We start from the raw sequence: 72,089 nt of genomic DNA, 5'->3' as shown, positions 1-72,089 counted from the left end.
GTTGGTCGCTATACTAAGGTGGTTGTTCGAATCTTTAAAGGCATCTGTAAAAAAGGCCAGGAACGAATTAGTTTCGACGACCAAAAGCATGACGAATACAGGTCGGTTACAAACTCTTACGATAACCCCTTTGCCGCAGATACTTATTCTTATGAAAAGGATGTAACCAACCACTCAAACAAGTCCAAAGTGGTAAGCTGTATAGGGCGCAAAGAGGAGCAGAGAACGAATGGAGGATACTGTCGTAGAGCTTACAACACGGAAAAAATAGAAGTTTCGCAGAGCCAGTAGCAGATGAAGTTCAACGTTTCGATTCCAAATCAGGTTTACAAATGAAATCCCAGAAGCTGGGAGCAAACGTTTGCCCTACTGTGAAGCCAAGTAAACAGGTAAAACGAATTAAGCCCCGTCTGGATGCAATTATTGTCGAGGGCAAAGGTGACTTCTGTAAGGGTGAGATTCTGCGGAAGGTCAAGGAAGATCCGATGCTAAGCGGTCTGGAACGCAAGGTCATAAGAATCAGAAGACCTGCTGGACGCTCAACAAGCAGAACTTTGGTGGTAAATCCTTAGGTTACGGTGAGGCATTTGACCTCCGAGGTGACCTTGACGAGATTACGACAAAGAAGGACATATGGAGGGAACTGTTCCGGCAATTTCAAATTTCAGACGAGAGTACAAGCAGTGTCGCCGCAATAAAGAACTAGCCGAAAGTATACGGTGACATGTAAGCAGCCTGAATTGCCAGCTGTTTGAGCAAACCAGTTACGAGAAGTTGATAAGAGGAGGGATAGGCTGTCTGTAGAATTCGAAAGAAAATATCTCTCGCTATTAATTTTATTTTCCTGGAGTACAGTCATGTAGCCAGACCTTGCCCAAACGCGGAATTGCGAGAAAGATACTGAATTCATAGTATGCTACGGGCCATGGCCGCTGTATAGGAGGCAATCAAAAGCAGATCAGATAAACCTCTACCACAGTGAGTTGGCGCACGATATTGTGAATCAATCAGTCCATGAGTTCAATGTGGACGTGGCGAACCATACAGAGGAAAAGTTTCCATGGTATGGATCACCGACAAAAGTGGAAACCCAGCAATTTGGACGATAGGACGATTTCCATTCGATGAATCGCAACTGCATCCGAAAGATATAAAGACATGCCGAACGAAGCAGTAAAGTTCAAACATGTTTGACGCGGAAATGTTTGCTGAGACATTTAAGAATAATTTGACACCAACAGGTTCAGCGAGAGAAAAATCTGATCAAGCAATCTGTGATGCCTCTATGGCAAGGTGCAGTAAGAACGCTCACAGATTATCGAAACCGTGGTGGAATGACCAAATGAGATGATTAACCGCAGAATGCATCCAAGCAAGGAGCAATTACGAACGTGCGAATGATGAGCATGAAACTGCACCGAGAATAGCGAAGGACATGGACGGAATTCACTCCCTAAAGGAATTACAACGAAGAGACCGACATCAATCAGTGAGCCCACTAAATTTCTTCCACTATTGTCCTGGTATCCAAATCTTCATGGAGACCATTCCGGAAATACCAGGGAGCGTCGGATATACATCTCAGATGGAATGAAGCAGATTAATGTTAGTTGTTTTGGCAGAGCCCCATAGTTGAATCCCATGCATGCCATGCAGCCTTAAGAACTGATTCGTAGATCAACTGCTTGCAGTCAAAGAGGTGTATTCTCAGTTATTTTCGAATGGGATATAGCAATATTCTTGGTCTTCATTTGAGGAACATTTCCTTTTCGCAAAGTGAAGGTTACTTGTATGCACTTCGATTCGCCAATTTTCATTCTCCGCATCTGAAGCCCGTTTTCTATTTCCCTTTAGATGCCATTCCAGTTGCATCGAAGTTAGTTTTGGGTCTTCGTATGAACTTAAGATTGCGGTATCCTCAGCAAAAGTAGCTAGGATTCTAAATAGCTTCCGAAGTAGTAGTTTTTCGAATGCTTTAGATATTGTGGAAGAAAACTTATTGTCTGTATGGTTCGATTTGAGAGACATCCTTCTGAGGTTTCGGAATTATTGTAACACTTGAATTCTTCCAACAATTTGGGAAATGTATATCACAGCAATTTGAGGGCTTTTACTGGCAGTTGTTTCAACATGAAAGAAGTGATTAAACCATACCCTGGAGCCTTTCTGGGGTTGACTTTTTTCTTAATGATATTTTGACCTTCTGAAACTGTGTAATTACCAATTTCTCCGTGCTCGTCTATTGTCACGCAAAAGCTTTAATATTGTCGACGAGTAGACTTCCTTGAAACGGGCTCTTTTTGAAGATTTTGGAGTTGCTGTAGAGACGGTTTTGAGTACAATTTCGTTGAAACCCTCAAGCACTTCGTCAAAATCAGAGTTGCTCTTTCTAACTAAACACGGTTGTCGATTTCCAGTCTGTATGTTCGCCAATTAGTAGGTTTGTTCGTCAATCCAGTTTGTGGAGAACTGTACTTTGGCTTATTATGTACCGTGTTGATGACGGGAGAATCATCTGACGATTCTAAAATCGATTAGATCTGGTGTTTGGTTGATGTCAGTCAGCCAGTAAGTAGGCTGAACTGCTGATATGTCAAAATGATGTTTGCTTCCCTACTAATTATAGTGACCAAAGGTAAATTAACGGCCTTAAAGGCATGTCCACACAACAGTAAGGCAGCACACAGTGGTCAATCTGGCAAAGGAAACAACCGCAAGTATAAACTGGCAAGCCCGTATCCAAAAACACTGTGCTATCATCACATTCGATGCGAAGAATATAATAATATGATTCCTAAGCACACGTATATTTAGTTAATCATCAGGAGCTATTTCGTGGATAGAAAATTCCTCTATGACACCGACGTAGGGCCAGTTGAATATTTGGTAAACTGGGGAGTGCCTCAAGGATTGGTGCTGGGCTCATTACTATATAACGTGACTATGTGCCGCGCATTAAACTCCTGCGACAAGCCACCCTTTTTGGAAATACGCACGACATTGCAATTGTCGTAGCAGACAAACCTCTGGAGGATGTTCCCTTGGCATGTGAAACATCAGTCAGGCCTATCAAGGACTGGTTGGTTTCATATGGTGGGACACAAAACAGAGGCTAGTTAGTAATCACAAGCTGAAAGAAATCCTACGATTCCGTGTGCGACAGCATGCGATAGGGTTGGTGTTACCCTGGATCATCGTTTGACCTTGAAGGAACATTTGAGCTTCGTGCCCTTAACCCTCAACTCCTAGTTACAGTTACTGTTACAGTTGGAATATTCTTTGGGGATGCTTTCTTTTGATCGCAATGGCGTTGTAGAAACAGAGTAGTCTCTATCATTTGCAGTTAAGCTGGATATTTGATTTGCGAGGCCTTAATTTCATTACCATTCTATAGGCTGCTCTTCATGGGTTGATGGCCTCTTCGCTGAACCGTTTGGTCTCACTAATTACTTTCCGCAGCTCTCTGCGGCAAGCGCTGTCCACGGCCGTTTCCTGTACAATTTCATACTCATCGTTCGCACATTGGTCTCCATGCTTGGGAGGTACGTTATTTGGTAATCTGTGAACGTCACTTTTGCACCTTGGCATAGAGAAATGTTAGGCTGCAATTTGCCCAGATTTTTCTTCCGCTGTACCTATAAGGTTTAAAGGTAAATTTGTTATTTTGATGGAGAATCTGAACGTCCAGGTGTAATCTGACAAGATCTTAATGGAACATGTGATGGAAAAACACGGTCTTGGCGACCGCAATGGTAATATTGGGAGGTTCGTGAATCTCTGAAACTTGCCGCTTCTTTAGTAGCACTTTGTTCGACACAGAGCCTGCAATAAGATCAGCTAGGTTTCAACTGGTGGACTCCGTACGAGCAATCAGACCGACCACTTTGCGATCAGCAGTAGATTCGGAAGTTGCCTCCTCGATGCAGGTAGCAAGAAAGGTGCTAACATCGGCCTCGAATCATCTGATGGTCACTTACGTTCGCTTATGTGTTGCGTCCGCCACATCTCGCAGGATTGGGGAGCTGCGACTTCCTGAGTTCAACACGACCGTTGGAATTAGCCAGTGCGAGAGCTATTTTGCTGATTGGACGGCAGATATACTAAGTAACCCGTCTGAGAATATCAATGAGAATTGGCCACCAATCGCCAATCAAAATTGCTATTTGCTCGGATGCTCCAACCAAAACTGCTATTTTCACCGATGCTGCATACGTCGTCGGCCACGTCACGAAGGGGCATCATAAGATTTGGCAAAGTCGTGGAAGCGGATCGATGAAAGGAAAAGGTTGAAACTTGTACTTAGTGTTGCGAACGATCGCGGACGTGAGGTGCGCGAATTTCGATTCCTTGCGAAATTTCAAGAAGTTTAACGTAGTGTAAGCTGTGGCAAGAGGAGTTGTTATTAAGCTGGCCAGAGAAGCAGAAGATGCCGGAGTTTCCATTGATTTCGGAACTGTATATTGCATCACGAAAGTTTACGTATGGTGGCAAATCTTTCGATGGTCCCGTAAACGTCAACGGTCTGATCCGCGATAATGAACAACTAAAGAGGTGGAAATAAACACTTCACCATGGTTCTTAACCGTATTATATCCGGTCAGGTTCCCTCTATTGTGGACGGAATGGCTAGTTATATGGACCATTCCTCCAAGCAGAATAGAAAGTATTTCGGTCATCAATGCACTCAAACGGAGTAAAGCTGCTGGGCTTGATCATCTCCATGCAGAGTTATTTATTACTGCACCTGCAGTTACTGCAGATCTGCTACTTCCACTCGTATGCAAATCTGGAAATCCGAGACCTTTCCCAGATAATGGAAGAAGGGGATGTTCGTTAAGATTCTGAAAAGGGCACAAGATTTTAGTGTGACAATTGGAGAGGTTTTTGCGTGTTTTCTGCGTCGCATAGACAATAGCTAAAATAATCCAGGAATGCATCAAATAACATCTCGAAAGCTTAATTGGCAGAGAGCAGGACTACATTAACAGATTTCAGAACATTGCGCGGAATATAGATCTTCGCTGCACCTGCACTTCATTGTTTTCGAGAAAACTTTCGAAAGCGTGAACAGGGAGTATACCTGGAGTGCTCTACGCAAGATGGACATTCTGGAGAAACTAATAGCTATTATCAGGTCAACATATGATGCCGCAAAGTGCCACGTGTAGCACCGAGGTCGAATTTCGGAGGATTTTGAGGTCCAAAGCGGAGTTCTTTAGGGTTGCTTTCTGTTACCGATAGTATCTCTTTTTGTTATCGGTGACTCTCCTCATGCTGCGTCCGAACGACGTGAGGAATTCAATGGACTATGACATCTTTCCGCAAACACCGGGACTACGGTGATGGCATTTGTTCGTTCTCACCGGGTCAGGGACATTGGCCAAATGGTTCTACCAGTATAGTTGGACTGAGATAAACACCAATAAAACCAATGCACTTATTCTGAGGGGTCACCACACTTTCTCTATCTGCATTAATGGACAGAGCATCGAAGGCGTCGATCAATTTGATGGTGCTACCAAATTCGTTGTTGTCTGACGCATTAACAGTGCTATATCCGCTTTCACTGCCCTGTCTAAAATCTGAAAATACAGTACCTCAAAGCAAGATCGAGTTGAGACTGTTCGTTCTGTGTTGTTATTGGAAGTAGCACTTGGAAAGTGACCTGTACTGTTACTCAAACGCTCCAAGGTTTTGTCAATACCTGCCCGCGTCATATCATCATAGTGCGCTGGTCTGACACTATTTCAAACGAAGAACTTGGTTACCGTACAGCCTTGGCACCCGTACGCACTGTGATTGGAAGATGGAAGTAGTAGTGGATAGGTCTCACATTAATAAAGGGCAATAATTGCATTGCGGGCTATGCCATAAAGCGGAATCCACTGTCCCAAGAATGCCGATGAGTGTGTAGCCCCAAAGGCATATGCCGCAGAACAATAGAGGAAGAATGGAAGCGTCTCGGATAGTCGTCGGGGGCGCTGAAGAGCATTTCAGATAACCGGGAACGATGACGCGTAGGTGTGGTTGACACGGTATTGCCCACCAATTGGTCAATGACAACCATATACCCAACCTTCCTAAATGATACCCATCCAAAAAATCTGAAATAATTAAAAAAAAACCATCCTATCCGATCCATAACATCCATAACATTTTAGTATAGTATACCTATATAGTAAATGTACAGTATATCTGTATAGTTAATTTAATAAAGTAATAATGAACACGTTTCATTTGATTAAACTCTAGGCAATATTTTTTCGCGAGCGCAATGCTGACCACATTGCCTCCTAGTGTACCGTTACGGTCTTGAATGAAGTGCTCTAACACACTTCAAGGCCCTGATCCAACATGGATTGTTGCGCCAACGATTATTATTATTATTAATATTTTTTCCCATACCTATGTGCTGTTGGACTGCGCTGGTGAGGAAAATCTGTCCTCTCGAAAAGTATAAAAACATGTTAATAAGAAGTTCACTGTTTTTAATCACTAAAAGATAGCACTAAGCAGAATATTGTTACGATCGTTGCCCTCACTAAAATGTACTACCTAGTATAGGGTCTAAAGTGCGAAAGATTTAGGAATGAGCTCAAAATTCGATACTTTACCATTTCAAGCCCACGGAGCTCCCATTATAAATTGTTTCGTTCCTGTAATTAAGGCTACTGGGTTACTTCCTTTCTCATGGCGGAAAAACTAAGCTTTTTGTTTGCGATAAATGATGCAAATTTTTTTAAATCTAATTTTGAATAATTTATATTTTACCAATTCTTCTCTATTATCTATTTTTACAGAATGCACTACGAATTCTAGGGATTCGAATAAATTTAACCTGAAATTTTAACGCTCAAGTATCATTGCCATATTACCATAAGTGATTGAACATCTATCATTTGTGTTCGTGCTTCTCTTTCCAGGGATCATTAGTACAATATGGAATTCAACCGTTGATAGTCTCCCGGAAGGCGTTTGAAGTCGATAGTCCAACTTTTAACACATATACGCCAACAAAATCAATTTACCGTCGTACACCTCAAATCCGATGCTTACGAGTCAAGGATTGCATAAATCATTTTAAAACGGCCGGTAATTATCGTCTATTAGGATCCCACCACGCCGCAGCGATGCTACGCTGCCTGGCTGACCTTAGGGGGTGCCATACTAACTCATGAACTAGACGTATCCATTCTGCGCGCCTAATTTGAATATTGGACCTCGGGGTCCCGTGTTTGTCTCAGGAGTTTCCAGTCTGCTGCGGGAGTATCCTTGGCGGCACGGTTCTAATTGAAGAGCTTGAGAAATGTTTGAGGATGGGCGTTATCAATTAAAACTTTGAAATATGGACAAGTTGAATGGGGCAGACCGGTTTAATGGTATCTAAGTAGGCTCTTTGGCTTCGGTTAATGTAACTTGAACCCTTTGAGCAATTGATGCTGGTCTTTATGTAGTGTTATCGAATGTGCCACTGTAATAACTTATGAGGTACTTGGACATCAGGTAGGGGATATGGTAACAATAAGGGCGAGAATGAGTCTCGAATACAAGAAAATTGCTTGAATATTTCTATGTTTCGAGTGCTCAACACACTGCCGGCAAAATTTTCGAAATTCCCTCTTTCCCAAAAAATATTGTTGTTTTAATACAGAGCAAAATCTATAAAGTCTAAAACCACTTTATTTTATAAATCCTCGGATCCGGATAAAGCGCTTTACCTTACCTAACTTTACCCTACCGACCTATTGCAATGATAGTATGGAAGGTGTGAAAATTATCGTTATCCAAGCGATGTATCTGCTGACAGCGATAACGATCGGAAAGTGATCCTGTACAAGACGCGGATGATGATACGGAATATCAGCACGCTAACAAGTGGGAATCGAGAGTTGATTCGGGGCCCTGAGCATCTTTTGATTTACATATCCAGTAAAACTGTATAATTATGTATGTTAATCTGTTGCGCAATTTCAGAGAGTCCTGCTGAATAATTGTAGTTATTTACGGTTTGAATTTATTAAATAGATTGAAAAGGAATATTAGCCACCTCTAGAGTGTTAAAGGGTCAATTAATTTTTTATGGAGTGAAATTAGTGATCTGCATTAGCGCATATTTAAGACAATCTCAATCAATCATGTAACGACTCATAAACATCTTGCCGAAAAGTAATCAGCAATTTGCCATTTAAGTGATATTTATGATGGTACCACTTGGGTAATGGTAATTCATATGTTTTGATATGTTCTATACAATCTACTCAACGCAAATATGCATCTTTTAGTCTATACTATAACATTTATGTGTCTTTTATATGTGATTCATTTTTTTCCAAATTCAAATGATTTAAATGATACCAGCATAAATATGTGTATTGTTGGTCCAATGGTTAAAGTATTTTTGTTGCAATTACAATTTGGTCGTGGCAAATAATTGCAACTTTTATTGTTTAACCAAGGAAATCGGCACTGTATCCCAAGAACAATTGTACCAAAAATATATTAATTACACATATAGGATTACAAAATCGGTATTTCTTCTAGAATTTAGTCTTCTGACCGGGAAACGATTTTAAAAAATCCATCACGTCTAGCTTATAAGGTCAAAAGTCCAAGTTTTCAGGAAAAAAAAAAGAAAATAAAAAAATGTATATTAAGCGAGGTTTCTTGTCACTTTGTAATAAATCAGCACCATTTTTAAGGTTTTGTGTAAAACAAAACCTTATTAAAATCGATTCGATGTCTGTCTGTCTGTCCGTCTGTCTGTCACACGCATTTTTCTGCAAAACGGCTAAACCGATCCGAACGAAATTTGGTGGACAGATGGGAGCTATGAAATCCCACGCATACAGCGAGTGGCATAAATTTAGATGGAATGTTAAGGGGGAAAACACGCCAAGGGTGCGAATTATATCCAGTAGAAACCACTTATCCTAAACAATTAATTTAGCTTTAGCCAGCTCAGGCTCAAACTATCGGTTTCTACTGGATATAATTCGCACCCTTGGCGTGTTTTCCTAAACATATAAATGGAGCGTTTTCCATCCGATGCCTCTCACGGTCACGCTGCTCCCAGGGCAGAGGTGAGGCAGCGTCTGAAGAGTTGCCTCTGCCCTGGACGAAACCGTTTGTCCTATAATAGTATATTATTACTTTTTAGAAATTTACTAAAAAACCCCCCTTAAATTCATCCTAGCACTTTCGAATCCTGCACCAGCATAGAGGACAGTATTTCGTATATACGTGCTAAATTTCATGGAAATCTGGTTATGAACGCCAAAGTTATAGCAGTTCAAACTTAGCAATTTCGCGCGAATTTACTGCTTCCAAAGCCATGCAAATCACATGCTGACGTCATAATTACCCGAAATAATTGACATTCACGTGAAATATTAAAGCCGCATTTATGAAGAATCTATTTATCTGCAGCTCTTTTTAAGGTTTTGTGTAAAACACTTATTTGAAATTTAATCTTCGAGAGATGTCCCATTCCGGTATCTGTTCAAATAAATTTACTAATAGTATATTATCAACTTTTAGAAATTGACTAAAACACTCCCCTTAATTTCATCCTAGGTATATTAAATTTTGCACCAGCATAGAGGACAGCCTCCTTCATACTCACGCCAAGTTCCATGAAAATCCAACTATTAGTGTCAAAGTTATAGAAGTTCAAACTTATCAATTTCGTGCTAATTAACAGCATCTTACGCCATACAAATAAGATACTAACTCTCCCTAGCCCTTTTGTATATTTGATGTTGGTTGAATTGTTGGCATTTGCTAATAATATTAAACTCAGAGTGTGAGGCGTATGAGGTTGACCATTATCAACACAGGGTTTTCCAGCAAATGATTTATTTAAATCGCTTTCTAGAAAATAGAGGGCAATGGAATTTTTAGCTATATCGCTCGTGGTGATCGGTTTCGTCATTTTATTTTATCAAATGCCTGATCAGGATGTAATCTCGAGACCTTTAAATCCCCATCCAGCACATCAAGCCACCATTGTTTTGACCGGCTTTTTGGTTGCTTACCATTGCTTTCGATGTTCTGACCAATACTGGTTGTTGAATTCTCGTTAGCGTGAATTACGTGACCACACCATCGAAAACGCCTCTCTTGCAGTTTTTCCACGATCGGTGCAAACCCATATCGATCGCGGATATTCTCATTTCAGACGTAATCAAAACGTGTCACGCCACCAGTGCAATGTAGCATCTTCGTCCCCATTACCGCAAGACGCCGTTCATTGTGCTTTATAGTCGACCAACACTCAGAACTATAGAGAGCGGCAGACGGACGACATTGCAGTAAATTTTAGATTTGGGACGTGCACTGATACATCGATCACAAAGAACACCAGTTGGGAAATGCCACTTCATCCAGGATGCATTAATGCGTGAAACAATTTCATTACGCAGTTCTCCATTGGCTCATAGTATTGACTCGAAATATTTAAATCGCTGAGTTCTGGCAATGGCAGTAACCTGCCCTTCGAGATATTTAAATCGCTCAGTTCTGGCAATGGCAGTAACCTGCCCAGAACTGAGCGATTTCAATATCTCGTGTCAATGCTATAGCCAATGGAGAACTACGTTATGCTCCTCACATAGGGAAACACAAAACCTTTTATACCTGAAGCGTCTCGGTTTTCCGACTTGCTAGTTTTCAATTAAAATTTAAAGCAACATCGCTTTGACGAAAGTATTTATTAGATTCAGTTTAATTTGTAATTGTGGCAAAACTATATTTTGTGTATCCACTAAAAACGTATGTTTGATATTATTTTTTCTGAAGTAAATTCATTTAGGACAGTCTAATCCTTTGTGATGTAACAGTGTTCCTCAGATCGAGTGCCCACAGTTTCATGATGAATCGAGGTCAAGTCATACACTTCCGTGATTTGCACAGTTCTCCACAGCAATTGTATTATTTGCAGCTTTGCGGCATGTGCAATATTTCATTCGTCTTTTCTAGTGACAATCTGATAATTAAGTCTATTTCCTATCTATCATGCTGCATGTCTTCTTCTCACGTTTCAGCAGCGTCTAGCTTCTACAATACACTTCTTCCAATTTCCTATTTCCCATTCCGACATTTTATTTTATTTACTAAAACCTACCACCGTGTACTTTTCCCCAAAACTCGAAAACATTTAAATAATTAAAATCTTAACATATCCATTTCCTAATATTGCGAAATGACTATTGGCCTTTTGCTCACATATAGGGTAGCTCGCGGTCGCGGTTCAAATCTCACTGGTGGTAGTGGGATTTGTATCGTGATTTGACGTCGGATACCAGTCGACTCAGCTATGAATGAGTACCTGAGTCAACTCAGGGTAATAATCTCGGGCGAGCGCAATGCTGACCACATTGCCTCCTAGTGTACCGTTAAGGTCTTGAATGAAGTGCTCTAACACACTTCAAGGCCCTGATCCAATATGAATTGTTGCGCCAACGATTATTATTATTCGCAATAGCAATGTTCTATTTCTGGCGGGGCGAAATTTTAGGCATGATTTGCTATTGCTATTGATCATGGGATATGAACGGCTAGCAGATAGTTAAACGTGGATCTCTATCTAATAGGAATATATTTTGCTTTACTTTTCTTGAAAAGTTGAATAAAATTAAAGTTGTAGGTTCTAGAATAAATACCTCCAAGGATCATTCAACTTAGCAAATTATGGCGATGGTATAGCATCACGTTACGATTGACCCGGTTGGGTGAGGTTCCCCGCGTCAAAAGACCATCTCCGAACGTCTAAGCGAATCTAAGCTACAAGTGTTTTACTTAGCATTGGTCACATCCGAAAATTCAAAATTCCGAAAACCCATATTCGGTAAATTTTCCTTTGCAGTATTTAACTACGTTCTTTTGTGGATTTTTTGAGATAGAACTGCTGGTCCTTCTTCTAAACATGCACATGACTTCATCATCATCATCATCAACGGCGCAACAACCGGTATCCGGTCTAGGCCTGCCTTAATAAGGAACTCCAGACATCCCGGTTTTGCGCCGAGGTCCACCAATTCGATATCCCTAAAAGCTGTCTGGCGTCCTGGCCCACGCCATCGCTCCATCTTAGGCAGGGTCTGCCTCGTCTTCTTTTCCTACCATAGATATTGCCCTTATAGACTTTCCGGGTGGGATCATCTTCATCCATACGGATTAAGTGACCCGCCCACCGTAACCTATTGAGCCGGATTTTATCCACAACCGTACGGTCATGGTATCGCTCATAGATTTCGTCATTGTGTAGGCTACGGACATGCACATGACTTGCTGTATTTTAATCATGTTCATATTTATGTATATATCATTTATTGGTCGACTCCAGAAATTTGCCTGTTTATAATAGGAGCTCCCGGGTGTCGTTTAATGGGTTGATGTGGTAGAACAATATGGTAGGCGAAAGTAACGGTTAGGGAAGAGGAGATAAGTCTTGTAGGGAACGTACAGTTTTGGTCTAATAATGCTGGATTACGGGACTCCACTGGTGATTGGATAAGCATTTAGCATTAAGGAATCGTTGGTTTTACCTTTGAATAAGCGACTACAGAGATAGCTAAGAGAGATGGCCATTAACTTGTGAAATCTGTGAGGAAAGCCATTCTTGATGTTCTAGTTAAGTTGATTGTGCCTGAAAAATACCCTTTTCTATTCTACGGTAATTTTACCATAGTCAACTACCCAATGTTCTTATTCTATGATGATGAGGAGTATCTAATCTAGCAAGAGTCTTCCAAAAGCTTAGATAATCTTGGTAGAAACTGGATTGGCCTATCTGGCGTTACGTTGAATTTACCTTTATCTAGTTTCTCCAGTACTATAATGCATATATACACGTTTCGAATGATCCGCTCAGGTGCTGGTACGGGGTACTTAAACTTCATTGTTTACATTATTAAGGAATTCTACTTTCTAGAATTTTATGGGTTTGATGGTTGCAGTTACTGTTTTGTTGGGAAGATTAGATTCCCAGGGCGAAACGTGAACTGGTACCCACAACGGAGCATAAAACCTGGGAAACACCAGCTGAACCACCACCAACAGCTTTACTACCAAACCCTATCTTCACCTCCAAATTTAGAAATATAAGCCTCATGAGCGTGCATGCCCCTAAAGAAGAGAATCGTAGAGACAGAGAAGGATATCTTCCACGGGGCAGTTGAGCGGATCAGTCAACTAGGGACGGAGCCCGTATTCAGGCGATGCGTTGGCTCCCATAGCTTACATAGGGATACCAAAGATAACGGACGGCTGATTATTCAGTTAACAGTATCGCACGAAATATTTGTTGGAAGTACCTGGTTTGCGAAGGAACTAACAAACGTGGGCCTCTCCAGACTACTTTCAACTTGATGGACCACATGTTGATTAAACGCCGCCACCTCTCAGCCTTGATGAATGTTAGAACATAGAGGGGGGTCAATATAGAATCGCATCACTATCTCGTTTGCATATTGCAACACCCCCTATACTCCCCTCTGACAATCTGTGGCAAATGAATACTGAAGCCATTCATAACACAGCCCTCTGTAACCTCTACAAAGGCGAAATGCAATCTTCTTTTTCTTCAGCCTTTGTCCCGTTCACAAGCGGGAAGGGGGAAATGCAATATCCGCAGCTAACAGATGTCCTGGAGATGAAGCATCAACAAATGATTATCACAACCACCTGAAGAGCGTTATCATTGATACGGCCAAAAAACTTACTTGGTTCCAGCCACAAAAAAGTCGGGACGGCTGGTTTGGATTCGAATGTAAGCTAACAACGGATCTGAAGAATGCTGCATACTAAGTAATGTTGCAATCTCAAAGAAAGCGGGCACGTGCAGAGACTTATCACAAACTTAGTCGAGTGGAGATGAAAAAGGAAGCCTGGAAGAACCAACAAGCCCAAAAATACAGGGATCAATTGCATCAGGTGCGGTACCAACAAGTCAGCAGGATGAAGCCTTATACACCTCGATGCTCATCCCGCCGAAACGAACAGGGAAATGTGATTTCCCCAGGTCCCCGGTCTAAGACAAGGGAATGTCCAATCATGCGTCCTTTTCAACCTGGCCTTGGAGAAAGTGATTTGCGATGCAGATGTAAATGCGAGAAGCACCATCCTCTTCAAGTCCACCCAACTACGCTGACGATATTAACATTATGGGAAGAACAACTCGAGATGTGTAGTCTATCTAGCAGGCGGCGCGAGGTCATGGGCTGCACATTAATGAAGGCAAGACTGAGTATATGATGGCAACGTCAATGGCAAAGAACCAACAATATCAAATCGCACTGGTCAAATGAGAAGGATAAAGATAGCAGACGACAACTTTGAGACCGTTGAACATTTCTCGTATCTACTTTGATACCGTTGAAGATTTTTCGTATCTAGGGTCAAAAATCATAACCGATAACTGTTCCGCTGACCTGACCTGACCTGGGTTCTTAGGAAAAAAAATGCGAATTCGTGGCCGTGTTCGAGATAAGAATGCTCCGAGCCACTTGCACGAGGATAGACGATTCTGTAGCCTACATAACTATCTATGAGCGATACCACGATCGTCTGGTTGTGGATAAAATCCGGCTCAACAGGGTGCGAAGGGCGGGTCACTTAATCCGTATGGATGATGATGATCGAGCTCGAAAAGTCTATAAGGGCAATATTTTTGGTAGAAAAAGAAGACGACGCAGACCCTGGCTGAGATGGGGCGATGGCGTAGGTCAGGACGCCAGATAGCTTTTAGAGATATCAAATTGGTGTACCTCCACCCAAAACCGGGATATCTGGAGTTCTTTATTAGGTAGGCCTAGACCGGATACCGGTTGTTGTGCCGTTGATGATGGTGACGATGGAGCCTGAAGATTTTAGACAAATGTGTATCAAAACCGCGACATTGCGGTAAATTTTAGATTTGAGACATTCGTCGATACCTCTCTCACAAAGAACACCAGTTGTGGAATGCCACTTCATCTAGGTTGCGTTAATACGGGAAGTAATTTCATATCGGAGTTCTCCATTGGGTGACAGCATTGACTCGAGATGACCCGCTCAGCTGTGGGCAGTGATTGTGCCCGTTTCATGGGGATCAGTCGTCAAAAATGTAGTTTCATTCAGATTCAATCCGAGATCCTGATGCAGGAGGCCATCATTCCATTTTTGGACAAGTTGCTCGCGATAATTTTTGCTACTAGATGCTAGGAAAACATCATCTGCATAAAGCAGTCTAAAGAACGTTGGATATTCTATGTCCCGTGTGACGGTGTCCTTAACGAGAACAAAGAGGGGTGGTGAGAGGGCGCTTTTTTGATGAACACCAATAGAGCACTAAACACTCCAGCACTAGAAATACAATGTAAAGCGGGCGATGCTTCTTTGATAGTACTTTCTTGCCAGTCAGATGGTGCTCCACCTTCCTGCATAATCCGATTAAAGAATTCGCTAAGCCTCAATGTTGAGTCCCAGCTCGTCCCTTTCCAGAGCTGAGAAATTATGTCGGCAAGCCCTGTGGCTTTCCCTGATTTTATTCGTTTTATTGCTTCCTCGACTTCAATTGCGCTAACAACCAGAACTTCTTCAAATGTCGGCAGTGATTGTGGAAGTGGAGAATGAACAAATTCTTCAGTTGAAATCTGCTCGAAATACTCTCGCCATTTATCCGTCGCGGTGGACGGGCGGTAACGAAAGTACCGTTCGTGTTATTAACGCATTAACGATATCTTGTGTGCGTTCCTGTTGGCTTTTGGCAAGTCGATACAGATCTTTCTTTGCCAATTTGTGAGCGTTTTATCGTCGAGAAACTTGTGATAGAGTCATTCCAAAGTCAAGTATCTAGGTTTGGTGTACCGCTTACATATCCTGGTGAGGGTTGCAGGGACCGCTTTGTGGGTCGTGTCTTTAATTTGGTTCCACGATTCTTCTACATTCGTAATGGTTAGTAATCGCGTAAGTGAGATAATTTCTTCTTTCTTCTCATGAAGCCGCCACCATTTAATGCAACAACTGATGCTCCTTTTAACTCCTTTGTGGCTCTGTTTTAGTCAGTTTTGGCCATTCTGCCTCGACCTGGCCTTTAGATATATGAAGCTTATCGGATCTAACAGATCGTGTTTTTATATGAGAGTCAAGCTCTTTTGTCACGAAACCTGGTGTGATTAGCGTATATGGCATCTCCTATGATTATTGCTCTTAAGTCTCTGAGCACGGCTTTTATATTTTTTGCAGATTCGACTTAAAGAACAATATATATAATAGTTTGTCATTCGGTTTGTTTAAATGGTTGCGGGAAGAATAGAATCAGGATCGAATTTTAGGCTGACTATAGTCGGAGAGTGAAAGATTCTTCTAATTACACCAAAATCAAATAGATCTGGTATTTTGTGGCCATCCGTTGTCCAATATGTGGGAGAGCCACCTACTGTAGATTGGATATTATAAATGAGGATACACTTGAGGAGCCGTTTGACACTTGCATTTGTTTTACGGGCGCCCAGTGAGATGAGTTTGCATTAAAGTCAAAGGCTGCTGGGAAGCATTGCCCTAGAGATATAAAGAAGGTATTAAACCCTTCTGAGTTAATTGACAATTTCGGCGGTAATAGATGGGTTGATTCGAGTGTTTAATTCTATTCTAATTCAACAGCCAATAGGTTTGCTTAAATAAGGAACTTAAGACATCCGGGTTTTACCCCCAGGTTCACCAACTCGATATATCTTAAAGCTTTCTGAACTAGGCTGCTATCACTCCATCTGAGACAGGGTTTCCCATATGTTCTTCTTCTACCATAGATATTGCACTAATAGATTTTTCGGCCTGCATCATCTTTATTCATATAGATTTTATTTACAACCGGTTGTGGTATCGCTAATAATTTTGTTTGTTATAAATATTATGGTCAAAAATTCTTCTGAGGATTCTTCTCTCGAACGTGGCTAAGCCTCCAGAGGATTCGTGACGAATGGTAAGATCATTGTCTTCCTTCTTTCTCTCTTTGACCCTATCTCATTCCGAGTGGAACAGTTTGCCCAAGGTTATTGGCTGCCAACAATCATGTACAAATTTCATCACTATAGTTGTTATCGGTTGTGATTTTCGACCCTAGATACGACTAATTATCAACGGCTAGTATAGGCAAGTAGTTGGCTGAGCTTGAAGGTGGTGCTGAACGTCGCATTTACATCAGCATCACAGATCATTTTTTCCAGGGCCAGACTAAAAAAGGTAATCCTTCTGGTTTTATCTGATCTCTCCCAATGATCAAGTTTAGACCAGTTAATCTTATCAATTTAGTCGGGATATCGAATTCCCTCCTGACCGTGTATAGTTTTACCCTAGCTATGTTATCTAGGTGCCCTTGAAATCGATGACGAGACTTTGATATCGATGGTCATATTTCAACAGTGCTGCTGTCGATTATCTCAGAGAGAAAATTTGATCTTTTGCTGACTTGTATGGAGTGAAGAATCTTTGGTAGGCGTGACTCATGTTCTGGGCGTATAGGGCATGGTGTATTTGCTAACCACTATTTTTAACCAGTTTGGTTGTAATTACGTTCGCTCTTAGCGACTTATGATTTTTAAACCGATGAATCGCGCGGATCGTTTCTTTCGTGCTTGGTGATGGTAGCATTTATTCGTCTTCTTCAGTTGGAAGGACCTTCCAATCTTCGGTATTTTGGTTGTTGAGCAGTTCATCAAAGCACTCAATCCATCGATTTAATATTCCCATGCGGTCAGAAATCAAATTGCTCCCTATACTTCTAAAGTTCACAGACCTGTTGACTCTGCGTTTTTTTGTCTGAAGTAGCTTCACCACTTGACGGAGTTCCTGATTGGTATCTGTGGCTGCCCATGTTCTTTGAGATTGTATTGTCCAGTATGCAGCATTCTTGGCTTGGGCGAAATCTGTTTGTAACCGTACCCATGATAACGTACGTACGTATTGATGCGTCATCTCCATAACTTTCTTTTAAGTATTGTGGAACCGTAAGCCAGTTCTCCTTCGGCCTCAGCAACTTCGCAACTATGTTTTCCGCGCTCAGGCTTGTGCTTGTAGGAACCAGCATGTTCCCTGAGAAATATTTGGCAAACACTGGCTGTCATTTGACATGCATAATGTAGGTATTTGCTAAAGCTCAGTTTGTCATAAATCATCACCAAATATTTGGCAGCTGGATTTGAGACCACCGTATACCACCCATCACCGATTTATACTTTCACATTTTTCTTCTTTCTACGGTACGTTCCGTTATTAAAACTGCTTTCGTTTTCTCATCCACTAAGGTCAACCCGTCCCTTTTTAGCCTTTAGCGCTCTCACTGTTTCCATTGCGTATACCTCTACATCCTCTGGGCGCCTATCTGTAATAACTACAACCATGTCATCAGCAAAGCCGTCAGTCATAGTCCTTTTTGGAATGGAAAGAGCAGAAACCTCATTTTACATGACATTCCACAATGGGGCCCAGTATGGAGACTTGTGATATCCCGGCCGTGACGATGTATTTTTTGAGGCACTCATCCGTCCCGTATCAGAGAGTACTCTCTATGGGGTAATTTTATAATGTGGTCTGTGTTTCATCGTGGTTGAAAGGGGTCAATTCGTGGATGTCTTTCCACGAAAACCACATACTTCCAACAACCGCTACGTGTGATACTTCTAGTTAACTAATCTGTAGCCCGTTATTATTGGTAATTGTATGGAAGCCGAGGTATCGTCTGAATACGGGTGTGAAGGTAATGAGACTTATATTTCGAAATTTTTCTAGGGGGCCCGGAGCGCATTGTCATTCGCTGTTGTTTCCAAAGACAATAACAGCTCGTTTCATTTTTTTGGCTGACTAGGAAATCTACTCCGAGCACATAGTTTACTGGATGGGCTGGATGGAAACTGAAATATTCGTTGTAATGACTCTTCCTTAGAAAACCGGTTCATATTCGGCGCATCTCTTGTAACCCTGTGACATTAATTTTATATCGGAACAGTGTATCGGTTAGCTGCTGGACAGCTCTTGTTCTGTACAGGGAGCGCATTGGGAAATGCGCAAATCGTTTATTCGTTTTTGTCGTCAGGTCCATCATTGCGAAATCCATCTAGTCCGAGTCTCCTTTGAAACTTCGAAACATATTATCATCATATTACCATCCACATTCCTTCCGGGTGCAGAAATGTGTTGTTAGAATTTGTAACTTTATAACTTTGTTGTCGAACAATGGCAAATGAGTTTATCGTATAGTTTAGTTTATCGAATATTGTTGACAACAATACTGTATAGTCATATAACAAGTCGGGAAACCGGAAGCTGGACGCTTCAGGTACGAAAGGTTTTGTGTATTTCTTAGTACGTAGCACGTAATATATGCATATGTCCACTTGACATTGATAGTCTTCAATTTTCAAAGAAGCAACAACTTCGACGTATTATAAATTTGTTAGTAATAGTTTAAGGGGGGTTTCCAACCAATTGCAAAAAATTATAGTAATATACTATTATTAACTTTCTTTGAACAGATATCGGTATGAAAGGTATTTCGGAGCCAAAGCACCATATAGTGGCAGCCTCCTGATTTTTTTCAGATTTTTCGGTTTGGTAGTTTCTGAGAATGGCCCCCTTAAAGAAATGATCACTTTCAACCCCCCCGCACTCCCCACGTTTCCAAGAAATGTCAAAACTAAGGCCGGCTTCGAAAAGTACTAATCGAGACCTTTAATTTGATACCCTACATGACTATATTTGATGAAAAAAAATTGTACACCCCCCTTTTGCATGTATGGGGACCCCCCCTTAAATTCAACGTAAAAGGATGTAACTCACTGTATGTGTGAGCGTTCACAGTTCCCACCTTTCTACCAAATTTGATGTCAATCGTTATAACCATCTCCGAGAAAAATGCGTGTGACGGACAGACAGACAGACAGACGACAGACAGACAGACAGACGGTAAACCGATTTTAATAAGGTTTTGTGTTTACACAAAACCTTAAAAATGTATAGTTTATATAGTCACCAACAAGATTAGACATCATAGGTTTTCCGGGTCGCGCCCTCCCTGAAGCTTACTGGGAAGAAGGAAACTATAAATCACATTAATCAAATAATTGAGTATAACATACTCATAGGAAAAGTAGAGTCATTTCTTCGAAAACATTTATTCAGTATAAATAAGATTCAAAAAACATAATTAAACCCTAAAAAATCGTGTGTAGCAACTTGAAAAAAATTTAAAGGTAACAATGGTAATTTATAGAAAGAGGAGGGTCCTCAGGACCACCAATTTTTCTTAGTCGTATACCCGAATTCAGTCAAACCATCGACTGTGTATTGATGAGGACTTGGAATTTCGTAAGTGACTCCATTGTTCTGGTTAAAAACGTACGCTTTGGGGGTGATGGCAACAGGAACTTTTTGAGTTGTATACGCTATAGATTGTGGGGGTTGACTGTATAAAATTGGCAACGGTTGTTGATATTGAATCTGAGGTTTCTGTGGTTCTACAGCAATAAGAGGCTTGACTGGATTCACGGTTATTCCTTCGTAGCCACTGTAGCCATTATTTCTCAGGTCGCAAATTGTTCCTTGGATCAAACTAGACATCGGTGCAGTGTAAATTCTGAAGTTGACATCTGAAAAGTCCAATTCGGCTATAAGGAAGACCGGCATACGATCTGATATAACCCAAACGTCCTTATTCTCATCAATTTTCACATCAGCTGGAAAAACTAATCCAACGTCATCGCGGTCGACAACTGCGTGGTTTTTCGGGTCATATGGCAATGACGAATGCCAGCATCCCACAGAGTTTTGGTCAATGAGATTGAATAACATGACTCCGTCATCACTCATCACCCTAGACGTGGTGTGGCCGTTATTGCTGCGCTCCTCTAGAACCTGGAAATCGTGATAGCTGTCCTCAACTCTGGACTCATCTCTCAAAATTCGTGTTGAAACCGCAAACTCGCGATGGCTAGCCAGAGGACTGAAATACATGGTACGATAGCCATCTGACTTAATTGGCGATAGGGCCATACCGAAGATACCTTCTTCACCCCATTGGAAGTTCAATCCTGCAATATTAAAGTCTCCACGCAGAGGGTCTGGCATGAAGAAGCTGTGCGCGAACCGCCATGATTTGTTCTGCTCCCAGGAGTATGTAATCAGGCCATATCCTAGTTCATCCGACATATAAGCGAATGCATCGTCGCAATCTTTTCCAATATCGATAGCAATGTTAGCAATGAATGTATTTGCATTTGTATCTTCAGCGCGTAACTCATATCGCCGAATCCTCGAATTTGTTTGTAAATCGAACACGTTGATGGCATATGGGCATGGGTTTTGTGTGGTGTTTCCAATGCCGATAGTTCCAGTATCTAAAACCCAGAGTCTTCCACACTCATCGGCTTTGATTCGATAAGCAGTTGTCAGGCCATTTGCACAATCACCAGCTACGTTGCTTCGCCAGTCAGGATACGGTATCAACTCGGGTGAACCACTGTATGTTCTGCGCATATCGATGTATGTGAGTGTAGCGGGAATACCTGGAAAAATAGAAAGGTTTTTTCTTGATAACGATTGATAGTTTAGAATCATATAATTTAATTGATTCATTGAAATTTTTAATTTAACTATGCTCTTTGAACTGAATGGAATATTCTGCTTTTTTCTACATTTCTTAAGTTAAGATAGTTCGCGTTGGCAATCTTTTTAGATTTATAATTTGACTGTAATAATAATAGTTGATAGGGAGGATAGAAGCTGAATTTGTAGGTTGGCCTTAAAGTATTTTAGAGCACTTCATTTCTAGATCGCAATGGCTAATAACCGATGTCCAGTCGTGATACTAATTCTTCAATCAAATTTCATCTAAGCTCTTTCAAGTTTAGTTGCTCCAATTAGTAAAGCAGGGAAATCGTTCCACTACGGTAAAAAGAAGGCAGTCGGAAAGTTGAAAGTGTGGCAGTTATATGAAAACCGCTCCATTTCTCTGACGATATTCATCAAAGTAGCACCTACTCCTCTTCCTTGTTTTTGTCATGGACCCTATCATACCAGACATCCAACGTCTGGTGTCCTACACACCACTCTACGCAGATGATATTTTCTTTGTGTCTTATAACGAACCTAACCTCAGGCAACTGGTTCAGAAATAGAATGACCGATTCATGAAGAACAGACTGCAGCTAAGCTGAATAAAGAAGAGTATCCGATGACCAACTCCAATGACTGAGGCACTACTTCTTCGATTAATATTTACACCCAAATGCTAACTGCGCCACGAATATACTACACACATTAATACCACCTGGATGAAATGGTGCAACCCAAATGCATCCTATGCAATCCAAGCGTCAACCAATGTCTCAAATCCGAGAGTCATTTATCTTGCCGCGCTCAAAACGGAAGAACACAGTCCCATGTAATACAAATTCTGATTGAATCTGTGTAAAATAGCTTTTTTAGCGACTGATTCCAATGAAACAGACACAGTCGGTTTTGCATGCATAGTAACTCTTCTTTAAACTCAACATAAAACTACGTCATTTATTACATCAGTGTGGGTTCACAGTTCTAATCTTTCGACCAATATCGTGTCAGTAAGCTTCATTCTTTCCGACAGAACTGCTCGTGGCAAATAAACAGATATAGCCAAACAAACGGACAACCTGTAGGTGTAGGAGCATATCTATTGCTTAGTAAATATGCCCTCATGTACTTTCCATTTGGTGCTCAGAAGTGGCGAGATGGAAGACGAGGCAGCAACCCTGTTGGTTGACTCGATACCAAGTGGCCAAGGAAAACCTGCAAGTGATAGCTCCAGAAAACGCTGTATTCACATGGACTTGTTGGTCGTGTTGCAATAGGCGAATTTTCCGGGGACCAGCTAGGGTCATCAGACCCAAGCCTTCATGGGACTCATCAAAAGTAGCTGTGGCCACGAAGCCTTACCTGAGGTTACTTGTACGATAGGAACTCTCTGCTCTGTTATTTGCCGTTTGCTCCTTTGTTGGAGTTTCATGTGGGACGAAGCGTAGACTTGCGCTGTACAACTCGGATGCCCTACCCTTTAGTTGCCTTCGAGACTTTACGGTGTCCTTGCATCTACTGGTATAAATACAGTATAAACTAGTGGCGCTATACCAGCTCCAGCAGGGCTCTGATTGTTATCTCCAAATCAATCCGTGTTTGAAGAGGACCGTAGGGTTAGGCCAACACCGCGGTTACTCCAGAAAAACTACCAGAACTTAATTGTACTTTCTGTTCAAACTATGCATGGCCACGTGTTTGTACTTCCCTAGAGCGTGGACCGAAATGTCTATGGGAAGGATTCTGGCAGGATAAAAAAAAGAGAAAAGTTAGAAGGAGTAGCTTTGGAGAATCATCAAGCGCTTTTCCTCCGTCGATATCCCTCGAGCTAGGTCACCGTGACATCTAATATTATAAGTTATTTAGATTTTAAAGAGGAGGTGTTCAAGCAAAACACGCTTCTGCCAAGTGCCTAAATGACAAAGACTAAAATTGCTGGTTCAAAAGGAGGTCTATGCCTGACAGTTTCGAAACCCGCTGCACTTTCATAAGAGGGACAGTAGCAGAGGTACTTGACGGACAAGAAATTGATGGTCATCAACCTGCCACTAAACAAAAGAGTGCGAGAAACAGATGGGAATAATCTACAGGATTGGCAGACACCTAAAAGGAAAAAAAGCTGCACCCGCAGTACAAAAAAAAAAAAACGGAACTAAAAGTAAACTAAAAAGTAATGGAGACAATATGTTTCTTAAGTGCGAAAGCGGCCATCAAAGCGATATTTATCGGGGACGTAAATGGTGGACGGACAAAAATCATGAATAAAAAGGCAAGAGAAAAGTTTTGAATTCGCCCGGAGGTGGTTTTTACCGCAAGTGAAGACCAGGTAGGAACACCTCTACAATGAACAGGACCCTACTGTTGCATCGGGAAGGGGCTAGCCCTTAAAAAATGAAGAGGAATGGCTGAGGGAACTGTACTGGGGGAACCTACTAGAAACTGAGCAGTCCAGCGTGTTATGGAGGTATAGAAACCCAATCGCACAAAGGATTAAACAGTCCTCACCAAGAAAAACCTCCGGATTATAGTCGAAATACTCACTGGATACTGCCGACTAAACTATCCCCTGGGGAAGCAAGGGATATCTATGGATACTGCCTGCAGATGCTGCGGAGAGTGTAGTGAAACCTCAATACACGTTTTGGGGCAATGTCCAGCACTAGTGCAAAGTGGGCTGAGGAATCCAGAAGAACACTTAATACTAGATGCAAAGTTGAAATATTTGGAAGTTGGGAATATATCGTAGGCTCACTTGACACGCTATAGATGCATTATAAACTAAAAGTTGACAATAGTTCTTTTAGGACGCAGTGAAACTTTCTTTAACCGAATAATAGGGAAGAAAATCTACCAGTTTGGGTAAAACGACTAGATGCAAAAGAAAAGGAACGTATCAGAAAGCTTTCTAAATCATCAAGCTAGCTATCCTGCGGAGCAAGAGGAAATGTTTTAAAAAGCTCTGCTCGGAGACGGGCGTAAATTCGTGAGGGATAATGTGTCCTACCCTTTTGTTGGAAATCATCCAAGGGCTATTTCTCCATAAAACGAGAGGCACTGACTCCTTTCTAAGATCTTGGAACAAGACGATAATTTCTGTAGTAACCACATGCGAGTTGTTCGAGATCTACCACAAATTAGGCCTCAATAATATTTTGGACTGGGCAGTGTACCGAATAGAGCTAGCTGCGACATATAGACCAGATATGTCCGAGTGGATATATCCTTCAGAAGCTGGTACTGCTGCCTAACGCCAAAAAACCTCCAGGGGAGTCACCCTGTTAGAGACCTGCAGGCCTTTTACACACTATATGTATAAAATGATGGAGCGAGAAATCTGCAATAGAGCAAGTTGTTGAAAGTGAAGGCCTTCATACCGGCAGTATAATTTCATGAAGCCAGATCAACCATGCCATCAAATTGATTACTAGCTTGACTGAGAACACCATTCAGGGACGCCAAAGGTTGGGCAGAAGTGGCCACTCTGTTTTGATGCCACAACCTCACTGTGGTAAAAGCAAGAGTAGCAGAGTTAAGGCGACTTAGCTCTTTGAAGCCAGCCGTAGTGTTTACGAAAGAAATCAGTCCTCAAAGAATGGTTTATCAAGTGGCTCTCTAACCTGGTTTTTGCAATCAGAAAGGGCAGTACCAGGAAATATTGGATGGAAGTTTTAGAAATGGGTTCAATTCGGCAAGTTGGAGCTTAATAAGAGAATTCTTAGCAACGATTAGTGTTCCCACCTATCTGCACCTTACTGCTATTCTCAACAGCTTTTTGTCCCAGGAGTACGTAAAATCCCACAAAGTGGCTTGTTCAACGCATTGTCTTTTGAAGATTTTCACCTACTCAAAAAAGGTACAGACCGAGAGATACACATTAAATCGACTTTAAGATGGTTTTGTTTTACACAAAACTGATATATATATTTAAAAGTGGGGGAATGTCATATAATGGATTTTCCTATGAGTCCGGTACAATGGCCCGGTGTCATGAAGTGGCCGGGTATTACGGGCAGTTGAGTCTCAACACCCGCAACGAAATATAACTAAGCACCGTGAACTTCGGATGCTTCAAACTACCGCTCTGTTCAATGCAAACTTGGATGTCTCCTGCTCATTCCTTTGTAGAGTAAATGGCATCTTCCAATCTATTTGTTGTTATCGTTTTTTTTATTATAATTTCATTTTCAGCGACTATGGACCTAGTTTCACTTTAAAAAATCGAATTTTTAATAAGCGGATTTGAGTGATAATAATGATTTCTTTTGTGTGGTAAAAATTCAAACTTCTCTCCAACTGATATGTTAACCTTTTAACACTTAGTTTATTTTCAAATGATAAAGTCGAAAAAATTTAAATAAGTTTGACGTATGGGCGTCGTATTGAATATAAAGTTGATACCCAACCCTTAAAAAGCCCAGAAAGTGATTTATTTCCACTTACTATTATTATCAATTTATGAGTTCAAAAACCTGAACAACTCTGCAGTGTATATTTGAAAGCTAACATCGTTTATCATTGTGACAAAATTGTCATCACCCATTGCGAAGAAAAATACAAAAACAACTAATTAACAAGCCAATTATTTCAACTATTCCGCAAATGTAACTTGCGTATCGTCACTTTCTTAGACATACCCATGTTTAGCCGCATCTAGTTAGCGAACTTATTTTTTGTCTCGCCGTATTATGTCTGCAAATAGTAGCCAGTCTGGCTACAACAAGATAAAAAGAAAACTAACATAGCAAGTTCCAGTAACTAATAACATGAGTTGAACGCGAATTGATCGTTGTTGAAGACAAACCGAGCAGATTAGAGTACCAGCAATATGGTCCGGTCGGTGCGCTTCCCAGTATCTTTTAAGGCAGCGTAGCATGCTGAGGATATATAGTGCAAGTTAATTCTATAAGGTAACATCCAGTCGAATTCCTACACCGATTCGATTCTCAACATTACTCCCTGTATATGGGGCTGCTTGCATTAGAGGCTATAAGTAGCTTAGTGAATGTTGTGTTTTACGTTATATGTAATAAAATTAAATGTATCAATCACAGCATTATGGTGTCGGAAAACGCTTTAACTATGTTTGAATGATTTTAAAGTTTGGTATGTCCAGTATGTGTGCATCAAATGGGTGTGTTACTTGTTTATACCAAAGCAACATGTGTAGACTGTTGGGCACCTGTCGTCAATGATTTACATTTTGGTTTTTACTTTCAACTGCAAGTTTGTAGCATTTGGCTAAATTGTATTAGATAAACCAATTGCTTAATTTTATCGACGAAATGTCATGTTTGATCATCTAAGAGATATACAAATGAAAAACTTGGAAATGTTGGAATTTCAAGTTGCTGACTTAAGTCTATTATTTTCGTTTTTCATTTCAATGCGCAATTATTGTATTATAATTTAAACTATATATTATATAATTTTAGTGTAAGTAAACTAACTGAGCACGGGAATAGTTTTCATTTTAACTATGTACAAACATTAGGGAAACACCCTTTATATAAAAACGTAACCAGGTGTGCCAGCGGGGCGGGTTTTGAAGTCATCGTCCTTTTTTAGATTCGCCCCCTGGAATTTATTCATGTGGATACCTTACTCTACTTTATCTCAAATAATAATATAGGTACGACTACTTGCAGATGATTTTAGTAGATATCTTCCATTTGAAGGCACAATATTCGAAGAAAGACACCTTTCCACCTTTAGTGTTTATCTTATATAACAATTCTATGTTGCAACTTTCTCTTCGTTAATTGTCATTTTAAATTCTGGAATCTCGTTTCTACCTCCACATTATAAGTGTTTTACATCGAAAAGTAACATTTGTCGCATTCATTTTATTGATATAGCAATTCGTTAATTGTATCGATGCAATGAATATATACATAGATTGTACTTAGAGGATTTTGTGTTTTTTAAAACAGGTTTTTGTACTTTTCCCTCGACTTTATCAGAAGTATTGTGAGTTTAAATTCTTCTTTAGTATTTATCATGTTCGGTAGAGGGGTTGGCTTGACTGCATCAGGTTCACAATTGGTATCGGTCAGTAGCATGGTCTCGGTGAAGTTGAGAGCTTTCTAAACTTTTATCAAGCACATGAAGGTATGTTTTTTGGTCGACAGTGGGATCCTTTCCTATCAATTATCAAGCGAGTTTGGATGAGTCCAGATGATATTGTCTTAGAGTCGAAGGCGTTCCTCATGAAATTTTTCAACAATCGGTGTAATGCGTTACCTTTTCAGCTGCCTTTGTGTGGAACATAATCATAACGTACTAAGTCACTGATTTAGGTCTGCGTCTCTTTCTTCCCCACTGAAAACCGATGCCCGTTGTCCTTCGTAATCGTTCCTTGATCAAGGCATGTTACGCCACTAGACCAACGCAACATCATTGTCTTAATTATCGCGAGACGCCGTTTATTGTCCTTTATAGTGGACCAATACTCAGGACCATAGGGGGCGATAGAACGTGTGCATTAGTTCACCGGTCATAAACATTTTCTCTTCATGCAGCTTGCGCTAATGCGTGAAGTAATTTCATAAAGCAGTTCTCCATTGACTGATTCTGAGTTCTGGGGATCGGTAGACAAAAAATTCTCTCCAATCTGAGAATATGTTGCATCGAACAATTTAGACAAGTTGCTCGAGATCAACTTTGTCATTAGACGCTAGGAAAATATGATCACTTCGAACTTTATTTTTCGGATCGTGGTGGAATAATTTAAACTAGCGCATAGTTTCCTCTGGTAGAATCTGCTGAGCCACAGTGTTGCGTTTCAGCTCTTTGCTTTCCAGAGCTCAAATGATTTCATTTGTTTTATAGTACCCTCGATTTTAGTTGCACTTATAGGTGGAATGGCTCCAAGCGTCGACAGCGCTTGTGGAAATGGAAGATGAACAAATTCTTTAGTAGAAATCGGCTCGAAAGAATCTCGCCAACTATTTGCCGCGGCTCGTCGGTCGAGAAGGAAAGTACTGTTCTTGTCATTAACGCAACAGAAGTGTTCGATATATTGTACGCGTTGGTGTCGGATTTTAACAAGTCGATCTCTTTTGCTATCTCGAGTGTGCAGTTTATCATGAAGATCTTTGTAATTGAGCGGCCGGTGAAAGCGTTCGCTTTCTTTAGTTCCTAGTCGACATTCGAATAAAATTACGAATTTTACCGTCGTAATTCGTAAAAGACGAGCAAAACCTTTACAAAGCAATTAAGAATATGTCGAGTACAATCAGAATGTGCGCACGAACAAAAGACAAAAGAAAAGATCAAAAGGCCAATAGTTGGGTCTCCTGGAAGTGGAAGCGAAAGCTAAAATTTTGATAGGTTGTAGAGTAATGTCATAAGAGCAATTGCCGCTAAACAAACCGATGTCAAAAGAAACGTGGTGATTGGACTAAGTTTGAGCCAAAAGGGTCTAAGACAATAAGGAAAAAATTTAAATTTTCACGAAAAAACCAATCATCATTTAGAGCACATGATACCACATGATACCACATGATACCACATATATACCACACAATATAGGTCGACGGACGGGTGCCTAAACAAGCAAAGGCTGCCAGATAGATAGGTAAACGAACAGATAGATAAAAGCTGCGCTGGTTACCGTTATTTTCTTTGTAGACTGGACATTCTCACAGCTGTTTATTTGCTGAGCGTTAGCTATGAGGTATGGTTTTATTGTGGTGAACGAAACTCGATGCTGTGATTGCAATCTAAGTTGGTGGGAAACCTTTCTTATTTTTTTTAAAGAGGTTTATTTACCGCATACATAAATCTGTGCACAAGAAGGAATGACCAACCACAATGTCAACTAAAAGTAGATAAAAACTCACTGACGAAGAGGATAACTGACCTTCGTAATACCAGTATATGAGGAATAAAAACTCTCTAATATAAATTAACACTATCCCCCGCCCACAATAGCATTCATCATCGGTAGGGAACCGAATTAAAGAAAGAACTTTACGTTGTTTTGCTGCAGGCATTTCCGATACACAAAACAGAAAGTGAAACCCACGCAAGTCAGTGGAACAGCTTAGTTCAAACATGACAATGCATCTGCTTACCAAAATGGGTATCCTAATTATATAGTTGAATCTAGAGAATCCTGAACCCTTAATATATGCCTTAAATTTAGAAATTGGTTGCCTGTCAGAAACATGCCAGTGGCCAGGTAAAGGAGATACCGATAAAGAGAGAAATTCAACCATTTCTAATTAGCCCGCGCTGCAAGAGGAATCTGACTAAGATCTGCCCTTCGAGGTTCCCGTCAAAGCCGGGACTAGAAGCACAATAGTGTCACAGGCAAACTGTGTGCAATGGTTTTCGGATTTCTAATATAAGAAAATTGATGAAGTATACTAGTATATGGGCACAATAGTTCTTCAAGGACGCGGTGCGACTTTCCCTTAACAGAATAATACTAGTATATGCATTAAGTATATCAGCTTATCCACAATAATGTGATACTTCCATTCTACATATAAATGGGTTCCAATTAACTTTGGCGATAGATACAAATTTGATCAATTATAACTTAGTTGGATGTTTTTCAAACTTTTTAGTTGGGTAGTTAAGTTGGGTGACCTCTTTCTTCGGCAGAGCATGAGCAATGATTTCACGAATATAAACACGCACGTAAAAACTTGAATGATTTTGACCCATCGGAAAGTGTATACAAGTTGGTAATATAGATCATAAAAGGGAAAAAGTTCCATTTTACCTGTGCTCTAGTTTGCTGTGCTAGACAGCTACGACAATGTTTGCTCATTAGGAAACTACCTTGTAAAGGCAGCAATAAGTGACAAATACATCCCTCGTGAACGAACAGGTGTTGGATATAACTACATAACTCGGCGTTTATATGGATTAAAACCCCAGTAAGACACTGAAACTGGTAATTAGAACGCAACCAATTATCTTTCTATATGTGTTCACAGGCTTACTCTCACTCACTAGGTACAAGAAGGGTTCCCTGGAGAGTAGAAATTGTGCTTAACCTGAAATCAGGTAGGCCGTAAGGTTAGTCATTATTCCATATATCTATCTGCCTTCTTAATACAAGTGGCAAAGCTGCCAACCAGATAATCTATGATAGGCTATGTGTTGACACTGGTTTCTCCGGACACCAAGAGTGAGTTCAATTCTGCGAGACAAATATCGTATAGTTCGCAACTACCTCGACTATTAGGATTCAAGCAAAACGTCAAAGCCATACAATATAACAGCAGATGTTGCACAAGAGTCTGTTTTCAGTTGTCAGCTATGAAACATAATGCATTAAGGTGTTTTACGGCGCCCAGCAGCAAGCTTTTGTGATCAGGTCCGTAGATGACGTCGAGGTGGTCGGCACATTTGCTCGTGCCGAAGAAGTAAAAAACAATTCAAACAAGACTGTCTGGACTGAGTTTGATTTGAAGACTTCGGGACATAACTCGCCCAACATAACACTTAGTGGTTGTTTATAACAAAGTAGCGGAAGAAAACCTTCAAGTTGCATCGCAATTGAGTAACGTTGGAGTCGAAGCTTAACTTTAATCCGCATTTAAAACCCGAAGTACAGCGGCCAAATTGTAGTGCAGGCCTCTCCCACTTTGACAATCAGGCAAGAATGAACCTTGAAACCCTTTATAACAAAACCTCTGCCTATAAGTGAGAAGTGGATGCCGCTATAACCGCAGTTAACAGAAGTCTTGGACCGACAAGTCCGAACTACTGATTCGATGAATATTAGCAAGCAACGGAACGGAAGAATGCTCTATTCCAGGCAATACTGCACTCTTAAAGAACACGTGCACGCGTAGGGAACCCATAACGAAATTCGTTGGGCGGAGAACAACTTTACAGACAGAAAAAGGAAGACTGATAGAACCAATAGATCTGTGAACTCAAGAATTACTGGGAGCAACCGCATTTGGCGCGGGATTTTCACGAACAAGTCAACAGGATGAAGCCATCTGCGTATCGATGGTCACTCATTCTGGCCATAAGGCTATATTCAAGCAACGATTTGAATATTTTGATAAACTGCTGAACAACCACTGTATCATTGAGTTAGAGATCCTTGCCAAATGAAGACTACGGAAAAATGCTGCTACTATAAGCCGTGAAAGAAATAGTCCATAAAATGCATCGGCTTGGAAATTATATGTCGCAAGAAAGCGATGAGATTACAGTTGAAGTGAGTAAATATGAAGGCAACCAATCACATCATGCGGTTCATTAACTTATACTGAAGGTGTGGTACAGCGAATCAATGCCTGATGACTGATAACGTGGCATGGTCCATCTCATACACAAAAAGGTGGGTATAACGCTACCATACTAAGCTAGATAGCCCCATATGCCCAGAACATCATTGGTCCATACCAAAGAGGCTTGACTCCAGGCAAATTAGCAACAGATCAGATTTTCCCTCTGCGGTAAAAGATGGCAAAACTTTTGGAATATAGCCGTCTTTTCATTAACTTCAAGGCCGCCTAATCTAGCAAAGCTAGAGTAAATTTTTTTTGTTAAGGATGGTGGGAGTGCTGAGTCCGCGCCCACTTGATGACAGACCGGACTACTTGGGAACTTACTTCCTCTTTTGTAGTGCACGGACACGTAGAGTAAAACTGTATGCCTTTTCAATTTCTTCAGCCTTTGTCCCGTTCGACTCAAGTAGTGAGGCTTTCAAATCATCATCGAGCGTATGAAGACATTATTGCTTCGATGTTCAAACCAACCTTTGCAAGTGGATTCTCTTTAGCGTGAATTACTATCGCGCTCCTCTCCCAATTTTTCCAGGATTGTTGCAACTCCATATCGATCGCAGATATCCTCATTTCAGATGTCCAATGCAACATCGTCATCTTTACTAACGGGAAATACCGTTCATTGTGCTTTATATTCGGCCAACACTCGACACAGGACGGACGACGTGGAGGTAAATTTTAGATCTGAGACATTCCTTGATACGTCGGTCACAAAGAAAGCCAGTTGTGGAAAACCACATCACCCAGGTTGCGTTAATGCATGAAGTAATTTCATAACATGGTTCTCATTGGTTCTCAATTGGCTGCTAGCCAACAGAACCTATTTTAGTTTAGAGAAACTATTCCCCTCAAAACTTCTCTCCATAAGGTCAAAGCTCTTACTGTACAAGACAATGATCTTGCCAGTCTTCTTGCGTTCTACGGAGAGTTGGGTTCTTAGCAAGAAAAATTGAAAATTCTTAGCCACGTTCGATAAAAAAATCATCCGAAGAATTTTTAGTCCTTACGTGAGGATGGAGGATTCCGTAGTCTAGATAATAATAAAATCCGGCTCAATAGGTTGCGGTGGGCTGGTCACTTAATCCATGTAGGTGTGTGCGTGGTGTATGAGACCGGAAAGTTTGTAAAACGATATCTAGTAGAAAGGATCATGTGGAAGGCTCTATCAGAGCTGGAACGATGGCGTTTCCCAGGATGCTAGACAGCTTTTAGGGATGTGGAATTGTTGGACCTTAGCGCAAAACCAGAATATTCGGGGATCTTAATTAAAGTAGGCCAAGATCGGATACCGATTTTTGTCCGTTGATGATGGTACTCTTGGTATTTCTGCTTGAAAATGCTAGTTTGATTCCTCCAAAAGTTGATTGGGATGAATAGAGTAACAATTCGAATTGACCGAGCTGTAAAGTTCACTAAATGCTAAATGTAACAGTAGCTTTCAGAAACATTGAAAGGTGGGGAAATGCATATTTTGAGACGTCTGCATATCATTTAGACCAAGAATTTATAAAAGAGTCCGAAGCGTACACCTCGGCGCTTCTGGTACAAAAGGTTTTGGGGATTTTTTATGTAAGGATATTTGGGTGGTCAATAGTTCGATTGGTATTAAGTTCGTACTGTATATGTACTAAGTATGTCAAGCTATTCATTTTATTGTGATACTGACGTTCTATGTGATGTGAATAGGCGGGGAAAAGCGACTTCGACCGACTACACCTTTGTTAATAACAATAGGAGCCACCAAACTTGAAAGTATCTTTCCTACTGCTTCATGATTTTTTTTAGATTCTCGGGTTTGGTAGTTTCTGCGAATGAGCTTTTAAAATAAGTGGTCAGTTCCTTAGGGCCGTACTCCTTGCCTTTTAGATAAATACCAAAAGAAAGACTAATTTCGAAAACGTAGTCCTTTATTTGATACTTCAGATGCCAACATCCCTACCAATAGAAATGAGAAAAATGCGTTCGGTAGACAGGCAGATAGATGGGCAATGATCCGATTTTAATAAGGTTTTGTTTTCCACAAAACAAAAAATGTGTGATGTCTTACAATTGTACATATCACTGCACACAATACCTAACCAACTGGAACCGGGCATAGAAAATGCATAGAATAGGCTCATATATCAGGTTCCTTATTAGAGACATTCCAACAATTGCGATCATTTATTTTTTCAATTATTCAGATGCACGATAATACAAGATGTAAAAAGAATGTCACTGTTTACATCGGCAATGCTTAGTTTTAAGATATATATTAAATGCTCGTGTTACCGGGCAAGGAATCGTACCGCGTAATGCGTAACTAAATATGTCAAATAATTAATAATTAAAGCAGTGCTAAGATTGGCCTATTTCATTTTGCTCAGGATTCAATAAATATATTTTTATTACTTTTGTACCGTCCGCTTTACTATTCGCATGCTCTGAAACTGGTTCAGAAGAAGACGGTGAAAACACGATATGCGATATGCATGTTAATTATCACTATCGTGGAGCTTCAACCATCAGTAAGGTTGTGCTCTGTAGCCAATCTTTGCTACCTCACATGTGCGAGGCACTGTTTTCCAGACTTGGTTAACAACAGTTGTATTTTAGGGCTCTTCTTTACTATCCCAAGGATTTCATTTTATGAGTATCTTATAGAAAAACTTCAAGTTACTCGCTTAACTCTTTTGTTTCTGTTGTCCATTTTGATTAATAACATTCAAAATAATGGATTTGGTATTCACATTCAGATTTATCAACAAAGTCCGTTGATGAATGAATGCTAGTAATGTTTATTATTATTTATTATTCGCTTCCGTTGGAAACATAGAAGATAGCTACTACGAAGGTAAGGTATTCCCTTTAGTAATAAACTTGTGGAACTTGATATAGATACAAGGGCCATCTTAAGCTGAAGGACATGAACATTGAACTAATTCGTGGCATACGTCATATTCCTATATTTGGCAGGAGCAATTAATTTTGTTACCAGTACTATAGGAATAAGTGAGTACCATACTCCAGCCTACTTAACATATGAATGCACAAGCTGCAAGCGATTTTCAAATTATAAGGAATTTCTTTTAAACTGGTATCGGCTATCTTCACGTGTTTATGAACGAAACTAGTAAATTCCATTTTAATAGTACGAGGAAGTTCGCCTTTGCAGTAATGCCGCCAATTACAGTTTATCAACCCGACACACTGGTAGTGGTAATTCATTTTCAGGCCATAAACTCTAAAACAATTTCACTTTCGTCATAGAATCGCATCGGAAACTGCATTATTGTGATTGTATTAGTATCACCTAATAGTTTAACGCATTTTTTATTGGCATGCGTGTCTTCAGATCGAAGAACAAGTTTATAATTGGCAAAAAACTATGGTCTCACATCATATTATGTTGACAGTAGCTGACGGCAAGTAATTGTAGCTGCTATTGCGAGAAATTTTCTCGAAATGCTTCAACCTAGATTACGCTCTTATCATAATATACAAATGTATATGACTAGTGTGCACAGGTTTGCTATGCAATTTAAACACCATTTATGATATTGCTGATGAATGTATCATATTCATTCAAATGAGCAATTATAGTAGAATAACAGCTTGTTTCAGTTATATTAATTGCACATTTCGATTATCAATATAGACGCCTTATTTCACAACTTCATAACACGCATTACATTTAATAGTTGTAATTATTGAAATAATTAAAATTTTATCTCTCAGCATGAGACTGCACTGACTTCTGTAGGCTTTTATAAATATTCAACGATTTTTGGTTTGGAATATTGTTTTGCAATGCAGAGTAGGATTAAGCTTAACGATTACATGTCTTCCAACTAGTCCACACATTAATTTCCATTTAATTGATTGATTCGGACGTGATCATTCTTCGATTAAATTGATAAAAAGTTGTTAATCTCTGAATGAATTAATTATTGTCATAAGTAATATAAAAAGTGTAAAAAGAATATCAGCGGAAAGCCAGAGGTGTTAATTTTAGCGCATTGACGATGAAGGCGACGGAAAATCGCTTGGAAAAGATTATCTTCATACTTGTATAGCAATGAATCAAGAGAAATGAAGAGGGAATTCTATCAAAGTCGGCATGGGACCATTATAGAGTTATTTCACTAAGCATTTTGGCCCGCAAAGTATTCACCAAATTCCTGGCTAACAGGACAAAGCACTACTCTAAGCCATTGGGGTGGAGGTGGAGGCTCAGAAATAAATCAGTGTAAAGCGTGTACTCACAAACTTATCCTCTAATTCGGCATTCCAGGAAAACCGGTTCATTTTATAAAAGCAACTATGAATTGGAGTGAAATTATGCGGTGTTTCCAACGATTAATTAATTGAAATAATAAAACTTGTTGTTTCTTTTTCGTTGGTGTGGGTATTTATTCTTGCAAATACCGATATTTCGGGAACCACTTGTTCCCTTCATCAGTGCAAACAAGTTCCTACGAACTTGCAAGAATAAATACCCACACCAACGAAAAAGAAACAACAAGTTTTATTATTTCAATTAACTATGAATTGTTTCAACTTTGCAGGTGCGAATTGAAAACAGTCAGGTTGATATATTTTAAGCAATGAACGGTTCTTACATAGAGGGGCGTGCTGGCTCCATTGCTTTTCAATATGGCCCTTCAGTACTCAATCAGAAAACCCCTCTTTGTTACCAAAGGTATAACGATCTTTAAGTCAAGGCAAGTGGTAGCGTGGCACTTTGATTGTCATCCTCCCTCCTAGAATGGTCGATTCAACAATGCCCGAAAGGGAAGTTGATGCCAAGAAATCAATTTCGTTATTAGATATAAAGAATTGTCGGACGTAGTTATGGAATGGAGAGGATTGGAGGTAATGCATTCGCAATTGCCGACAAATTTATTCTCTATGCCATGGAGTCCTATAGCCATAGTAATATCCTGACCTACTTTGGTCAGGAGGGCAGTACAACATGGAAGAATGTTAATGGCTGAAGCCTGATTTAAGCTTCAAAAGTATTAAAGTCATTCTAACCGATAGTCAAGCGGTTCGTATGGCTTTTTACTATCTGCTTCTAGTTGAGATCTTATTTATGTAAGCGAGCAGGGTCCCCTTCAATAGTTGCATTTGAACTCCTTTTGTTCCTCATATGCAGTCCCCCAGGATATCCTCTTTGATCCATTTCCATTCTCGCTCTTTAATATTCCTGGTTTACTTGTCCTTTTCTATACAGATGATTTGAAATTATTTCCTATTATTGACTAGTCTGCAGAACTGTCTCTCTCCTCCTAAAATCAAATCTTGACACTCTGTCTTGTTGATGTGCACAGAATATGTTGGTGCTTTAAGTAAGTAAATTCTTCGAGTTATGTGTTTATTACTTGGTTGGACAAGTCCTTTCAGCTAGGATTTCGACGTACCACTAGGTAGCGAGCTTCCGCTTAACCTTCACTATGTTGACATTCGCAACCGAATATATGAAATTCCTGGTTGTATTCTTCGCACCTCTTATAAGTTTAAAGATATTTATTCATCAATCATTCTGTACAACTTTTTCGTTCGTGCGATCAAGTGGAGATTGTTCCGTGTTAGTGTTCTTTGTGTGTTGCTCGGCGTATAGGCCAATGATCTTTCGTGACGTGATCGGAAGGCGAAAGTGGCAGTCGATAGGTCACACATTAAGGAGGGGCGATAATTGCAATAATACGCCATGCAGTGGAATCCCTCTTCCAGGACGGCCGACAAATGGATCACACTAAAAGCACTTGACGCAGGACAGTAAAAGAGGAGAGCGGACGTCTCGGGAAGTCAAGGTGGGAGATGAAGCGTGTTTCAGGAAACCGCGAGCGATGGTGCGTAGGTATGGTTGATGCGTTTTGCTTCATCAATGGGTGAATGGAAACCATATTAGTTTTTCACTAAAATCTCCTTATTACTTGCGTGGGCAGTCTATTTCAGTAATTTCTTCTAATAAAGATCTTGGCGTAATATTTGATTGGAAGCTCCAGCATAATCTTCAATATGTTAACATCCTCAATCGGGCTTACAGAATGTCTAGTTGCGTTCTTCCCACTTTTTACAATTTCAAGAATATTCACGATACTCGATAACGGCAGCGAAGGCACCCAGAGTGCTCGCTTGTTCCAGCTCGATTGAGAATTCCAACGATACAAATTGGAGATTCTGCAAAGTAAAATCGTGGCCAAGTAAAATCGTGGCACTCTGGAGAGTAGTCCTCTCCGTTTTGTCACACTAAAGGCAATATGCTTTATAGCTTTGAACCCCGAGTGGTAGAAAACGCGAATTCAATGTTCTGTTGTTTTTAATGGCTACCGCAAGGCGCGCTCTCTTAACCTTTGATCCAGTTTCTCAGCTGCAAGGTTAAAGAGCGCCAGCGGAGATTTCCGATATATTGGAGAAGAATGCTTTTTACGAACAATTACACGTATTTCAGTGGAGGGGGGTGAGGGATACGTGATTTGAATGCCAAGTGGGCTCTGCCAACACCTCGCTCAGACATATGATGGGGAAACACGTTCTTTGCGATCGTAACGGTGAAGGTAGAAGGTTTGTGAATTTCTACAACTTTCACTATCTCGTCATTAGTGGCACAGCGTTCAAGCACAGAACTTGTCATAAGGTGAGTTGGGTTTTAACTGGTCAACGCCCTACGAACAATCAAATTGGCCACGTCGTGATCAGGAATGAACTTAGGAGTTGTTTCCTGGATATGCGTAAAAAGAGATGTGCTGACATCGGCATAAGCCACTTTTCACAGAGTTGGAGAGCTGCTACCCCTCAAATTTCAACATCAATAGCTTGAATGATCCAGTTGTTGCTCGACAGTGGGAGAGCTATCTTAATTATCGCACAGAAGATAAATTGGGTTACCCGCTTGAGAATGTCGACGAGCATTGGACTGCGATCAAAAACGAAGTTTTCGCAAGTGCTACGTAGGTTGTCGGCTGCGTTCCGAAAGGGCGTCATAAGATCTGACTGAGTGCGGAATTGTAGAAGCAAAGAAGAGAGAATTGAAGGCTCCATTGACCGCTCTGAGTGGTCGCTGTTCTCCAGTACCGAGGTAAACCGCGGGAAATACAACGTAGTGTGTGCCGGGGCAAAAACGAATTTGTTATTGCGCTGAATAGGGAAGCAGAAGATACCGTAGAATGCAATGATCTCAGAAGTGTATACCGCATCAAGAAACAACTTGAATGTAGTCGAAAATTTTTCTATAACCGTGTGAAGGACGTTAACGAACGAGTCCTCATCGACGATGACGAGAAGCTGAAGAGATGAAAGGTAAACTTCACCACGGTTCTCTAATCTATACATTCGGCGAACTTCCACCTCCTGGTAATGAAATGGCTAGTCACGGTAACATGCGAATATAGAGTAAAGCCGCTGGGTTTGACCAACTCGCCGTATAATTATTTATCGCTGCACCGGTAGCTCCTGCGGATCTGCCTCCACTAGTACGCATCTGAATCTGAGACTTTTCCTAGAGAGAAGAAGTTAAAATTTCGTTAAGTTTCCAAAGTAGATCACCTGTTTTGAATGTGACAAATCGAAGGGTGTTTGCATTTCCCTACTGCCGTAAAGATAATAGTTAATATAATCCTAAAAGACATTTTTCGAAAGCTTGATCGATTGAGAGCAGGCTGCTTTCCGCTTCGAATCCTCCTCCATTGACCACATCAGCATCCTACCGATCATTCTGAAGCAGTGCTAGGAGTTTAGATCTTCGCTCTTTTAAGGATTTTGAGAAGCTTTCGATAGAGTGAACAGGGAATGTATCTGGAGTGTAATAGAGTGGAAGACATTTCGGAGAAATCAGTGCCTTGCATTTCCTGGAGAAACTATGTAACATGTAGCATCCTGTCAAAGAAAAATATAGCGGTGACAACCGGCACGTGCTGCACCGAGGTAAAGCTTCTGAGTAAAGCGCATTCAAGTCACATGCGTATTGTTCGTTATCGGTGGTTTTCGCTATCCTTCCTCCTTCGCTACCTCGACAGAAGTGGTGGATTTCAGGGGACAATCACATCTTTTTTTCAGAAACGTCGATAATGCTGATGATATCTGCTTGCTGTGTCTAGGTAGCTCAGTAGTTAGAGCAGTAGCCTGTCGTGCAGGAGGTCACGGTTCAAATCTCACTGGTGGCAGTGGGATTTGTATCGTGATTTGACGTTGGATACAAGTCAGTAATCATGAACGGGTCCAATGCTGGCCACATTGCTTCGTACATGATACTGGAATCCTGCAGGGTACTATTACGGTTTTGAATGAAGTGCTCTATCGCATTTCAATGCCCTGTTCTAATTGGATTATCGCGCCAACGATTATTATTATTATCTGTTTACTCTCTCGCAGGATCATGAACCTTGGCTAAATAGCTTCGGATTTAGAAAAAAGGCAGGAGGACTCGGACTGATGATAAACAATAACAAAACCAAGCTTCCCATTATGACTGACCGTGGAACTCCTCCTCTCTATGTCAATGAGTAGAACTTTGAAGGAATCGATCAGTTTTATTCACTTTGGCGCCATTGTTTCTGTTAATGGTTTTATCGAGTTCGATGTTATCCAATACATTAATAACTCTATATCAGCCAGACTAACATAGCACATATGGTATGCCCGTACATTCACGTGATAGAGATGATCTTGACCTCCCACAATAATGTTAAAATTAGTAGTACTTGAACCAAACTTATCATCACTTTATATAGTTGTTTCTTTTATTGTTGTTGTTTGAATCTACCGTTAAATTAAGGGGGTTAACTGCAAATTCGCAAAATTGAGATATATACTTCTGATTTCACTTAAGGAGATGTCGAGCTTGAGGGTATTTTGATGAGTGGATGACATATGGAGGCATCATCTTGATTTTCTTCAGATTATTCGGTTGACTAGTTTCTGAGAATGGGCCCTTGTTTTGAGTACAGCCTTCTTACCCGATACTCCTCCCTTTCAAAATTTATATCAAAACAACATCAATGCGGAAACTACTAATGCACAGAATATCTGTCTATGACAGTGAAATCATTTCAAACCAAGAAATTCACTCGAGCAATCCAAAGGGAAATAGTTCAGAAAAAAAGCTCTTGGACAAACCGAATCTCCATAGAACTCTCGCAAATCGATGTTATTTACGTTATTTACTTATTCGATGTAACCTGTTCTCCGATAAGATGGAGCATGCAGGCATGGCTTCCGAAGCTCATTCTATTTTAGACACGTTATATTTTGTTTTTCTTTTAGTTGGAATGTAAATCTAAAATTGAATATGAAACATCCAGACAGGAGTTCGCTCAGGCAGTCTCCTAGAGGTAACACGCTGCCTTAGCTATTCTTCCGATTCCTCAACTAGCTTAGCCTGCCTGCCTTAGTGTTTTCTACCACCATTGTGAGAATGGACAGGAGTATCCACAATTTCCAGCTTAGAAACATGCAACGTTACTTAGGACGAATCGAGACAGCTTTTGAAAGAGAGACCTCTAAGGTGCTGCCTTGTAGTTTTCACGCTAAAAATTGAAAATTGTGTTAAGGTTACCGTGAGTAAATTAATCTTCCTCAGCCGACTCAGATAAATAATATTACAAGCACCGCTGAAACCACGAAGAATTTTTTGACTGAATGAACATTTCAAGTTATGGTTTGAGTACAGACGTCTTTCCACAAAACCCACAGAATATTAATCTGGACACAAGAAATTCAATTCAGGAGGTTAGCATGCATATCCGAGGTTGAGTTACTGCCGCGGGTCCATACTTGGTTGTGAATGAAAATGTAAAATATAAACATGAATTCCAAATTCCTTGGAAACTAGAATTTTTCCATATGTAAACACTCTACCGCAGCAATTTAACATTTAATGTGCAGATTAAAGGCATCTTTCAACTTTTAGACAACTATCTCCAGCCATTTATAGGTACAACATTTAAAATACTGAATAAATGTTTAAGGCGTATCTCGATCGTATCATAACTCTCAAGCACATATGCCGACCAACGCTACTGATATAATCGGGATATTTGGAGCGTCAGGTTACCGGCTGTGTGCCAGTTTCATTCATTCAGGTTTCAGAATGTCGAAATTGTCTTCTAGTGTCAGTGAAAAATGGATGCAAGGAATTGATATGAAATTATGAAACGACTTAGCCAAACATTGAACACCTGAAATTCATTTGCATTGATTGATATTTATGATGTCTAATTACTAGTTTGAGTCGATATGCAAGTGCAACACCTAATGCGCTTTTGATTTTAGTTACATGCGCTAAAATAACTTCGTAAATAATATTCTGTGGTCTTTGGAGGCAGTTTTCCAAAGTGTACTTATCCAGCGTAAGACGCAAATCACTGCACTCTTATCCGCTTAGAGTATTGCTTATGAGTGTAATTTGGGCTGAGACAAGCTGTTTAGTGCCACTGCTCATATCATTAATTATCCATAATCAATTAAAAATTGTAATTCAATCTATTTGAACTACATCAGCTTATCAACTTTGTTGCCACTAACAACTGGACGAATTAAAAAAAAATCACTTTATGAAGGGTGTGGTGGAGCTTTCTTCTGAATATGTTATTGCAAATTTACAGTAATTTATAAATTTACTGACATTAACTAAAAATTGTAATTAGGAAAATAACTTGAGATATGTATGGGATGGAGTATGGGAAAAGATGTGAAACAGTTCCGAAATTACAGCATATATACTTGAGGCGGTCGACATGTAAACTGCTCTTATCTTTTGGGCATTACATATGGTATACAGTGGAGTTCCGCAGAGAGTAGAGTAGCTATGGGCCTCCGATATTTGGCATCATCCTTGCTATTGCTATGATGCGTTTGGCTGAAGGTCAGTAAAGTGTCTGTTATTACTTCAAGCTATTTAATTGCTGGTTTTGGAAGTGATGGGGGCTCCTTTCCTCGGTTTGGGTGTACATTCCCTTATGACGTTGTCATTAGTACTGCGTTTTTTTTTTCTCTGTGAGTGGTGCAACCCTTGCATTTTTTTAGCAGTGAATGCTTCAAATGAATACAACTTAACATTTGCGGGATGCTATGCCATCAGCGCTACGCTATCGGTGTAACTCACTGTCGTGGTTTGCATAGAACGTTGAGAACATCATTATAAATGATGTTGCACCATAGTACTCCCTACACAGGGCCTTATATAATAGGACACTTGCGGAGACAACATACTTCATACTTCTCCCTGCTAAATCGCTATCATTAATTGAGTAGACAAATCGTCACCTGAGCCCTTCTTATCAAGCCTCCTTATTCGCTGGCAATATTCTTTCCGTGTATTGCATTTTTAGATAAGTCGGTACCATCGGCCCGTTGGTTTAAAGGGTAGACCGTAGATCCAGACATACAGTAACTCTCAAAACTGATCACGCTTTTGCCGAGTGTGGAGTTCTATTTGCATTGTATGTAAGGATAAGGATGAAATCACTCAAAATGTATAGTATTGGGTTGCATTACCGATTTGTGTGGATAGTAAGCATAATCAGTTTTGTGAGTTGTGAGCGGAAGTGAACAAAAATATAAAGTACTGTGAAAAAGTTTGACTAATATTAAGTTCTGGTAAATAAAAGGTTTACCTAATAAGAAGGGCTGTATGAAAAATAAAACAAAAATAAATAATAATAATAATGATGAAATGAAAGAAAAATTTAGTTTAATTTGCGAAGTCTAATGGTTCAAAATGTAGTTTAAATTAAACGCTCTATCAGTTCAGGCTTAAATATTTCGCCGAATGCTACGAGGCGTTTGCTTACGAGGAAGAGGCAAAGTCAAAAAACCCCTTCTATTACGAGTCTTCTTCTTTTTCTTCAGCCTTTGTCCCGTTCACAAGCGGGGTCGGCTCGTCGTGATCGGTTTTGCCATTTGGCTCTATCGAATGCCTGACCTGCGGGCAATCTCGAGGCTTTTAAATCCCCATCCAGCGTATCAAGCCACCGTTGTTTAGGCCTGCCTTTTGGTCGCTTACCATCGACTTCGATGTTCAGACCAGTCTTGGCAAGTGAATTCTCCTTAGCACGAATTGCGTGACCATACCATCGAAGACGCCTCTCTCACAACTTTTCCACGATCGGTAAGATGCTGATGTCCAACGAGTCCAAAATCAACCGTTTGGGAACGAATGGTTACGAGTGGGTATGGAAAACTCTAAGTGGGAATTTGCGGATATGGTATGTGAATTTGGTGGAAGTTTCATAATGATGTGAGGCATTGGAATCACAGAATCCTCGAAAAGAAAGTTCCAACATATTGATATTTTGAAACCCGAACTCCCGGAATATGCAGAAAAGTTTGATGTGAGCGCTTCGGACATTACCTTCCAGCGAAAACAAAGATTCTAAACTGCTACTACTCCTAAAAGAATAAAGTCATGGTTTAAAAATAATGATATTACAATTCCTGAGTGGCCCCAGAAGTCTTCAGACCTCAACTCCATAGAGCATCTACAGGGGGCCTTAAATTGATCGGTTACTGAAGAGACGCGGGAAAGAAAGAGTTGTGGGCAAAAGTGTGTCCTGCATATCACGATATTCCTGTGAATGTGTGTAAAACGTGTCCAGGATGCTTCTTGATAGTATGCTAGCAAGAATTTAGGCTGCACAGGATGCTAAAAGGGACGAAGAAGGCATCGACGGCGAATAATCTCTAAAATGGTTAATTTTTGCTCTCTAGGTGATAAGAAAAATGAAAGCAATACAACATTAGTTGGCTTGTGCTTATGTTTAAAGAAAGAAATATGTCTCCTAGGCGAAACAGACTAAGAGAGAGCTGATTTCAGTGAGCAAAAGCTAGTTAGAATCATATGGTAGGACCCTGCGGTTTCTCATTCCAATAAATGGTGTTTGTGCTCACAAGGTTTTCTGTTTCCTCAAGTAAAGAAGCTTATGTAACAGTTTCACTTGTACATAGTTAAAAATTCAATTATGCATAATTTTGCAAAGCGATTTGTACAAATAATTTGCTCTGGAGAACACTGTATTGATAATAACGACCCTCAGACTAGGAGTTTAACAATGTTAGCAAGTGTGGATAAGTTCATCTGAAACAAATACTGCAGGTCCAAATCCGGAAAACTTGGCGTTTTAGGTATGAAAGACCTTGTAATTCCTACGTGTATAGTAGTTTTGTGATTATGATGATAAAATGATCTTTCTAAAAAACATTCTAGTATAATATTCCTCATCATCAACGGTGCAACAACTGGTATCCAGTCTAGGCCTGCCTTTGTAAAGAATTGTCGACACCCCGGTTATATGCCAATGTCCACCAACTCGATATCCCTAAAAGCTGTTTGGGGTCCTGGCCTACGCCATCGCTCCATCTCAGGCAGGGTCTGCCTCGACTTCTTTTTCTACCATAGATATTGCCCTTATAGACTTTCCGGGCTGGATCATCCTCATCCATACGGATTAAGTGACCCGCCCACCGCACCTGTTGAGTCGGATTTTATCCATAACGTCGCGATCATGGTATCGCTCATAGATTTCGTCGTTATGTAGGCTACGGAATCGTTCATCCGCATATAGGGGGCCGAACATTCATCGAATCATTCTTCTCTCGAACAGGGCCAAGAGGTTCAAGGAATACATAAGGACTGGCAAGATCACAGTCTGATACAATAAGACATTTGATCCTAGGGTGAGATATTTCGAGCCAAATAGTTTCTGTAAACTGAAATAAACTCTGTTGACTGCCAACAACCGTGTGCGAATTTCATCGTCATAGCTATTAGTGGTTGTGATTTTCGACACTAGATATTTTCAGCGGACTCAAAGTTATAGTCTTGTGTGACTATTGCGGTTCGATGTTGTTAGTTTTTTCTTCTTTAGTTCGGACATTGCCACCAGGTACTTCATCTCGCCTTCATTAATGTGCAGCCCAAGATCTAACGCCGTCTTCTCAATCTGCTGATCAATGAAGGTAGACTGTTCATCTCGGGTTGTTCTTCCCATAATGTCATTATCATCAGCGTAGGCCAGTAGTTGAGTGAACTTGAAGAGGAAAGTGCTCTCTTACATTGACATCTGCATCGCCAGGGCTAGGTTGAAGAGGACACATGATGTATTAGATCGTTGTTGATATTGAATGGTGGTCTCGCACATTGGTCAGAGTCAGTCTTATCAATTTCGTCAGGATATCTCAAGCTCTCATGGCCATGCACAATTTTACCCTGGCTAAGCTGTCATAGGCGGGCTTGAAATCGATGAAAAGATGGTGCAACTGGTGATCATATTCTAAGTTTTTCCAACACTTGCCGAAGAGAAAATCTGACCTGTTGCTGAATTGCCTGGAGTGAAGCCTTTTCGGTATGGACCATTGATGTTGTGAGCGTATACGGCTATCCGACCTAGCAAGATAGCGGAAAGTATCTTATAAATGGTACTCAGCAACGTGATTCCTCTATAATTGCTGCGCTGCGTGGTATCTCCCTTTTTATGTATGGGGCAGATAATGTCTCTTTGTCAGTCGTCAGGCATTGATTTGGTGTAGTTGGTCGCGTAGATATTTATCCAATTCGGCTGTAATTCCATCGGCTTCTGGCGACTTACGATATTTAAGTAGGCAGCATTTTTTCGTCGGCTTGAGTTGGCGGGACTTCCAACTTGCCGATATTTTAGGGTTTGCAGCTCATCAAAATACTCAACCCATTGCTCTAATATGCCCATTCTGTTGGAAATTAGATTTACCTCTTTGTCTCGGCAGAGGAGCATCGAGGTGTATAAGGCTTCATCCTGACTTGGTGGTAAAACTTGCGCGCCTCGGGGTTGCTTTCTGTAATTTCCACAGATCTGAAGTGACGTCGCTTGTCCGCTCGACGGAGTTCGTGATAAGTCTCTGCGCGTGCCCGCGTCTTTTGAGAATGCAACGTTACTCGATATGTAGCATTCTTCCGTTTCATTTCTAGCTTACATTTATAGTCAAACCATCCGACTTTTCTTGCGGGTGGGGTCAAGCATCTTTGTGGCCGTATCAATGATAACGTTCTTCAGGTGGTTGTGAAGATTATTTGTTGATGCTTCATCTCCAGGATCATTTCGCCCTTATAGGAGGCCAGGATCATTTCGCCCTTGTGGAGAGCTGTGTTGTGAATGGCTTCGGGAAAGGGGGGGTGGGGGATTTTAGGCGATGTTGTAACCCGAGCCTGGAGAACTATGCCAACGAGATAGTGATCCGAGTCTATATTGGCTTCCCAGTATGTTCTAACATTCATCAAGGGTGATGGGTGGCGGCGTTCAATCAACACGTGGTCAATTTGGCTGAAAGTGGTCCCGTCTGAAGAGGCCCATGTATGTTTATAGACCGTTTTTCGCGCAAACCAGGTACTTCCAACAAGCATTTAGTGCGATACTGCCTCGTAGAAGGTATCCCCTCCGACTCTCCAGCCTCCTCTGTAGGGGTGCGAACGTTAATGAGGCTTTTATTTCTAAGTGTGCCTCGCAAACGCAAAATGCATAGCCTTTCATTTTTTATTTCAAGGCCGATAATAGCAGGTTTAATTTTTTGGCTGATAAGAAACATACTTCGAGCACATGGTTTACTGGATGGCCACTATAATATATGGTGTAGGCTATGGCGATAGTATGGCGTGTTTCCCAACTGTTACCCACCTTTTTTAGGGGGGCACACTTTGCACGTAAAAAGCGAGTACAAACAATTATCAAATTCGTTAATTAAAAATTACAAAGATTACGTGAATTATTGCTAAAATAATTCTAAAACAACTCGGCGACCGTGAGATTGGGGCTTCATTCATAAAGATGTTGTTGATTTTTTAGTAACAACGATGGTTCCACTTATATGTAGCTCGTAGTGTATATTATCCTGAATATACCTGACATTCAATTCGACGTGGTGCTGATATTTTATTTCTTAGCGAGCAGTCATTTGATCCGAAAGGAGCAACTTTGAACTATCACAACTTTGTTATTAATTGGAGGATTTCCACTAAACTTTCCAGCATGATACTTCCTATTAAAATTATTGTTGTTGTATATAGGATGAATTTAAAGTAGCTCGCAGTAAATTCGAATATAAAAATATACCATTTTTAAATTTTTACAGAACCGATATTGTAATGGAGAATATTTTGAGGTACCTACCCTATGCACAAAATATGCTATTTTTCTGGATTTTTCGGTTGGGTAGTTTCTGAGAACAGGTCCTTGAAGTAATTGTTCAATTTCAAATACCCGCACTGCTCCCCTTTGCAACTGGTCCCAAAACTAATATCTGCTTTCGAAAGAGAAACAGTGCGGTGAAATTAAATATAATCTTAAACAGTTTCTCGTGGGGCAGAGAGGATATTGCCAGTACCTGTACAGGTTTAAACGGGATACCTCACCCGGTTTTCCAAACTGCGATAAAGTCCCAGGGGATTCAGAGCATGTATTCTTCCTCTGTTCAAGGTTTGTGGAAGAAAGGAAGGACCTAGAGGAACTCCGGAACTCAATTACGTGCTGAGCCTCTTCCCCAACCGATACGAACGTTATGATAATTTGGTCCGGTCGGACATTAAGTTGATGCGGACTTAGGACCCCACAATTCTCAAAAATATTACAATATAGGCTTTAACGACGGTTTTTGTTTCTATTTGTTGATTTCGGAGTAATCGAGTGTATCAGACAGATAACATGATATTGTGATAGAAGAAATGCTCAGGCGGGTTCTAGCCGATTTTAATAGTACATTCTGATCATAGTTTAGCTACCAGTCTATTGTCCAAAACTAAAGTTACTTCTAATAAAAGTTAATAAATGAATTGCTATCTTTCTTATACCAGTATTATATAATATATTCTGGCTGTTTGCACCGACTGGTTAGCTAGCCGTAATTAGAAATTAAAAATTTTCTGTTCGTCAGTCAGTTTCCTTTCAGTCGATGAATAATTTTATCTTATCCGTTTGGGTATGCTGGAACTAGTATCCCCAGTGAGACACCGGTAGTTGAAATTCAGGAGACACTAAAGCAGAAATTTTCTATCGTGCGCAGTCGGTTACGACGGTACGGCGAAAGTCAGTCCAAACTTGCTCAGAATGCAGCATACGCGAGAAACCAGCGGAATTTTTTTCGGATCTCTCAACCAATCTCAACAGAGTGTCCATATAATGCAATTTTTAGGAACGGATGCCAACGAGTATTGGGGTAGACCTCTGGGGGTTACTCACCCAGCATGCTGATCATATAGCATAAATCACATCTTAATTAGCTTGAGGAATTTCGACCCTTTCTCATTGCAAGGATTACCTAAAGCTGCCTTGAAGTGGACACGGTGTAGCACCGTTTACTTGCATACCAACCTTCTACAAAATTCACAACGTCCATTATTAATTGAAGGGTTAGTGTACACCTCAGGACCAATAACGTTCTGTCCGTGGAGCAGAAGAGCTGCCGAGTTGGATGAAAGGGTTTCAAAATAGAAATCATTATCGACTCGGTAGCTGTGAGAGCGGCAACTAGGGGCGAACGACTACACCAAGATTTTTGAAAATGTCCCACATACCTGGATAAATGACGCCCTACGCCCATACGGCATTGATACCTAAGTCATAAATTTTTAGCCAGCGGTCATGGAATGGTGGCATTCCACCTTGTGAGTACGCTCATCTAAAGTTACCAATTCCTCAACGCCCATCCGTATATGGTGGGGAATTCTCCAAGAGAACTCACTGAGTTCTCTTTGGTTTTGAATGGCATTGAACTCCTTTTCATGGTTAAGTTTTAGCAGCAGAGACATGGTTGATGTGTTGGCAAAACATCGCTGCCAAGCTGACGTATACGCTTGAGCGGATGGAGAATGACCAGTGCAGAATGTGTGATTCGGGATTAGACACGTTGGACCACCTCATTTCTGACTGCACTGTTATGGAATCGATGCAATGCACGGGGAGACATAATGCTGTATGTAAGGTGGTCCAAATGATTGCATGCTAGTATGACTGATCACGGAAACGTGTCTGGTTTACTGATATGAGACGTTGGCAATACTCCGTAATTCTACTTACACCATCTATTGGGACTGCCAGGTACTAACTGATTGCCCCATGTCGAACAATGAGGCCGACGTATTGTTAGCGGATTAAACGGGTCGCTCTGAGCATATTTTTGATGTTGCGATTCCCTGCAATACAACATTGAGTGGAAATACGGAGAAGAACTATGAGCCACTGGCTCAGAAAATCACTCAAGATAGTGGTTATAGCTCCCATAAAATTGGTAGCTACAGATATCCCTTCAAACCATGCAAAAATATATGACGACATTCTCCATGAATTTTCCCATGAGCTTTCCACCGGCCATCACCTCCAGATCCCCGTTTTATTTATTTTTAAGTAAATAGTAGTAGTAGTAGATCGTCCAAGCCTAAATGATTGCATTAAAAATCCGGTATTTTCCGAGTTTGTGGCAACTCAACTAATTTTTCCCTTGGAAATAAAGATAAGTTAATCCATTCCGAATGTATACTTAGGCAAATATATAGCATAAATAGGTCGGCTGTTTGCAATACATAGCGAAATACAAATAAGCTCCGCATAAATGATAATTATTGCACGTGAATATTTGGCAGCTCCCAGGTTCTAAATAGATTCTTTATATGAGAAGATTAAGACTCATATTTATTTGAAAGATTTGACTTTGAAGATTTTTTCCTTTATTGGCTAATATTATTTAGAAGTGTATATAAATACGTATTCCGGGGAAAAAATGCGTGTATTTTTGGATATAGAAGGTGCTTTCGACATCGCATGTGCAATGCAAAATACCCTTATCCGCAAAGCAGTCGAGAAATTACCGAGTTCTTGGATAGGTAAATCGCTAGAAAACAGACAAGTGGAACTATGGACTGTTGCCAATCCTGTTGTCATGAATTCAGTCCAACGTTATTTTGGAGTATTATCACCGTGGAGTATAGTAACAGATAAACTTTGAGAAGAGTTGAATGAGTGCTCATGGCTATGCTGATGGAATATTAGTAATCTGTGGGGCTAGACATAAGGACACGCTTCTGGGGTAGAATCCAGCTGATACTGAAAATTGCTAGTAATTGGTGCAGGATGACGTTGCTGAGCGTCAACTCGGCCAAGATCGCCAAAGCAGTATTGACTACCATAAGCTTAATTAATTACATACACGGTACAGAAAGAAAACAAGTCGGAATACCGGAAGCTCGTGCTTCGGGTATAAAGGTTTTGTGTTCATCTTATGTAAGAAATTTCAACGCACATTTTTCTATCCGTGTATAACTACAAATTGAACATAATCTTTCATATTTTTCCAAACTACGAGACATACGTACATATTACAGCCATAGATATCACGCTCACCCTAAACAAACAAACTGCCTATTACCTACTGTACACATATATGCACGTATATAAATTGATCGTACCCATATTTCCGATTTACTTCTTATATCTATTTGAATTAGGCACTACCCGCAAAGTTCATTAGCACGCATTTATTATATACCTACATACATACATGTCTGGTTGGCAAATAACTAAAAAACTAAAACAAAATAATTCTCTGGAACCCAATTCATAAGAACTCATTTCATTGTGGTATTGACGAATTGATATCTGATGATGACGTCATGCAGGTTGTAGAGTGCACGAAATTCACAAAAAAATGTAAAGTTTCATCCCCTATAACTTTGTTAATAATAGTTGGATTTTCTTCAAACTTGACCAAACTGTGCATTACATTCTTCATTACACGCATGGCAAATTTTGTACTTCTGGGATGAACATAAGGGGGGTGCCGGGTAAATTTCTAAAATGTGGAAATATACTATTATTAAGTTTATTTGTACAGATATCGGAACCGGATATATTTTGAGGCCTAGATTTCGTAGAGATGCATCACTGTGATTTTTTTCAGATTTTTCGGTTGGATAGGTTCGGAGAACGAGACCTGTTACACTTTTTGGGGGTCATATTTTGAGCCCTCACTCCCCTCACCCGACATCAAATATTCAACCATTTTCGAAAAGTACTAATTGAGGCCTTTCATTTGATACCCCACATGGCTACATTCTGTGAAAAAAAATTTTCACCCTCCATTTACATGTATGGGGAGCCCCCCCTTAAACTTAACATAAGATGGCGCTACTTGCCGCATGTAAAGGGAACACCAGATTACATACTCCCATCAAATTTCGTGACAATCGGTCCAGCCGTTTCTGAATAAATCAGGTGTGACAGACAGACAGACAGACAGACAGACAGACAGACAGACAGACAGACAGACAGACGGACAGACGGACAGACAGCGTACGTTGATAATAACGAATGTGAATCGGAAGCGCTGTGAGAATTAAATAGCATAGGAAGTGAAAAAAACAAAGATTGGTTTAGTTGATTTGGCGGAAAAATTGCCGGATGGTGTATGGTGCGCGAGTGCTTGGAGATGAAGTGAAATCTAGAGCCACTTCTTATTTAAACCACGAACAAAAATAGCAAGTGTTTCTTTTTTTTCTTTGTTGTTTCCTCGCTGAACCGGTCACTTGTTTGCCGTTTTTCTTTTTCCAATACATTAACGACTGTTGATTGAAAACATTGAACAAGTTGCACAGGAACAAATTTCGCAACATTGAGAACAGTTGGGTGGCAGCGCGGTTGCTCGTGGGCAGGCAGCCCCTGGTTCGATTACGTTCGTAAGCCTTTTTTTTTCTATTTATCTCTATTTAAACAAAGAAAAAATTACAAACAAAAAATCGTAAACTGGACTTCTGAATCGGTCTTTGGTTCGTTGGTAATTGGAGAAAGCGAAATAGCAACGGGAGCAACTCTTTCCCTTTATTCGGCTCTCTCGCTGAGTGCTGAATTGAATTTTTTTCTAGTCGACTTCATTGAGTTTAATTGGAAAGTGAATGATTACGTGGTCCACACTACGCAGAGCTCGTGCTTCCAAGCAGTGCGCAGCCTAGAGGGAGCACGTTTGGCCCTTGATTCTCGGGATCGAGGGTCAATCCCGGGCTGCAGCGCGGGACGATCCTTTTTTGCTGAAACATTAAGCATTAATAAAGAAACCCCAGTTTAGAACCATTTGTGGGTGGATAGCCCTCAGTTCGATCTGCAGCCAAAGCAAGAGTGTGTAGGAATCAACAGACAAATTTGTTTGTAAATTATTTCACTGCAAACAGTGGAGGAAGCCGAGAATTTCGGGGGGCTTCCCACTAGCAAAACGGCTAGTGGGGAGTCGCCTTTGATGGTTTTTAGCCTTAATGATCCTTTTAGGCGGAGCGGTAAATTAGTGCGATCGCCTCCAGCGAAATCGAGTGAGAAACAGATGTCGGATCAAAGGAGCAGCAGCGGTGGAGTCAATTCTTTAAATGAGGCTGACGCGTTCACACAGCTGGGAGCAATGATCCAAAATCTGATGGAGTACGTTGGTCAGCGGAATAACGTCCATCACGCTATCAAAGACCAAGTGCGTTCTATTAGGGCGACGTACTTTAAGGCTAAAGAGGATGTAAAAGCACGCGAAGAAGGTATACTGCCGAACAGTCAACAGAAAGTGATGGTTACTGTAACAACACAAACTATGGTGAAAACATCTCTTCCCAAGAGGCTTTTTGACAAAGAAGGTATCCAAGGTGAAAGAGACATCTCAGCAATGCGCAATAAGCGACAAAGAGACCCCAACGAAGAGGTACAATCACCCCAACGGACAGCGAAACGCAAAAAGGAGAAACCACTTCCGGCGCAACCTACGAAGACAGGAGACGGAAGCTTATCGGCCCACCCGGAAAAAGCCACTAACCGCACCGAAGAATCTACCTGGACTAAAGTAGAAGGTAAGAAACGGTTGCAAAGGAGAGCCAGGCCAGACGCGCTGATCATAACAAAAACTAGCGAGCTGACGTACGCGGAGATTTTGCGCAAAGTAAAAGCAGATACCTCCCTGACTGAACTAAGTGGTAATGTTACGCGTATCAGACGTACGCAGAAAGGTGATCTGTTGCTGGAGCTTAAAGCGGGTGAAGATGTAGGCGAAAACCTACGAAAAAAAATCGAAGTGGCACTAGGTGAGGCTGCAGCAATCAAAATGAGCAGAGATTCAGTGGTGATAGAATGTAAGGACTTGGATGAAATCGCCACTAAGTCCGAGATCTGTGAAGCCTTGCAATCTCAATTAGGAATACAGTCAGTGAGCGAGGCCAACGTGCTACGACTTAGGAAGGCGTACGGGGATACACAGATAGCGTCGATAAGTCTTCCTGTCGAAGCAGCAAAAAAGGCTATAGCAGCAGGTAAAGTTCGTATTGGATGGGTGGTTTGTCGGATACGAGAGCAAAGTCAGGTGCATAAATGTTTTAAGTGCTGGCAGTTCGGCCACATTGCGAAAGCCTGTACCAGCTCACAAGACAGATCTAGTCTGTGTCGCAGGTGCGGAGAGCAAGGCCATTTTGCGAAGGATTGCAACGGAAAGCCCAAATGCGTGTTTTGTGTCGAAACGAAAAATAGCGACAGCGCCCACATTGCAGGAAGCAGTAATTGCCCAGTATTCAGAAAGGCGTTCATAAATAAGCACAAATGAAGTTTATGCAACTAAATCTGAACCACTGTCGAGCGGCCCAAGACCTGCTCTCCCAGAGCGTGTTTGAAAATAATGTCGACGTAGCTATTGTATGCGAACAATATGAAAATCTTCATAGCGGAGTATGGGTAGCTGACAAAAACAGCAAAGCCGCGATATGGAGCTGCGGAAGTCGTGCTATAGAAGATGTAAAAAAACATCCAGAGAACGGATTTACACGTGCCAAAATAGGAGGTATATACATCTATAGTTGTTACGCAGCCCCGAGCCTTACGCTGGAGGAATTCACTTTGTTGCTTGAGAAACTATCTTTTGATGCCAGGCGCTATAATCCCAAAATAATTGCCGGTGATTTCAACTCATGGGCAGAAGAATGGGGAAGCAGAAAAACAAATGCAAGGGGGCAAATACTGCTAGAGGCATTCTCGCGTCTAAATGTCGTACTTGCGAACTCTGGGGGAGCCAACACATACCGGAGGGGAGAATTACAATCTGTAGTAGACCTCACTTTCGTCAGTGACACCCTTATCAAAGACTTGCAGTGGCATGTTAGCGAAGAGTACACACACAGCGATCATCAGGCTATTGTCTTCCAAACCTCGCGTAGGAATTACATGAAGCCACAAAAAAGAATAACGATGAGCTGGGTAACTAACAAATTCGATGAAGAAATGTTCAAGGAGGTACTTCTAGATGACACATTAGTATCGGGAAGCGCACAAGAAAAAGCTTTACAGGCCGCGGAAAAATTGCAGCGAGCATGCGATGCCTCTATGCCACGGCGTAGCGCTTTCCGAAGACGAAATCCCAATTTCTGGTGGAATTCAGAAATTGAGGAATGTCGGAAAAACTGCCTCAGAGCTAGGAGATGCTCCCAGCGCAGAAGAAATCAACCTGAATTCGTTGAGCTGCACATGCAATACAAGAACGCGAGGAAAAAATTGCAAGTAGCTATCACGAAGAGCAAATCCGAACATTTCAAGCGGATGTGTACCGAAGCTGATTCTGATCCATGGGGTGGCGCCTACAGGTCTGTAATGTCATCACTGAGAGGTAAGCGCTCCCCACCGATTACCTGTCCAAAATTACTACAAAACATAGTGGACACTCTCTTCCCAGAGGATGTGAACTACACAAATCTGCCTAAAGTGCATGTAAACCCCGACGAAATCCCTGAAGTGGTAGAAGAGGAAATTTTTGATGCAGCAAGTAAATTGGCTGAAAATAAGACCCCAGGGCCAGATGGAATCCCGAATATCGCCCTGAAAGTGGCAGCCAGGTCAGCACCAGGTATGTTTGCTAAAGTTTTTACGGCATGCCTCAGAGAAGGAGAATTCCCCGAGCAATGGAAGCTGCAAAAGTTGATACTTATTCCGAAGCCAGGTAAACCATTGGGAGACCCCTCCTCATATCGACCGATATGTTTGGTCAATACCATTGGTAAACTATTTGAACGAGTATTATACAACAGGCTGCTCGCTGTTGCGGAAAAGGAAGGAGGCCTATCCGACAAGCAATTCGGGTTTCGTAAGGGGAGATCAACCATCGATGCAATCAGCATGGTGACTGGCCTGGCTCGCGCTGCAATACAAGATGACAAATGCTGCGCAGTGGTGACTCTCGATGTAAAAAATGCTTTCAACACTGCAAAGTGGACGAAAATCGTAGAGGCTCTAACCAAACTAAAGGTTCCAAAGTACATTGTACGCATCGTTGTTGCATTTCTTCTTGGAAGAAGATTATATTGCGACTCGGACGATGGAGAGAAATTATTCCCAATGACGTGCGGCGTACGACAGGGGTCTGTCTTAGGTCCCTTACTGTGGTTAATTATGTACAACGGAGTGCTGACGCTACGCCTTCCTAACGGCGTGACAACTATTGGTTTTGCGGACGATATCGGGGTAACAATAGTGGCAAAACGCTTAGACGAGATCGAAATCTATGCAAATGAAGCGATATGGGAGATAAATTCCTGGTTGAAAAAGTCCGGTCTATCACTTGCTGAACATAAAACGGAACTAGTGCTAATCAGCAAAAGAAGGAAAGACACGACCGTGAAAATTAAAGTTGGTGGAAAAACAATTTACTCCCAAGAGTCGCTTAAATATTTGGGAGTAATGATTGACAAAAGACTCAACTTTAAAAAACACATTGAGTGCACTACAACTAAAGCATCTTCCATCGCTGTAACGATCTCGAGGATACTACCGAACATTGGTGGACCAAGACAAAGTCGACGTCGTCTTATTTCAAGGGTAGTTAGTTCCGTGCTACTCTACGCAGCTCCAGTTTGGGCAACCGTTCTGGAAAACAAATCAAACTGCGGAAAACTAGGAATGGCGTATCGGTTAAGTGCACTCCGGGTATGCAGTGCATATCGGACAACATCAGGAGAAGCGGCATATGTACTAGCAGGGATGCTCCCCGTAGACATCTTGGCGAAGGAAAGTCGGCGACTCTACGACAAAACGTATGCAGCTGGAGAGTCTAGCGCATTTCGACGGCAGCTGGCACGGTGGGAATCTATCGAACGGTGGCAACAGCGATGGGACGAGTCCCAAAATGCTCGTTGGACATACCGCATCATTCCGGATATTCGGAGATGGTTTGAACGAAACCATGGGGAATTAAGCCACGAGCTAACACAATTCTTGAGTGGACATGGAGGTTATCGTGCTTATTTACATCGATTTGGTCACGACGAATCACCATGCTGCCCAAGATGTGGTAACGTGGCTGAGAATGCGGAGCATGTCATATTTGATTGCCCCAGGTTCACCGCGCACCGAACAAGAATGGAAGCGGTCGCAGCTAGGCGTTTAACACCCGAAAACATTGTGGAGTTTATGCTGGAGTCAACGGATGCCTGGAACCAGGTTGTAAGGGAACTACAAGCTATTCACCAACAGCTTAGGCAGGAAGAACTACGACGAAAACAAGGAAGGGAGAGAACCATAATGAGCCGCAGCTAAAAGCTGATCCAGCCCCGCGATGCAATACTTGATAGGAGTTCCGTGGGGAGAGTGGAATGAGAAGGAGGTGGTTTTAGTGAGTAGAAGTCTCACATAACTGCGTGGCAGGAGCCAGCAGTAGGTTTTGAACCTTTCCACCTTCCAACGCCGAAAAAAAAAAAAAAAAAAAAAAGACGGACAGACAGACACCGTCTCGATTCTAACAAGGTTTTGTTTCACACAAAACCTTAAAAAAGAAGGAAATAGTTCAGATATTTGGATTACCCTAGACCAAATGCGGACAGTGTGATTCTCGAGATGGGTGAGTATCAACCTCTCGATCTTGTCGCCTTGGGTTCGAATCCCTATACGCCCCGGATGACTATATTCGCCTTCGTACTGCCCTGTCACAGTAGACTTACCAATTACATAATGCTAAATTTGAAGAGAATAAAAAATCATCTCATTGAATACTGAGATTGTGTGGATGTACGATACTCCACAAAGGTGTGAACGGAAGACATACAAAAGCTACTCTAGAACAAGCACATTAGAAAAACATGTAAAAATGTTAGGAGAGCTCTATAGGAGGTAAGAAATAGAAGTGCATCTCGACAATATTATGCTGGATATATACTACCATAGGGAGACTTGGGTACCTACGATGGAACAAACTCGGCGCACAGAATGGCACAGTAGTCAAGAAAACACACAAATTTGAAATATGACTGAACAGCGTGGTGGACTGGAATTCAACCAACAACTTTTTGTCTGGTATACTTGCGATTCTCTCACAGCTGAAGGAGCGGGCGAAGGGATTGGAAGGAAAACTAATAGGTGAATGGACTAGCATAATCTAGCGGAAATTATAAAATGTAGGTATGTGCGCCTAAGAAACTAAAGTCTCCAGATCTAAGGAGATGAGCTCTAGCCTGGCGGGGATACCTAAATAAATTAAATACGTTTGGCTCATAAAATAAAGCTTGGATATTCTGAGTTCAAAGTCATATTCGGTAAAAGGTTAAGTTGGCTTGGAACGATGAGACGCTGCTGTATGATTAGAATCTTTCTAAGAAATCAGGAAGAATTGCATGCCAGGAAAAGAGAAACGACACAGGGAATTATACTAGGCGAAGCTATTAGTTGTACATTAATCCAGGGTGTTTTTGGAGAAGTTTGAATCAAAACTCTCCCAGGATTGTAGCATTATTATCATCATCATCAACGGCGCAACAACCGGTATCCGGTCTAGGCCTGCCTTAATAAGGAACTCCAGACATCCCGGTTTTGCGCCGAGGTCCACCAATTCGATATCCCTAAAAGCTGTTTGGCGTCCTGGCCTATGCCATCGCTCCAGCTTAGGCAGGGTCTGCCTCGTCTTCTTTTTTTACCATAGATATTGCCCTTATAGACTATCCCGGTGGGATCATCCTCATCCATACGGATTAAGTGACCCGCCCACCGTAACCTATTCAGCCGGATTTTATCCACAACCGAACGGTCATGGTATCGCTCATAGATTTCGTCATTGTGTAGGCTACGGAATTGTCCATCCTCATGTAGGGGGCCAAAAATTCTTCGGAGGATTCTTCTCTCGAACGTGGCCAAAAGTTCGCAATTTTTTTGCTAAGAACCCAAGTTTCCGAGGAATATATGAGGACTGGCAAGATCATTGTCTTGTGCAGTAAGAGATTTGACCCTATAGTGAGACGTTTCGAGCGAAACAGTTTTTGTAAGCTGAAATAGGCTCTGTTGGTTGACAACAACCGTCGGCGGATTTCATCATCGTAGCTGTTATCGGTTGGGATTTTCGACCTTAGATGGGAGAAATTATCAACGGTCTCAAAGTTGTATTCTCCTATCTGATTTGATCAGTGTGGTTTGATGTTGTTGGTTGGTTGGTTTTCGATGCTGACATTGCCACCATGTATTTTGTCTTGCCTTCATTGATGTGCAGTCCAAGATCTTGGGCCGTCTGCTCGATCTGGATGAAGGCAGTTTGTACGTCTCGGGTGGTTCTTCCCATGATGTCGATATCGTCAGCATAGGCCAGTAGTTGGGTGGACTTAAAGAGGACAGTACCCCTTGCATTTACCTCAGCATCACGGATCACTTTCTCGAGGGCCAGGTTAAAGAGGACGCTTGATAGGGCATCCCCTTGTCGTAAACAGTTATTGATGTCGAATGGTCTTGAGAGTGATCCTGCTGCTTTTATCTGGCCTCGCACATTGGTCAGGGTCAGCCTAATCAGTATTATTAATTTCGTCAGGATACCGAATTGTAAGATTGTAGACCGTAATAGAAATGCTTGAAGGTTACTCCAGGCTAAACTGCCATTTGACCAAGAGAGTAATATCTAGTATCAGATGCAAGGCTCAAATGCCTGTTTCTATGATGTGTGCAACAAGCAAAGGGGCACAATAGTTCTTTAGGACCCAGTGTGACCTTCCCTGCTACCATTACATCTATACTGAAAGATGCAGCAACAGAAGAATTACCTTTTCAATGGGAAGAGCTTCTGTGTTCGTGCTATTCTTCAAAATTTATTTCAAATAAAAATCATTAGAATTGAATAAGCAACTTGGATTCTTTCCCAAGAAAGTCGAATCACATTAGCAACTCAGTAGCAGCAGTTGCTAGTTATTACATGATATGCATATATAGACATTTCGTTGCGTCAATTTAAAAACATATATTGAAAGTTACATACCCTCGTCTCTGTCTCAGACTATTCTCTAAACTTGGTAGAATTGATTTCGTGCAACTGGACTTCACGTGATTTGTTTCTTGGGTTTAAACTCATTGCATAAGGGGCAATTACAACTAATTAAAATTAGTGCATCATGTTGTCTGGTACGTGCATACAAATTACATTTTCGCACTGTTTTATGGAGGCAGCAAGCATAAATGTTAATTTTCTTTATTGTTTACATACGTAAAAGGCTGGGGTTTAATATAGGTGTTCATAATTCTTCGCTTCTTTGATTTTAATTATTCCATAAGTACGAGCACCGTGGTTTCGCTCTGTATTTATCAAGTTCCTTTATATCAAAATTGAGTTTGCCTGAGTATGCACTATGCAAGTTGCACCATTCAAATCATTCCAGTGAATATTTTAAGAGGAAGAATTTAATTTGGCTCGAAGGTTACCAGCTACATGCCCCGGTATCGAAAGCACATTATTTGTATGTAGTGTAAAGACTCAATGGCAATGAAAGCAATTAATTTGCAACTTTTATTGGTACTATCAGGGACCTGGTCATGTTTGGGTGATTCTATTATTACTGCCTTTCAATTTATATTATTTCTGTTAAATCGAGCGACTAAATTGATTTCTCAGTAATTGTGTGAGTTCTGCACACTGTTAACCAGAAAATTGGCCATTAAATTTATTTTCCTGCGGAAAAGTTAGGTATAATAATTTTGCGTGAGTTGAAGATATTAAGAAATTGATTGGAACTATTATAAGTAGATCTTTTTCAACATGCAATGAACAATCAAATTCGTTCCATTATTGTTGACAAGTAAATAAATAAGCAGATTTCATAAATATTCACGCTTTTTTAGATAAATACTATTTTTGAGTCCAAACAATGCACTTTAAATATACAACGAACAACTATTGATTGCACAGACAGAGAATGTAGAAGTAACAAGGACCCTAACAAAAAGTCTGCATCTCTGTGGAAAGCCTGTTGTCAGTTTCCGGCCTTCATTCTACTACTCCGAATATTCCATTCAGACTTCACCAAGCATTAATGGTACAATGGTAGCAGATCACATGAAAGCCGCAAAGATGCCACCACAATTTTACTCTACCACTTGCTTATTACTAGTATCACTCACCATTTCTCCATCTGGGCACGGTTACAAACAGCTTATGCCCCCAATGCTCAATGCCCACTGGAAGTGCATTCTGAGGTGCATAGTCGCCACTTTGAAGAGCCTGTTGCTTCATGCGTTGGTTCGGGAATGCAAAATCCAATTGTGTCCAGCTGAAGCGTTCTTGCAGCTTGCTGGCCTCCTCGCCAAGAACACATGCTGCAAACAGCACCAAACTTGCACTCAATAGAAAACTCTTCATAATTTAACTTTAGCTTTTCACTGGCTTAACGACAATTATCAAACCATTCAAGATTAAATCCATACACCGTCTGCATGCACTATTTTACTGCACAGGATTCAGTTGCATGCAACGATTGACTGTGCTTCGGTAGCGGACTGCAAGTGGTTTTATTAACTCCCCCCCGGTTGTTGAACTATGAGTGTCAATACATCGCGCTGCAGAAACAAATAATGGCAACTGTTTATCTATATTTATAATTATATGTATTTTTTGAAAAAGTAAGCATGGGTGGCCAACAAAAGAGAAAAGTAAGTTGACCACTGCATTTTCACCATCTTATGCATATTTATTTCCACAGGCAACGTGTCATTCATTAAGGCCGCAGCCAAAGCAGCTTAGCTCCAGTTTCCAGTTGGCGAACAATACAATGCATCCTAGAAGGGTGGAAATGGTGACATTGCCCGTGACTTTTGCGTACACTTCAATGGAAAATGAACTTACAAGTTACCAAGTACCGCATTTGAGCAAACAAGTCGAGCTTCCTCTTTTGTTTATTGGGAAAGCCATTAGGCAGGAAATTGTTTAGAAAATAATCAGACAGGTATGTACACATAAGCGCTCTGTTTTTCATATTTTCTTCAAGTTACGTCACATGTTGCAATTTTAATTAGAAACCTGTTGAAAGAATTCACGGAATCAACATATCCGTGCTTAAGTCGAAAGTAAATTGAGAGTTGGTTGTGTCTTTGATAGGAAAAGAGTGTGATATTAGCATTTTATATTGGATTTTCTAGATTAGTATGATGCTGGTATAGGCTGCAGGGTTTCCAAATGCATGCAGAATTAATTTACTCATTTGCCCGCGTACTTTTTAAGGAGGTCGAGCCAAAGCGGCAGTGCATGTAGGAGAATCCAAAACATATAAATGGTCTAATCCGCCTTTACGGGTGCGAAAGAGTGGACAGCCTATTAATTGCTTTTGGTATTAAACGTGTTGAAAGAAAGATAAGAGAGGAGATATCTTCTCGGATTTTGGTTCCGACTTTTTTCTTGGTTGGGATTTATTATCATTGATTTATTTTGTCTTGGTTTACCATTTCATCAAGTTTGTTTGATATTTGTTCTCTATAGTTTTCCAGTAGCATTTCCGCCCCGGATGTTCGGAAAAAAACGATTTTTCCTGATTTCACTTTTCTAGTTAGTGGGTAAGTAATGTTAACCTGAATATTTTTTTAGCTTTTAAGATTTTGTCTGAAACCAAATCTTATTAAAATCCGTTCAATGTCTGTCTGTAAATCTGCCTTTTTTTAAGGAGGTGACCTGGACACGCTTTTGTGCGGGTTTTGCCCTGTGCAACCACTATTAGGTGTTACATCATGGGACGGAATTAGCTTACTGGCCAGGTCTTGTTTCTTCTATCCGCAGCGGCCATAACCGAACCTTCCTCACGTTTTCCGCTTTCCGCAGTTTAGTTTGGATTGTTAGGATCATGGAATTGATCCCACCCCAATCCTTCCGGTAATTCATAGTATTTTACTTATAGTTTTCCGGTAAGAACATAGTATTTTACTTATAGTTTTCTCTATGTTTCTCCTATTCTTCCACGAAGCTAAGGAAGAATACGTGCCTTGGATCGTCCGGGACCTCATCCTGGACATTCAGATGAGGTGTACAATTTGAACTTAAACAGTCATTGACGGTAGCCTCCATGGCTCTTGAGGGACTAGCTAAGATTGTGCTTGATCTCACCATGTTTACTCTCCGGCCACACCCTGATGTTAGGGACCAATTTGTATGTCCAACGACCCTTGTTTGTGTGTTCGCTGTTGCCATTTAATTATAGATCTCTTCTTTAAGGCTTTCTCAGTTTCCGTTATTTCATCTACCAAGGTGTCTATCAGCACCATTCCTGAGGTGACGAACGCCACATCATCTAAGACGGTCCGGAAGGTACAATACACCGTTAGATAAAAAGGTGCAGTGTAGATTTCAAAACTAGGAGTGCATACACCAAGATGGAACTCAACACCTTGGCTACAAGCACCGTGTAAGAATGCCGCGGGTCTCCTACATTCCGCATCATTCTTGCCAGAGCCATGCTGGATGCCTTTTCGCAAATACACTCCACGTTCTGCTTAAAACTGAGCCTTGCATTGGTCATCACTCCTAAGAAATTGATGGCAGACTTGGGATTATGATATGACTGATTGCTTCGCTTGAGCACAACTCAGCATTTTCTAGCTGCTTTGTAGCCTCCGTAGCCTCCGGATCCGGAAAATTAAGAAAATCGTTTTATAAGATGTTCCACAGTTGTGAGTTCAGTATGGAGCCCTGTGGGACACCCGCGAAGACAATGAACTCTCGAGGTCCATCATCGTTGTTCTACCGGAGCATCTATTCTCACAACATATATCGAAAATGAAAGCGAGTTAGGTGGGAACATCAATCGTCGCCAGCGATTTCTGCATACAACTTCAGTTGGCGGCATTGGACGCATTTTTCACGTCCGAGGTTACTCCCACGCAATATTTGTTGGTACTACCCTTTCTATGAATTACATTTTCGGCCAAGCCACTAACCAATGGCTGATCTGGCTTTATGGAACCCATACTATCGATTTGAGAGACCTTCTTGGCTCTCAATGACCGGGAGTAATCCATGATAGATTATCTTCTCCATCATTTTTCTCATAGTATCTAGAAGACATATAGGTCTATAGGAGGATGGTTGACCTGAAGGTTTGGTTACCTTAGGCAACAGTACTATCGTATGCCGGTTCCAAGCTGTAGACAACATCCCCTCGGACATGCGTGTTTCGAACAATTCGGCGAATATATCCAGTCTAAATTTCAAAGCGATCTTAGGGGCTCCATTCGGTATTCCGTCCAAGTCCAAAGCTTTGTTGCCACCTATTCCGCTGTAGATCTCGAACAGCTCGGTCGTGGTTACTGTCAGAATTTCCGCACACCCAGTATTCTTTGAATGGTATCAGCACAACTTTCTTGCTAAGAAAATAACCCCTGGCTGATTTTCAACAAGAGAGTAGGGTTCGTGATCTGGGAAGTTGATCACACTCTCAACCCTTTCTCTCCCCACGGATTCACATTCCGAGCAGAGCTCCTCAAAGTATTCGCTGTTCATGCGCTGAATGGTAAGCTTGAGGTTTTTACGGGGTTCTTTGTATGCATGCTCCTTTTGCAGTCGATTTATCCGATCCGCAAGCCTTCATGCCGTTCGTCTGGCTCAGTAGCAGGCTAATCGAATGCCGGCCAGTTCACCACACCACTGGGTTTTCTATTTGTAGGCATGGACGGGTCACATGTTTAGCGATACATTGCGTAACATGGAGAGCTTTTTCGAAGGGGCCGCTAGCCTTAGTAGGTTGGTCTGCCCAGCCTGATATCTCTCTCAGCCGTGTGGCTGTTTCCTTATTGCGAAGATAATTGTCTGGCCATCACTGTGGGTGTAGTTCTTGCTAATATGCCAGCTTATACAAAGAGCAGTGCAGGACTAAGTTCAGGTCTATGAATGAAGCGGATCTTCCTTTCCTAAAGATACTTACATTATATCCGTTGGTCAGAATTATAGCTGACTGGGCAAAAGCCCCGAATTAAAGTCACCGACAATCACCTTTGCACTTCCTTCCCGTTCCTTGTGAAGGAGGTTGTCCAATATGTCTTAGAACTCAGAGAATGTGAGACCTATACCCCCGTGGTAGTTCCTGTGTGGTCGCTTACGTTGACAACTTCCATCTCAGACTCGTCGCTGGTCTGCTCAAGTAAATCCTTTAAATGATTGAATTTTATTTCAAGGAAACTCGTTTCTTCATTGCAGCCAACGCCTTCCTGAATTCCGGTTTCCAGCTTTTACTTTAGTGCTTTTTCCTCCTCCTGTAGCTTATAATAGAGGACCCTGCTATTTAACACCATTTTTTGAATAGCTGGGGGTACGTTGTGCTTGTCCTTGACTAGCTTAGATAGCTCAACTATTTCTGCTTCAAGCTGCATGGAGGGTAGATCTTCCATGTCAGGACTCTATTCTCTATGAGTCGTAACCGGATCACTCTTTTCAGATGCTCCGTTACTCTTAGCACTTAAGTCCATGAGGACAAGTTTGAACAAAAATGCAAAAGCCCCTATCGGGTGTTGCGCCTGTTGCGAAATTTATCAACTCCTCACAGGTCTGCTTTTTCGTTTTCTTCCTTTTTTTTTTAATAGAAAGTAGAAAGCCTCAAGAGTTACCGTTAGCTCATGTCCTGAGATTCTTGCTCACCTCGTCTTCCTTGGCGGGGCTTCTTCAAAATTTATCTGATGCCAGTGTTCACGTTCGTATATTTCTCTGACTCCATTTTTCGTCTCATTTATTTCTCCACATGTGTTATGGATGACTGTCATCGCCTTTTCGGCTCCAGTCCATATCCACTTCGACTTCAGTTGTTAAGCATACGCTCGATTATAGTACTCTTCCTTCAGCAGAATATCGATTGGAATCATCACACTTGCTGCTTCGTCAGATACTGTTCTATGGTCGAAACTCTAGCTGTAGCTTTGCTCACTACTGGTCCTTTGATTTGCTTGAGTCAAGAGTCATTCTAAAGTACTTCACCGTAGGTTTCGACTCGATTATCGACTCGCCGATTGACATAGCATATAAGGTCGGAATACTCTTTTTAGTTAGGATGACTACTTCGTTTTTTTCCAGTGAAAGGTTTAAACTGTCGCATCAGTATGTCAAGTCTGCTTTGCGACTCTTCCTGCAGATTATTCAATAACAAGCGTCGCGACATCATACGCACGGCGGATGGAGCAGGCGCGACTCTTCTGGCATGTCGGGTTTAAGCTGACTATCATAGGAAGATCTGGCTGGCTCTCTCTCTGGATTCCTTCGGAACCCTCGACGTGACCTCCATCTCCTCGGATCCTCCAGGATCTCATTGAGAATAGAGCGTTTTCTCAGATAATCCCTCAATATCTGTAAGAGGTAGCTCCGCACGTGGAAAGTGTTGTGAAGTGTGCCTAGAATTTCTTTCCATTTTACGGAATTAAAGGCATTTCTAACATCAGGCGTTATAAAAGGCACCATTTATCAAGGTCCGCGGCAGTCTGCTTGGGCTCGATGAAGGGTATCCAAGATTTGCATGATAGCATCAAGTGTAAATTTCCTTGCTCTAAAGTTTAGCTGTCATGGGGATAAGTCTCCAGCAACAACTTCCGCCATCTACTAATACATATACGTCATATACGGCATGGAAACTCCGCGGATTTATGACAATGTCAGTTGCAGCGTCGCCATTCCCAGGAGTGCCCCGCAACGCTTAGAGAGTTTCCCGGTGTTCACCATCGCGACGTTCAGGCGCCGGGGTGGTGCACACCGAGAGTTTGTGTCAGCCACTTCGAATGCAATGTGTTGATGGTCGCTTGCTGAGAAGTCCTCCAGAACTTGCCACACGTCCGCCAGCGATGCCATTGACTCCGACGCGAAGGTTACTTCAGGAATGCTTCCCTCACAGCTTGGATGCTGGAACGTTGGGTTGGATCCGGTGTGCAAAACTATGAGTCATGTTTTCGAAACCATTTTGAGAATTCTTTTCCTTCTGAAGTGTAGGTAAGGCATGGCCCATTTAAGTACCATAGCATTAATGTCAACCCCGACCGGATCCGCTCCTCTATGCCTAAGATAGCATCGCCCAGAGCATCAAGTCGGCGCCGAAAGTTCGGTATGGTATCATTCCATGTTGGATGGGCACCGAAAAACGTTAGCGCTAAACACCGAATCCAGACAAAGCCGTCCTCTCGGTTATGGGCAAGAACCCTAAGGTTGTGGTAAGTACTATTCATTGATGAGTATCAGCTTTGATCTTCTCAGTGAACTGCGCTAGCAGCTCATGAGCGGTTACACTCCGGTTTATATTTATCTGTAGGATGCGGATCATGTTGACCACGTCCTAGCTCTTTCCAGTTGAGCCCTGAACACTCCCGTTACAAGCCCGCGGTGCGCGCTACGCTCTCATCAGACGCGCCACTAACCCTGCAGAGAACGCAACTCTTCTTTTCGTTACAGGTTTTCGCTTTACCCTTCCGTCAGGACCCGGTAGGTTACAGATATGCCCATAAACCAAACATCTGTAACATTTGATTGGAGTGCTCCGGATTCGTATCCTACATAATACCCAACCAACGCTATTTAGAAGCTTCCTCGTGTATTGCCTCCCAACTTTCACCACTGCGGTTTCTTTTCTGTGAGGCACATGGGTGTCAGGGCTAGAAACCAAAGCTTTCTCTGCCAGTAACCCCTTGACTGCTTTACAGAACCTACCTTCTCAATGGGGGCGCGTTTATTTTCGCTTTACTTCTGCTTGTTTCGGATTTTCTGTTACTTTACATGTTCGCCTGCAGTACAAAATTCAGTCCAGGAGCTTCATCAGCCCATTTTTCACCCCTTTGCTGATGTTTTTCTGAATACCGCGTAGTCCTTGATAAGCTTTTCCTCACCCGCTTTAGCAAAAATAGTCGACAGAGCTCCCACTCATCTTATATTCGAAGTCATCTGGTCAGTTTCAGCAGTTTGCACTGTGCCTCTTTTGCAATAACAACACTGCGTGGTACAGTCTAGGTTGCCGCACCACTTTGCAAGTCTTCTTCTCTGTTTGCACATCCCGATGTACCGTCTGGTATTTCAGCCCTTGCTTGCCTGCTTCGCTGAGCGCTCGGGCGAGCGACGGATTTTCGTGCTGTGTACAAACGCAGTCAATTCATTTTCTATTCCCACTATCTTCTTCACATTGTTTTTCTTCGCCACTTAAATTTTTACCACCGCATCGTGTGCAAGGGAGTGGGCTGGATGGGTATACCCTCGGGGACAAAGCCCCTCCCCAGTCCCCTGAGGCTTGACCTACGTTTAACTGATTCCTGAACTTACGGACGGATCAGCACTCGCTCGGGGCAACGCGCTCTACTAATACCAGTGCAATACACATTATCCGACCAGTAAAGGATCGCTGATGACCTCTAAATGGGAGGGGATTACTTTGAAGGGGATGAAATTGATCTGAAGCAATGAATGAATATCATTCACTTTGTGACAAATTTTACAGACTTTAAAGGCTGGCTAGTGTGTTCATCGTTTCAGCAATAACGACATGTCCGCCGGAATAAGGTGCTTCTAAGGTTGGTACCTATTAATTTTTTTATACAATGAAGGCAAGGGGGGCAACCTAAGGAATGTATCAGCAGAGTGGAGGGATGCCTAAATCCAAAGAAAAGTAACATTCTTTCTGTACAATAATGTCTGCGTACTCTGGCCGAGATATTCAGAGTTGCAGATCAAGATGTGTTAGAAGGCAATGAGGCAGCGGATTAACTGGGGAGGAAAGGAAGACAAGCGCTGCTATATAGACAAGAACCCTCTTGTGGAATCGGGAAGAGGTCCATAGCCATGACATTATGGAGTTAAAATTGGGCAAACATACCGGGAACGGAATAGTCGAGGGTGCTCATTGGGGAAAACTAACCCAAGTGTTTGCAGGATTGTTTAAACCTCACCAAGAAGAGCTTTAGGATCACCTAGGGAAACCAAGGTTATCTGCGGATATTTTCATGAAATTCTGTAATTGCTCGCACAATTCAATTTCCCTTAATATCATTATTATTAATTGTGAAGATAGGTCTGATAAAGAGTAATACTTATGAGTTTGCAACCCTACACTCCAAGCGTAACCCAAGTTAAATAACAGGAAAATGAGCCTGGAGTTTTGTGGTTTAAGGAAATTGCCTTTATTAATTACGACAACAATTTTTGCTACTTTCCAGGTGTTTGGAAAATAGCCATTGTTAATGCAATTATTATAGACTGCAGGATGAAACGTCATTCCGGTCCGGCTAATTTTTTAATGTCAACATTTTTGGTAAGTGTCGTGAGCTGACAGAAACTAAGAACGCTAGAAGAATAGAAAGAAGGTTGTCAATTTATCGGTATTTTGAACTGAGTCTTTAAGAAATCCGCTAGCACTTGCGCCTTTCTTGCGTAACTGAAGATGACTTCCCTGACTTTAGTAACAACAAAGATTTGTTTCTACCCTGCAGCCAATTTTCGTGCAGGAGCATATTTGACACGGAGTTTACATTTACTAATTTGCGGGCAAGTTCGTCATTACAAAACCATTTCACCGAAGTCCTCGGCTCTGACTGACGACAACATAGCATTTCGAGTTATAGCAGTATTGATAACATCAGTAGTAAATGTAATTGCCCCGTCAATTTCTTTGTTTGTTTGTTTGTTTGTTTCTTTGGTAGTACCGAACTTTTTCAGGTTTAAGAGTAGGTCTAAATATGACATGAATTTCTCCCAGTTGGTATAGACTAATGATCTCATCGTTCTGAATACTCGCTTTTGCAATTATGAGGAGTATGCCAAGTAGTTGAGAGTGTGTGGTATTGTTTTATATAAGAGTACTTGCAAAGGGTGTGGGGATGGTTTCCGCAATAGTAGGCACAAACAACTAAAGAAATAGGAAGGGCACCTCATCGTGTATATGATAATGGATGTGGAATGGGTAGTTACCATAAAATTGTGATGAATACTCTGACTGGTATCAATTGCTGCGGAGTTGATGCACACTGGAAACTGAATCGGAAGAAAGGATGATTGCCAAAATTCGATCCGACCCCGTTTTCGAATAGGACAAAGACTAAAGAAGAAGAAAAAAAATGATTGTCAAAAGTCTGAACAAGACTATATCTTGAGTGCAATAATTGGAAGAACATTTACTTGCAGTGGCAGTGGAGAAATAATAGAGCAGTTGCTATTTCGGATGATCCTATCACCGTCTTTGAAATCATTCCAAAACGATCCGCTTTATTTTCTCTGTATTGATTTGGAAAATACCGGTAACAGTAGGTTTGCTTGGAGTGCCCTACCAAAGAAGAAAATCTAGGGAAAAACCTGTGACTATTACCAAAGCCACATGTGATGGGGTGAAATGGTAAGTCGAAAGTGCATCTGTGCAACAGATTGCATTTTGTGCTTTAGCGGATTCCATTTTCAGTCTCGAAGCGATCTAATAACGGTCACTGGACTGTAGGTATTTACTAGTTACTTTTTAAATTTTTTTTTTTCAATTTGTATCTCAACGAAAAATTAAGTGAAATCGTTAGTAAACTTCCCTTTAATGGGAATAAGTCACTCTTTCGTACGCATATGTGGGGCTAACAGTTTTCTTCGCAGCACCTCAGCGTATTACATCACGTCATGACCCATTCTTTCAAGATTTCTGCTACATATTCTCTGGTCTGATTAATTAAGCAAAATTTTCCACCTTGTTGACTCTCTGAGTTCACTTTTCAATTAAGGATTACATGGACTGACGCAGAATGATTGTTCGGAATTTGTTATTCGCATCGAATTTGATCGATCTGAAAGCGGAGTACGTGCACGTTGCGTTGCGAATGATTTTCATACATAATTTTCTTCATCGGCGTAAAGTATCCGCATAATCCGGGCGTGCATGCGATTCTATGTGTTGAAGCTTGTTTTTGTGTTACCTCGATTTTGCGTAATTGAGAAATTTGCGTAATCTGAACGTTAGAATGATTGAACGACAAGAAATTTGAAGCAAAAACTTGCGGTTGTTGAGGTATTCTCAAGGAATGAGGTGCTTGGATGCTTACGGGTGATGAAGTTTACAAGGATGGCCTTGAACATTCGATATCTGTAACTGCATCTAATGCATTTTCTCAGAATGAATATCGAAAGTTGTAATGTTAAGAAGATTTGCGTGAGATCCGTAGGCACAACGCTCTGCGGTTGAAAACTTACATGTGTCAGTAGCTCATTCGCTAGCGAAGGGCTTGTACATTTGCAAAGTAGCTTGTTGCAGAAATCTTGGAAAATTATGCGGATATATAAGTATTTATGCATCTACTGACACAGTGGTCAGGAAAATAAGGTAGGGTCTAGCCTTTGAAGAGGATTGGGTATGCCTAGATTTTCGGGTCTTCACATAATGCCAATAAATTAATGTCTCTGGGAAATCACCTTCGTTTTAACCAGAATGATTAGGCCACTCCTATTGTGGTATTAAAACTCTGTCTTAAGGAATTTAGATTGACACAATACCGAATCAAATAATACATGACAGGCAGTACTTACTTGGAGATTGAGGGAGTACCGAGTGAGAATCCACTTGATGATACATTGGTCAAATTTTGAGCAAAACACCCAGGTTGTTTTTTCAAAAAACTAAATGAAATTTGCATCCAGGGTGGAATTAACTTGCATAAGCCAGTGAAAGGATATTATTTTATTCTTACCAGAAAGGTATGAATTCAGTACCAGTCTTACACGTCGCAGGCATTCGGACAGCAGAGCATCCTTCAGATCACCAACCCGAGTATGGGTTCCTTGCAGAGTTCCTATGTACTTGTAGAAGTTTGTCTCGGTTATAGCTTGGATGTGGGGTCACTAATGCTATATCCGGCATGTGGCTCGTGATGACTTCTGCGGATGGCTTGGATTCGACACTTGCCTAATCCAAACTCCATCCGAATATCACGGCTGAACATCTCTACTATTCGCAACAGATTTCTTGATGTCATCTAAGTGTGTCAGTTCGCACTTAGCACGTAGGCCATACTTTATAGCAAAGCGATCGCCTCTAGAATCATTCAGTAG

At 41.2% G+C, this 72,089-nt stretch overlaps 1 protein-coding gene across 1 annotated transcript; it reads right to left on the bottom strand.

Moving 5' to 3' along the window:
* Positions 1-20,138: 20,138 nt before the first annotated feature.
* LOC119658279 (protein yellow) lies at positions 20,139-61,571 on the bottom strand. The gene is made up of 2 exons (XM_038065571.1): positions 61,202-61,571; positions 20,139-21,536 (listed from the first exon to the last, which is right to left on the bottom strand). Exons 1-2 carry the CDS (start codon positions 61,437-61,439, stop codon positions 20,260-20,262), a joined length of 1,515 nt encoding a protein of 504 aa, XP_037921499.1. The 5' UTR covers positions 61,440-61,571; the 3' UTR covers positions 20,139-20,259.
* Between the last annotated feature and the right edge of the window lie 10,518 nt (positions 61,572-72,089).

Source organism: Hermetia illucens, chromosome 5 (genome assembly GCF_905115235.1).
Source record: "Hermetia illucens chromosome 5, iHerIll2.2.curated.20191125, whole genome shotgun sequence".
Taxonomy (NCBI): Eukaryota; Metazoa; Arthropoda; class Insecta; order Diptera; family Stratiomyidae; genus Hermetia; species Hermetia illucens.
Note: the sequence above shows the minus strand (reverse complement) of the source record. Positions and strands in the feature narration are given on the sequence as shown.

Coding starts and splice junctions, on each gene's coding strand:
- LOC119658279 (XM_038065571.1), bottom strand. CDS start 61,439: ATGAAGAGTTTTCTATTGAGTGCAAGTTTGGTGCTGTTTGCAGCATGT. Junction 21,537..61,201: donor CGTGCCCAGATGGAGAAATG/GTGAGTGATACT, acceptor CTATTTTTCCAG/GTATTCCCGCTACACTCACA.